This window comes from Lycium ferocissimum, chromosome 7 (genome assembly GCF_029784015.1).
Source record: "Lycium ferocissimum isolate CSIRO_LF1 chromosome 7, AGI_CSIRO_Lferr_CH_V1, whole genome shotgun sequence".
Classification (NCBI taxonomy): Eukaryota; Viridiplantae; Streptophyta; class Magnoliopsida; order Solanales; family Solanaceae; genus Lycium; species Lycium ferocissimum.
Window position 1 is genome coordinate 16,526,794 of NC_081348.1, and position 72,089 is coordinate 16,598,882.

General features: G+C 35.2%; 4 protein-coding genes across 11 annotated transcripts in view; 1 reads left to right on the forward strand and 3 right to left on the reverse strand.

Annotated features, from left to right (window-relative positions):
* Window positions 1-21,105: 21,105 nt before the first annotated feature.
* LOC132063541 (sugar transporter ERD6-like 5) lies at window positions 21,106-26,033 on the reverse strand. Its single transcript, XM_059456117.1, has 18 exons — window positions 25,703-26,033; window positions 25,181-25,243; window positions 24,686-24,775; window positions 24,538-24,597; window positions 24,031-24,096; window positions 23,884-23,949; window positions 23,731-23,806; window positions 23,539-23,603; window positions 22,754-22,846; window positions 22,562-22,642; window positions 22,349-22,433; window positions 22,223-22,266; window positions 22,070-22,132; window positions 21,923-21,982; window positions 21,770-21,823; window positions 21,532-21,591; window positions 21,327-21,441; window positions 21,106-21,251 (listed from the first exon to the last, which is right to left on the reverse strand). Exons 1-18 carry the CDS (start codon window positions 25,814-25,816, stop codon window positions 21,130-21,132), a joined length of 1,377 nt encoding a protein of 458 aa, XP_059312100.1. The 5' UTR covers window positions 25,817-26,033; the 3' UTR covers window positions 21,106-21,129.
* Window positions 26,034-36,918: 10,885 nt separating this feature from the next.
* On the forward strand, window positions 36,919-40,642 carry LOC132063542 (pentatricopeptide repeat-containing protein At2g21090). The gene is made up of 2 exons (XM_059456118.1): window positions 36,919-38,926; window positions 39,929-40,642. Exons 1-2 carry the CDS (start codon window positions 37,119-37,121, stop codon window positions 39,930-39,932), a joined length of 1,812 nt encoding a protein of 603 aa, XP_059312101.1. The 5' UTR covers window positions 36,919-37,118; the 3' UTR covers window positions 39,933-40,642.
* A 1,070-nt stretch (window positions 40,643-41,712) lies between these two features.
* LOC132063543 (uncharacterized) lies at window positions 41,713-48,385 on the reverse strand. 2 transcript variants are annotated; one of them, XM_059456119.1, is made up of 8 exons: window positions 48,142-48,385; window positions 46,118-46,323; window positions 45,530-45,989; window positions 45,216-45,423; window positions 43,621-43,728; window positions 43,413-43,541; window positions 43,232-43,295; window positions 41,713-42,025 (listed from the first exon to the last, which is right to left on the reverse strand). In XM_059456119.1, the coding sequence occupies exons 1-8, from the start codon at window positions 48,354-48,356 to the stop codon at window positions 41,955-41,957; spliced, it is 1,461 nt and encodes a 486-aa protein (XP_059312102.1). In that variant the 5' UTR covers window positions 48,357-48,385; the 3' UTR covers window positions 41,713-41,954. The 2 variants fall into 2 exon arrangements, 1 of the variants encoding a protein (XP_059312102.1); XR_009416394.1 differs by lacking the exon at window positions 41,713-42,025 and having other exon boundaries at window positions 43,161-43,295; window positions 43,413-43,528.
* Window positions 48,386-67,947: 19,562 nt separating this feature from the next.
* LOC132063544 (uncharacterized) overlaps window positions 67,948-72,089 on the reverse strand; it is an 8,419-nt gene continuing 4,277 nt past the window's right edge. For 2 of the 7 annotated variants that reach the window (XM_059456125.1, XM_059456122.1), the window contains 3 exons: window positions 71,647-71,761; window positions 70,018-70,176; window positions 67,948-68,670 (listed from right to left, as the gene is read on the reverse strand). The gene's annotated coding sequence lies outside the window, so the exon portion shown is untranslated. Of the gene's footprint in view, window positions 68,671-70,017; window positions 70,177-71,646; window positions 71,832-72,089 lie in introns of all 7 variants that reach the window. The other 5 variants (XM_059456126.1, XM_059456121.1, XM_059456124.1 and 2 more) reach the window with 4 other exon arrangements.

Consider the following 72,089-nt stretch of genomic DNA (forward strand, 5'->3'; position numbering starts at 1 on the left):
CGTTATGTTTGCTATATCTCTCTTTCACTATTTGATTTGTTGCCATGCAATATGTGTTTGTTTGCTATATGTGTTTTGTTTTCTATGCAATATGTGTTGTTTGCTATGCAATATGTGTTTCTTTCGTCGTTATTTGCTCAATATTCGCATTATTTTCAGCAGCATTTATTCGCACTATACTAACGCAGTTTTTCTTCAAAGGTTTTTCTTTTATTTTGATTATTTTCCCCCAAAGGTTGATTCGTGTTGATCGCGAATCGGCGGATCACCCGTACTTCACAAGATCAAAAGCACGAGCATCCAACGATATGAATGATTCGGGGGCATCCGAACGGGATGGCTTGGGACTCGTCACCCTTCCGAGAGACGAACCCAAAGCCTCGGAGAGGAGGGAACGACGAACTCATCGCCCAAATGGTGCAAAGCAAATAGCCAATATGCAACCGAGATCGAGCGACTACGCGAAATCTTACCAATCTATCCATCACCTCAATACCCCTCACCACGAACAAAGAACAAATGCGACAATTCCACCATCCTTTTCACCGTCGACTCGCCCGCTCCTCCTCCCCGCCCCCGCAAACCCTCCGCTTTACACATGCCATCCAAATACTACCGATTCACAACAAACCACCCGCAACAAACCAACAACTCACAACAAACCACCCCGCAACAAAATGACCCGCAACAAGCCAACCTCTAGCAAATTAAGTCCCAACAAATCAATCCGCCACCCTTCACCACTCCCTACATTCTTCAACCACCCCAAAGCTACCAAGCAACAAGCAACCCAACACGTTCCGTTGGCACAACCGCTAACCATAACACGCATATGCCACCCCCAAAACTCAACCATTTACTACCCAAACCAATCCGCAGCTTGACCCTTCAAGAAGAGCTCGAGGGGAAGAAATCGGATATTTGAACGCTTGTCCTTCAAATCAACAAGGAAAACGAGTAAATCTCATATCCGCCATAAAAATGGAAAGCAACCCAAGCACCGCCTTTTAATGTCACGGGCCGCGCACCGCCCCATTTGAACGCAAATATGCCAAAGGCCGAACACCGCCCCATTTACTACGCATAAGGCCAGCACCGCATTTTCATGCATCGGGCTAGCACCGCCCTCTTGACCCTTGCAAAGCCGAGCACCGCCTTTATATGTTGAAAGGGAAGAACGGATATTTGAACCGCCTTCTATATGTTGTCCTTCAAATCAACCGGAAAACCCTATTGAAAAATGGAATGACAGGCGAGCACCGCCTTTCATATGTTGCACGGGCGCACCGCCCTTTGCAAAAGGCCGAGCACCGCCTTCTATTTATTGCAACCGCTATAGGCTTCGATGTTCCCCGCATAAGGCCGAGCACCGCATTCTATTCCGAGCACCGCCTATGCACCGCCTTCGATGCTTCGCAAAAGGCTAAGCACCGCCTTTTATATGTTGCACGGGCCGAGCACCGCCCTCTCCGGATGTTTATGCAAAGGCCGAGCACCGCCTTATATGTTGCATGGGCCGAGCACCGCCCGCTGAAATTTCTGCAAAAGGCTGAGCACCGCCTTCTATTTATGTTGCGGGCCGAAGCACCGCTTCCTTTGATGTTCCCGCATAAGGCCGAGCACCGCATTCTATTTATGTACGGGCCGAGCACCGCCCTTTGATGCTTCGCAAAAGGCCGAGCACCGCCTTTTATATGTTGCACGGGCCGAGCACCGCCTTCCGGATGTTTATGCAAAGGCCGAGCACCGCTTCTATATGTCGTACGGGCCGAGCACCGCCCGCCGAAATTTCCCTCGCAAAAGGCCGAGCACCGCCTTTATTTATTGTACGGGCCAAGCACCGCTTCCTTGATGTTCCCGCATAAGGCCGAGCACCGCATTCTATTGTATGGGCTATGCACCGCCCTCTTGATGCTTCGCAAAAGGCGAAGCACCGCCTTTTATATGTTGCACGGGCCGAGCACCGCCTTCCGGATGTTTATGCAAAGGCCGAGCACCGCCTTTCTATATGTTGCACGGGCCGAGCACCGCCCGCCGAAATTTCTCGCAAAAAGCCGAGCGCCGCTTTCTATATGTTGCATGGGCCGAGCACCGCCTCCGGGATGTTTATGCAAAGGCCGAGCCCCGCCTTCTATATGTCGCACGGGCCGTGCACCGCCCTTGGAATTTTTGCAAAAGGCTAAGCACCTCCTTCTATATGTTGCATGGGCCGAGCATCGCCCTCTCGACGTTTCGCATAAGGCTGAGCACCGCCTTCCACATGTTGCATGGGCAGAGCACCGCCCTTTTGAAGTCTACATAAGGCTGAGCACCGCCTTCTACTATATTTTGCCCGGATTGAGCACCGTCCTCTCGATGTTTCTACATTAAGGCTGAGCACTGCCTCCTCAAAACAGATACGCTCTCTGAGGGCGTCAAAGACACCCTTTCATAGTCAAAGGAATTTACTTTTATGCATCATCATCCAAGGGCATCATAGTCTAAAGGCATCATCTTCATAGCCTAAAGACAACATTTCATGGCCTAAGGAATTTACTTTGTGTATCATCATCCAAAGGCGTCATTGTCTAAGGGCATCATCTTCATGGCCTAAGGACACCATTTCATGGCCTAAGGATCTTATTTCTTGTATCATGACCCTAAGACATCATAGCCAAAGACACCATCTTCATTGTCTGAAGGCATCTCCTCATTGTCTAAAGGGAGTTTGCATTATGTTTAACTACTCATCGTACTTTATAGTTGAGCACTAACCATTTATCCTGCCATAAACTGGGACAAATTTTAAGGGCATTATCGCAGCTCAACATCTCCGTGTGCTAGAAACTGGGACAAATTTTAAAGGCATCATCGCAAGTGACATCGAGAGACATGAAAGAGTATATGGTCAATAGAATCATCAGGCAAAAGGAAGATTTTGTAGAAAGGGCATCGCTTTGTTTCGCAATGCGTCACAATTCCGCTAGCCAAGACTCGAAAATGGGCGGAGTTTACAAGTCCGGACGAAGTTGGAAGCGTAAAGCGTCAAGAGCCGCCTTTCAAAGTCAACGCGAATCAACCCTCCCCCAAAACTTACAAATTTTCTTTGGATGCAGATTTTCAAGTTGCGGAAGTTGAAATATATAATGGTTGCGGCTTTGCAAAGATTGCGCGTCGAACGGTTTGAACATTCTTTTAACAATTATGCCTCTCAAATATTAAATCCGCGATAAATTAATGCTTAGTCTTCCAAATGAGTTTTCCAATATATCAGCGTACAAATATTTCTTTCAAATGCTTTGCAAAAATGCTCACTGCGCATGCATCTACCGCCTCAAAACCCCGCACTGCATACACACTATTGTTTTAAATTCCCCGCACTACATACACACTATTGTTTTAAATTCCCGCACTGCATATGCACTATTGCTTTAAAAGCCCCGCATTGCATGTGCACTATTGCTTTAAATGCCCCACACTTACGCGCACTATTGTTTTAAATCCCCGCACTGCATATGCACTATCGCTTTAAATTCCCCGCACTATATATGCACTATTGCTTTAAATGCCCCGTATTGCATATGCACTATTGCTTTAAATTCCCCACTGCATATGCATTATTGCTTTAAATGCCCCGCACTGCATATGCACTACTGCTTTCAAATATCCTGCACTACAAAAGCACCGCACTATTACTTTCAAGTACCCCGCAAAAACATAACATCTTTGTTCGCAAAAACACCGCATTTAGGCCAGTCCGCCTTTAATTGGACATTTTAGGTTTGTTTGCCTTTAATTGAACATTTAGGTTTGTCCACCTTATAATAGGACTTCATTATTTATTTAAGTTTGTCCACCTTATAATAGGATTTAACTATTTTATTTTAGGTTTGTCTACCTTATAATAAGACTTTATTATTTATTTGGGTTTTATCCACTTTATAATAGGATTTAATTATAGGTTTACATAGGCTTCGGTCACATTATTAGAAATTTTAATTTTATTTTCCTTGCACGGTCTTAATATAATGAAAATTCCATCTTCCCCATAAAGCAACACTGCGGCAACTTGCAAATGGCCTATCATTATTCGACAAAAGCATGAATCGAAATCCCGAGCAATATATTAGCGTCACCGATTGTTACAATGCCATCACCACGAGAAATGCGGATCCAATGCCAAAGCTTCGTTGTTCAATGCAAGGCAACCGTTTTATTTTACATTAACAAATTTTCTTTGAGTAACGCAGGGCATATTCTTGAAGGATGTCGCATAGTATCAAGTCAGCAATTGCAAGATTCAGACAAAGCAAAGGATAAAGCCAACTTAATTTCTTTAAAGACGTGAATTTTGGAAGGGTACCATTGTCCCAACTACTTTCTTCGAGTAGCTAATAGGAACATAAAAAAAAAAAAAAAAAAAAAAACATAAAAGCAAAGTTCAATCATGCAAGGTTGGGCTACTGGAAGTGAAACGATCGGAAGAAATAACTTAATGACTTCATCTTCATCATCTTCCTCTCTATGGCCATAACCAATAGCAAGATCATTGTCCAGAATCGGGACCACTATCGCCAGTAAGTACCAAAAGAAGCCTGCAATTCTGCCATACCCATAAGCCTTCTCTTCTTGTGGTTAGCCCTGAAACAATATTGCCTTAATCTCTTTGTTTTCTCCTCAAGTTCCATGTCTGGAATTTCTTCCATCCTTTTCTTCTCTTCCTCTAATGAATCTATCACATCCTTCCACTTTTGTTCCATACCATTTCCTTCCCCCCCTTCAATTCCTGTAAATATTCATAACCGAAACAAGGGTTACATGTTTATATAGAGAATAAATCTTAACGTTCTTTTTTTAAACGAAATATTAAGAGAATATAATATTATTACATAAACTAAAAGGTGAATTTTTTTTTAATATTATATGAAAAACAAGAGTGTATAAAAGATGTGTATATAGAGAGTGAACCTTAACATTCTTGATTAGTGTTTGAAGACTCATTAACTTCCTATGTGGCCACCTTCGAATCCCCAAATCCCTACATCTTATCTTCAAAAATGTCACCCCAATATTAAGTTCCTTGGTCGCTTGAATTATTGGCATATAAAAGTACTTTGAAATTGTTTCTCGAGACAACATTTTTTGCTTCCTTTTTCCTTATAATTCCCTCAACACGATCATTAGTCATTATCTTTTCTTGATTGTTGTCACATAACAACAATTCTTGTTCTCAGTTCTCCCAAATAATTGGGTACTTAATCCAAATCCACCGCTCATTTCACCCCACATCCCTGCACCCATAACATTATAATACATTAGCTAATTTATTTAGAACAAATACTATTAGTGTATACAAATAGATATTCGAATATGACCGTCACCTGGGGTAGGGTTATAGAAAGATGAATAAAATGGATCTTCAAGAGTAAAATCCATCTTCAAAGGATTGTTAGCGCATCAAAAGCGTTATCGTACCGATAATCGATAGCATGGTGTCTGAAGATTCACCTTAAAACATAACATATCTATAGCCTAAAGGATTCTTAGAAACACTGATCCTTTGATTTCCAATGATTCAAGCCCCCATTGGTTCTTATCAAACGAAGATTAAGCATAAAGCGATACAAAGATCGCCAATATCTTTGTACTTATACGATTTCGATATGCCAATAAAAATTTTAAGGTCGCCATGGATTTTAAGTGTTGTTGGAACTTTTTAAAATGGACGGCTACTTTATTGAAGATGCTGTCGGCCACAAAAATCAATTTGCTTTTGTAAAAAAAAAAAAAAATAATTTTGAAATATAATGTCGGCCACACGAATTTTTATTTTTAAAATACGATTTTTGAATAAGTGAACGGCTACTTTTTATAAAGTTGTCGGCCAAGACAATTAATTACGTTATAAAAAAAAAAAAAAAAAAAAAAAAAAAAAAATCTATTATGTATAAGATATATTGTATTAGTACTTATACACTTAAGAAATATATAAATACAATACTAGTACTTTAAAGTAAATTAGCTACCCTAAGTCTACAATACAGTGACTTATACCTTATATTTGACTAATTAATTTATTTGGGCATGTCCGCCTTTATAATAGGACTTGGTTAATTTATTTGGGCATGTCCGCCTTAAAATTGGACGTATTAAGTTTTTTTTTTCAAAAGAGCACTGATATTGCACTTGCATTCACACCACTTTTACCTTGAATGATTTTCGTACTAATTGCACACTAATGCTACTTTTATTTCAAATATTTTATACTACTCTCACGCTAGCACTAGTTTTTACCTCAAATATTTTGTACTAATCTCGCATTTGCACAACTTTTACCTCACATATTTTGTACGAATCGCGCGCTTGCACTATTTTTTTTATATCGAAATAATATCGCACTAATTTTTTTACACCTGCATTAATCTAGGAGTAATTCCACGCTTCTTGTAAAAGGAAAGAAAGTATGTAATATTTACAGCCTTGCAAGGACTATGCATCGAACGGTTGAGTTTTCTTAGGACTAATTATGCCCTCAATTACTGCTAACAACTCTCGAATTTTACGATAAATTAATGCTTAAGTTTTACAAAGATTTTCAAATGTATCAATGCACAAATATTTCAAATGCTTCGCATAAAATGCTTTAAACGCACAATTTCACACGCACCGCACCAATGCTTTCTATTTTTAAACGCACAAATGCTTTAAATACACCTTTGCACAAATGTTGCATGCACAAATGTTGTCAATTTGCTCCGCACAAATGCTTTAAATACACTGCACACGCACTGCACAAATGCTTTCATTTGCTCCGCATAAATGCTTTAAATACACTGCACACGCACACGCATTTAATGCTTCCATTTGCTCCGCATAAATGCTTTAAATGCACATACACGCACAAAAATGCTTTCATCTGCTCCGCATAAATGCTTTAAATGCACTCGCACATGCACATTGCACCCGCACCGCACAAATGCTTTCATTTGCTCCGCACAAATGCTTTTAAATGCCCTGCACACGCACATTGCACCCGCACTGCACAAATGCTTTCATCCGCTCCGCATAAACGCTTTCAAATGCACTGCACATGCACAACATAAATGCTTTAAATCGCTTTGCGCAAATGCTTTCAAACGCACACGCACCGCACAAATGCTTTAAAATTCGTTGCATAAATGCTTTGCACCATGAGTCATACTGGTTTTTAAAACCTCATTTTCATCAGTCATTGGGTTTTAAAGGAAAACCTCATGCGGGCTTAGCAAGCCTCATTTTCATAAGTCATCTGGTTTAGGGCCCCATTTCCATTAATCATCGCCAAAAGGTATCATTTTCATGAATCATTCGGCCCATAACCTCGTTTGCATCAGCCTCAGCAAGGCTATTATTTTAATCATTGCGGCTACGTTGCGGATTTATTTTACATCGCTTTATTTTGACATTTATTTTACTTGACTATTTTATCTAGTCTAAAGTTTCGCGGGAGCTTAGCGCAACGTGGAACTATTTCTTCGACGAACTGGGGCAATATGTTGGGAAGGAAATCAGACTTCCCGACAAGGGTCGAAGATCTACCTCGAACACTCGTCTCGAACTATTCTGCCTGCATTCCAGCGTATCCAATTTTCAGAATTTTCAAGTCTCTACCATAATGCCCAGTGTCTCCATAATTCGGCACTGGGACAGTATTTTGCAAAGATTCGTACCAATCGGGATTCGTCTTTCATAGGTGTCGTAGTCATCCTAGAACTACACACGGCCTGATTCTCGTGCAGCCCGAGATATGTAGGCAACTCGGAGACCGGAGTTCGGCCATAACCTTCGTAATCCTCGCAAAATTTTCTTCACCCGTAATTTCTTAAAATTTTCTTTACCCTTAGTCCTTCGAAATCCTTTAGCCGGGACAAAATAGGCTACTGAGTCAACGTCTTTGCCCGAAAATTCTTTCATCATTACCGGGCAAAGAGGGACAAGCTGTTGACACCCAATTTTGTCCCGCCTTTCCTAAATATTTATAGTAATTTTGGCAATTTGAGAAATGATTATTTATACTTTATTATAATTATTGATTTTACTAATACTTTTTTTTATTATCCTGTTGTAGTCAGTATTGCTATTATCTGCTATTTTTTATTACCGCTACCACTATTATCACTATCATTGTTATTATTATTATTATTATTATTATTATTATTATTATTATTTTGTTATTATTATTTACTACCAGTATTATTATTGTTCGCATTTTTTATCATTCAGCACTTTTGCCATCTTATGCACACGCATCGCAATTATCTTCGCATAATTAAATAATAGCGTTTATTTACTATTGATTTTCAATATATTATCGCACGGCTATTGCGACGCCACTTTATTTTTATCCGGTTACTAATAAATACATACTTTATATGAGATAATATTTTAAGACATGTTAGCATACAATTAGTTAAAATGGATCTCTTATTTAAATTTAGAAGCCAAGCAAATTTCTTCCATCCAGCCCAATATTTTAAAATAGCAAGCCCAAATCAGTTAACCCATTATTTTCATCCGCCCAGCCCACATCCAGCCCAAAAGGAAATCGACCCGGCCCAATTCTCATTTTAACAAAAATGAAACCCCTAAGGGTTTCATCTTCTCCTTCAAGCCGCCACCCCCATCTCTTTCTCTCCTTCCTCTCTCTTCTCCCCTTTTCCCCATCCGCTCCTCTCCTTCATCATCTCTCGTCCCCACCACCGCCGCCTGCACCCCGCTCCCACTTTCCCCTGTTCCCCGCTCCTCTCTCTCTCTCTCTTCCGCTCCTGCCCTCTTTCTTTTATTCAACACAAAACCCTATAAATAGGGGGAGATGAATCGTTTGAAAGGGGACAGAAAGGAGAGGCGAGAATCCCTCTACGAAGGAGATGGAAAAAAACCCCCTTAAGAATCAAAGCTTTCACCCCAAAATCCACTACAAAGACAGGTTTTGAGTCGCAAAAATGCCCGAAAAATTAAAGTTCTGAAACAAGCTTTTGAAATCCCGAAAATCTCTAAAATATAAGTATTTTAGTCGCCTATAATTCCCTAAAATACGAGTTTTTGTTACCAGTTATAATCTTAGCTTATTATCGAGTCCAAGTGCTACATCGATTTTGTTTCGTTTACCTTGATTTGTTGCAAATCCAAGCATCGCAAGCTCTAATTTGGCAGTCTTCGAGGTATATCGGAGACTCGAAGCCTCACTTCGCTGCACCCGAAGAAGGTAATTCCCCTTTCCCTTTTACTTTCTGCTTAATCTATGCTTTCTTAATCGTTGTTAGTTTTAAAATAGGCTGATTAATTAGATTAGCTTGATAAGCCTGTTGGTACGTTGTTATTGATTCGGACCTCATCAGTCTTCTGTGATGATTTATGTATCGAGTTTGGCTCTGCTTACGTAGTTACGTATGTTATGTGTGATAGATTGATCTCAGTTAATTCAAAGGCAAGAGTTAATCGTGTTAGTTGGTTTAAGTTGTATATCGTTTCTATAAATCTGGACAATTAGTTAATAGGATATTTGAGCTTGCTTAAGTGTTTGTTGTTAAGTCAGGCATGACTAATAGCTAAGTCTGGGATTGATTCCTGTTTGCTTCTTATTATAACACAAGATCGTTAATGCAATTCAGCAATGACATAGTAATAAAGAGGGTTGAAATTGTAACAAGGAGAAAGCATATCCAGTGTGTACTATGATAAGAATGATGGTTTGTGGATGAGATAAATAAATCTGATTTAAAATTAGCATAAGGTAAAATTGATATGCTGTTTGGAGCTATGAACATGCATCAGTTTCAGTTCTTGGGCTGGTTCATATTGTCTTAAGGGGGATTAGATGCTGTCTAAAGATGTCTTTTGAAACATACTTGAGTGTTTGGCAGTCTTGGGGATACATGTATGTTTAGTTCAAATTGTTTGGGAATAATCCACTAACTGATCCTTGCACACTGTTTGGTATGACTGTAGCATGCTTTATTTGTTGCTTTAGCTGGAGCATGTTGCTAGCCTGATAAGAGGTGGGCTGTTTAAATCAGGTCGTCAATGAATAATAAGTCCAATATAGCATATACAGCTATTTAAATCATGTTGTCAGTTGGACATGTTAGTTCATTAGATTAGTATATCTTGAATCAGATTAGTTGCACCTAGACATGTATCAGGCCCAGTTTGCTAGCATATTTGATATTAACATACCCTCCATCATGTTTAGCTCACTGTTTGACTCAATCATCAGATTAGTATTGTGTCACTTTCCAATATGATTTCAGCTTTGTTTTAAGATTTGCTGTCTTGTGTTTAAATAATCCCACACTCTTGACATGTCTTGTTTCAATTTAAACTTGCCCATGACTGCTTAGTTTGCCTGCTTTTAAGTTTTGGGTTTAGCTGGTTTGAATATGGTTGGATATGATCTAATCAAAGAAATATGAATCAGTAGGCTAACTATGTGGTGAGGCATAGGATGACTTGCTTATTAATCATGTGTGTTGGTTAACTTTATGAACCTAAAAAGATAAATCTGCCTGCTATATATTTGAAAAGACTAGTATTAAAGGCTTGTTTACTACTGGACCAGTTGGCTGGTCGAAATGTGTTATATCTCTGTATAATTTGGGTTTTTAAAAAAAACTGAAAGTTATCAAGTGGTAGTGGCATATGATATGCTAAACTATAATCTGATCCTTCTTTTCTGTCTCTCCCATGTTTTGAGTCACTATCCTTAAGGTGGTTTAGTTTCCAGACTGATAGTTAGCAGGATCTGCCTATTCATGTCTTAATGCAGTTCAGATGATTTTAGTCTTATTAGCATGTCTGTGTTAATATGTAGTTCATTTGAATATACTGAATGCTCATTGCCTCTGTATGACTGAAATGCACATACCTATTTTCAGTTCCCTTGTCCTTCCCTCTAATAAGAATGTAACTGTGGTGGTTGAATATTTTGTTAAGCACCTTAAATGATCAAAGAATCACATTTTTTTTTACTACCATGATGGTCTCTGATAAAGTCACTGTATTTAGTTATTGGAAGATTCATCTCCTATATACCTATCTTGTCTGATTAAAAATCTGTGTACCATTGATGTATTAAAATCTTGTTACTGCTGCTTCCTCTTTCTTTCTTTATTTTTTTAGTTGTTGTTGCCACATTTACTTTGGCACTTTATTTGTATGATTCTGCTACCTGATTATATGCAATAGGAATAGTTAAGTTCCTTTATTTCTAGTTTGATGAATCAGATTAAGTATTTAAGTTCCCACTCTTTCGTGTTTGAATGGTCTGTGACCTCTCAGCATATCTTTGAGAATTACTTTTGTTTCTCTTTTTGAGCATGATGACTTTTTGTTCAGTAGCAACAGTTATCACATTCTTAAGACACAATTATAACCAAACAGTTACTGCAATTTATACCTATTATTGCTGCACTTTTGGGGACTGATTTAAACCAAACAGTGGCTGCATTTAACTGCTGCGTTTTGGCCATTTTCTACTACGTTTTAGGCCATTTTCACCCCATTTTCGAACTGATTTATTACTTGCGTTTTTTAGCCATTTTCGACTATGTTTTAGGTCATTTTCACCCATTTTTTGGACTGATTTACTGCCTGCAGAATTAACCATTTGTTTCCTACCGAAAGCTTTCCAATATTAGCATTCTTTACATCCCTATGAATGCGTATACGTGAAGTATGCTTGAATATACACAATATATACATAGTCTACTGATCTATTTTTAGTTTACATTATATATGTTTAGCCCTATTCATTAATCATATACTAATCCTTTTCTTTTCATTTTTATGCATGACCATCGTATACGAGTCCGAATGACTCGTTCTTCTTCCGCATTCGATGTCGGGCTAAAGCCCAACGAAACTCTATTCTCGAGTCAGCCCCATCAGCTACATAAAAATGATTCTGGGCCGAAGCCCATACAGCAGTCCAATCCGCAGCAATATATAAAGGAAATCTATTGGGCCAAAGCCCAACAACATGAATAGTTCGCAGCAGTTGGGCCTAGAAAATGGGCCGACCCATTCCAATATTCATCCCTCTATTCTATTTTTCTCTTGTGCATTTAATTTGCCTTGTGTGACTAACATTTTACTTTGTTTCCTTTTCTTGGCTTAGATGAATTCTAGCAAAATTTAGTGGTTTAGCTTTAGTAATGGGTAGTTAGCTTAAGGAAGACTAACATTAATGCCATAAATTTTTATTCTCCTCTTTTCGTGTTAAATTATCCAATATTCATTTTAGAATAATTGATTTGCAAAATGGCATGACTTTATATTTTAAGTAAAAGGAATCATATCTTGTCCTTACTATCATATACATTTCAAAATGTCACTAACACACAAATATAAACTCAAGCATATTTTATGGATAATTTTTGAAGTTTTGAGTCAATCACGCATATTTTTAAAGTATAGTTAATAAAAAGGATAAACAAAACTCATTAGCTATTTTGATATTTTGTTTATACTCCTAAATTGCAAAATCAATTAATACCTCATCATTGAGTTCTTTCAAATATTTATTAAAATACTTGCATAAACTTGTATTTTCTTCCACTTATATGCAAATTATTATATTTTGCAAATCTTGTTTTAGCATTATTATACTTCCTTTGAAGCAATAGCAACATTTATAAGCTTTATTTTAAACAGCATTTAAAATCTTCTTTTATGCAAGTTACTATATTTTTACGAGCATTATCTTAAATAGCATCATTAATCTCTCATTTAAAATCTAAGCAGCTTTTATAAGTCTTATTTTAGAATAGCATTTAAATTCATCTTTTATGCAAATTATTATTTTTCTAAATTTTATTTTGCACGATATCATCACATTTTTCTTTAAAATCTTAGCAATATTTTTAGCCGTGTTCTTAAAATTCAAACACTTAGCATTCGCATCTTTAGCCTTAATTAATTAACCTAAGTTTGGTCGGATAACCGTAAGTTAACGGATTCTAAAGGATGCCTAACCCCTTCCCTTTAGGATAATATAGAACCCTTACCTAGAATTACACTGGTTAAGCAGACTATTAACGGAGGTTCACTTAGCTTTACCTTAGTTAATAATTAGGTGCCCTAATTCACCTTAAAATCAATTAGGTGGCGACTCCTTAAAACAAGCAATATAAATCTCCAATATGCAATATAGGAATCTCCAATATGTTTTGTAAACGTCATTTTTAGTCTAAAGGAAACTTATACCAATCAAGACACGCCAAACTAGCATCACAGAAACGAGCAGAAGCGGACAAACATACATTTAACGAAGGCAAGCATACAGAATCCTATACAAGATAATGCGGCAACAAATTACGGATTTCGTTGACAAAACTCCAAACACCTTTTATAAGACTTTAACAGATCATTCATACAGATTCATAGATGCTAATAGAATTCAAATCTTATCATGAACATCACACTAATCGACTTGTTCGACTAAATGACATAAAGAACATGCACAATCACTACTTAATCACCCGCGAAACCCCTTCGATTACACTAGCATAGTATACTGCCTAAATTAATGAAATTACTGCTAAATCAATTCACACAAAACTCATGAATAAGCTAAAGCTACTAAAGTGAAAATAAACTAAGTCGAAGAAGAAATTACCTTTTGTGGTACAGTGAAAGGGGCGTCGAGGGCCGCGAATCTACGCTCGACTGTTGGTATCTCCGAGCTTGCGTATACTCGGATTCCAAAACAGCAATAGAATGAAGGAGAGTAAAATGTTTGGTATTTTAAAGTTGATGTCAAATAACAGAATGAGACTATTACACCCCCAAGTTTCGGTACATTGAGATTTATTAGGAGTTAGCTAGTTAACTATAGACACCGGAGTTATTGTCGAAAGGATGCAAGATCATTGATGCTCATTTTGCAATACAAGAGTCCGAGTTCGTGTAATAGGTTATGGAAGGAAAGTTAAGGACAAGGCCATTTTTTTTTTTGATTTAACGCGCAAGTCGCTTATAAATATGATTGGCATGGAATATTAAGGGCAAACTTGGAATTCGGAAACTATTGTATTTCAAGGATTAAGTGTGCATGTGGACAAGATGACTAGGCAAGCAATAAAATTGGTCATCTTTATGACTTAAGAAATTCTAGAAACTTGGAGAAAAAGAAAAGAAAGAAAGAAAAAAAAAAAAAAGAATAAGGGGAGCCATGTGGCCGGCCAACTTGGTGTGGGCCATGGCCACATGGTTGGCTACTACTTGAAATAAAAGATGACCAAGTCATCTCATTTCATCATCTTCATCACTTGGAAACTTCAAGAAAATTGGAGAGAAAACCACAAGGCCATTCGGCCAAGAACATGGAAATTTGAGGGTCAAGAATTGATCACCAAAAATTATTTTCTTCTAGTTTCTCTACTAATTGGAAGGTTCTCGTCGACGTGGAGTGGGTGTTAGAACAAGAAAACCACTCGTTGTTGTGTTTTACCAAAGCTAGCTGTGGGAGAAGTTGGTGGAAAAGGTAAGATTTAATCCTCCCTTACATGTTCTATGGATGATTTGAGCATGTTATAGTATAAGGAAATGAATGAAATTCATGAAACTATGGATTATGGTGTTGGCCGAATAGGTGCATATGTGTAGAGGTGAAGAATCAACTTTGTTTAGCATGTTTTGGTTGTTGTTGTTGTGAATTCTATGTGATGGAAATGAAAGTATTGAATGGTTTAAATTGAAGTTGTGATTTTTGTAAGTTGGGCCGTGTACATGTAGTATTATATAGGGATGAAGGACTAATTTTATTTAATATGTTTGAAATGTTGTTTTGCGGATTCTATAATGAAAATGAATGTTTGATGACTCATGTTGACGTCGCAATTGTTGTGGGCTGTTTTGGAGAGTAGTATGATGTTAATATAGGTTCTTGTGTCCATAAGAATGATGATTATTGGCATGCGGATTGTTGGTGTAGTTTATGAATTCGGCAGAACAATTAAATGATTGAATAGAGAATTGACTAGTTATGGAAGTTGGAAAACAGCGTGTGGGCTGTTTTGTGAAATAATTTGTTATGGGAAATGATATTATTGATGTTGATATTGTTGTTGCTGTTGTTGGTTGATGAATTGAGAATTCGGGCTAGGCACCTAAACAGGGGAGATCTTTGCCGATTTTCGATAGAATATAAAATAGTTTAAGTTGGAACTTGAGATAAGTATGTAATACGGAGACTAACATTAGCGTGAATCCTCTCGAATGTAGATTTGCGAGCTCGGGCGGACAGACGTAGCCAATAGGAGGTTGAGCAGGTATGTTAAGGCTCACCCCTTCTTTCTTTGGCATGTCTTAATTGAAAATAAGTTATGACACGAATTTCGAGGTAACTCTATTTCGGTGATCCGAGCATGTTTATGATTCTCATTGGCTTCTTGATATTTGTATTCTTAATGTGGTCAAATCCTAGTCCTTATGTCATTTGTATAATCAAGTTTCAAAAGTTGCATAAAGATTTTGCTTTCAAAAGAGTTTGTTTCTAAACGATTCCGAAACTACGAAAGTCCGTAACTTTCACCGAAAGGCTCGGATCGCTTCGATTTGTTCGTAGAAAGTTTTGTAACATATGATGACTTGATTCTTCATAGGCGGGCTCGGAATGATTTGATATACGACTATGGTCCCTACGATACTTTGATATACTTATGAGAATTGATATGTTTCCGAGTACCGTCCGAAAGATTTTTGATATAACTATTGCCCGGATCTTCAATAACGATATGAGAATGTTGAGCTATTTCCTCGTAAAGCCATTATTCATTGACAGTCTCACCTTATAATAATCGTTTCTCCAAAGTGAGACGAAGCGGCCACGATTAATCCATAATATGATCGGAGGCTACCGACCTTATGTCACTCCGATAGATACATGACTTTATTTGGGCTCTCAGGCATGCTACTCATATGATATATGAATATGATATATGTATATGTATATGGGGAATACGGAAAGGGCGAGAGCGTTATATACGCGTAACCACTGGAAATCGGTGTATAATATGACATGATACCGTCCCGACGCGGGATGCCGGACGCGGGATATGTGGTTATGGATCGGGCCGCACGTTCCGCAAAGAATATATTATATGGATCGGGCTACACGTTCCGCAGCAATGTATTATATGGATCGGGCTGCACGTTCCGCAGCAATATAATATTATAAATATATATATGGATCGGGCTGCACGTCCGCAGCACTAAGCATGCATGGTACCCGCCTAAAAGGCACCCAGATGTACAGGTTGCTCTTTGTCCCATGATATGATATGTTCTATATTTTCGCTTTGTTACTATTCATGCTTATCCTTCCATATGTTGTTACTCATGCCTTACATACTCGCACATTGCGTCTCGCCGACGTCCCTTCTTGTGGACGTTGCGTTCATGCCCGCAGTAAACAATGTAGACGCATCCGATCCCCTAGGGGCCCCACCAAAGAAAGATATTGGAAGCGCTCCGGTTGTTTCGAGCTTCGGTTTACCGGTACTACTTTTGTGTACATATTTGGGCACGGTGGAATCCGACCCCGACTTGTGGATATATGTATCTTATTTAGGGGCTCGTAGACAGACGTGTACAATCAAATGTTTGTAGTCCTGCTCGCCTTTATGGATGTATAATCTTTTGGTAAAATCCACTGACACTCGTTCACGAGTATGCTATTGATGATTATGTTGAGTAAGATATGATTGTATCGTCCATATGGCCCACTCAGTAGCACGAAAAGAATACATGATAAGAGGTGCCGGTAGGATACTATCGGGCACCCGTCACGGCCTCTGGTGGGGTCGTGACAGAGACTGCCCTTTTTTTTTTTGTATTTTCAGAAAATTGGAATTGCTTCCCCAAAAAAAGAACCCCCCCTCTTTTTCCGATTTCAAGTTGTATTTATAACAGATCAGTGCTAGGGTTTCGATTTTCAAATTTCAAACTCCAAGATGTAAAAGGGTGTCACGGATGGGGATTTGAAACCGAAAATTTGAAATCGAGTCAAAGCTCCTCCTAATCTGAGCGTTGGAGTCCATTTCACGTGATTTGCTTCAACCTTTTGCCCAAAACGGATTTTTCTCTGGTCTTGAAGATTTCGTATATTTTGAAGCTGAAACAGGAGGATCTTTCTCTGTCACTGACAGAAAACGCAAGCAAAACCAAAGAGAGGACGATTTTGTGTTGAAATGGTAAGGCAAGGCTGTGTAAGGGTGAAAGGAAGACTGGGTTTTACTCGAAGAGGAGAGAGGGGAGAGAGGAGAGAAGGGGAGGCGTTGCACGAGACTGGTGTGGCAAAAATCTGCCATTCTTGAAAGTGTTTTGGGTTTTACTTGAAATGGAGGAGGGAGGAAGGAAGAGAGAGAAAAGAGAAGGGGAGGCGTGCGAGGAAGAGGAGAGAAAGAGATTAGGTTTTGAGATGTATTAGGAATGGAAGTGGACCGGGTCAGGTCGGGTAGTGATAATGGGCTGGCTGAAAGTTTGGGTTGGGTAATATAAGGTAATGGGCTGGTCCGTTTGGACTTGTAAAAAAATGGCTGAAATTGTTGAGTATTTTCTTCTCTATTTAATTATTTTGGGCTTCTAATTTAACAACTAGTACAATGAAGACAATTAATAATTAGTATGTAGGAAGTAAAGGTTTAATAAAGTATAATTAATTTAACGAGTACAAAATCCGAAAATGAAACGATGATGAGCTATTAAAAGTTATGATAAAGTAATGCTCGTAATGTTGATAGTGAAAGTAGCGAAAATGAAAGTAATGATATTAATAATAGCAAAATAAAAATAAAAAATAATGGTGAAAATAAAATATTTAGACTGTTAATAAATTTAGAAAGCTCCAGGAAATAAATTGAAATAAAGGAGGGACAAAATTGGGTGTCAACAATGCAAATGTAGGATATAAAAAAAATTCTTTTTATTTTAATGAAAGTTTTTAAGAATATAATCTTCAATAATTCGACTTGAGCTTTACTATATGCAGGATTAATTTCTCTTATTTTTTTCTAAATTAAACCAGTATTGACTAACCAACTTAATTATCGTAGAAAGATATTTTGGTATTCAAGAATAATTGAAAAGATACGACACTAAGCAAGAGTGTACTCACGAAGCTAATCATTTTCTCTACAAGTTTTCTTCTCTACTTTTCTTTATCGCTTTGGATATTTTTACTTCTATTAAATTCTCTCTCAACTAATTCTAAAGCTGGGAACCAAGTTTGTTTGTTCATTTTTTTTCCTAGACATTTTGAGGTAAAATAAATAAATACAAATATCGATTTTAAGCTGAAATCAATAAACAAAACAAAACTATATTCACTACTCTAATTATTCATCCTAAAGTCATTACTAATTGTAAGTTCATCATATAAGAACTCGACAGATTTATCATGTGTAATATATAAAGGGATTACTTAATAATTTTATAAGAGTAGTAACTCCCTTTGTCCAATTTATGGGAATTTGAAGAGTCAATCAAGTGTTTTTATTGGAATTTGTTTATATGCCTTTTAAATTTTTTAAGTTGTTAATTACTGTGATTTATAGTATTTTTACGTAGTTTTCAAATATATAAGTTTTATTCCAAAAAAATTTAAAGCTTCTATGTTCGGATGCACGATCAAAATTTAGAAGTTTGAATTTCAAAATTTCAACTGTGCCATATAAAATGGGACATAAAAAGTAATAATTAAAGCACATAAAGTAAAAGATTTTTAAAACTATAACTAAAATTGATTCTAGAACAAAACTATAACTAAAATTGATTCTAGAACAGATGTAAGCACATATGATGAAACAAATGTACCTCTAATTGGAAAAGAAAATTTCTCCAATTTTACTCTAATAAGGACAAATAACATAACAATAACCTAATAAAGTTCCACAAAAGATAACAAAAAGTCATACAAGTCACCAATTAGGAGGATCCAAGTGGAGTGGTATTAAGAAATAAATGAGGGGAAAAAGTTGGAATAGGTAATTGTTGCAACCACGTGTAAGCATAGAAATATTGAAATTTGGCAAATTTCTATTTTGAACTATGATAAATGACGAATATAACCCTGTGAGGACTACAAAAAATGCTCATTCCCTCTTATATATAGTAATAAATAAGCCAAACTTTTGAAATGCCAAATTGTTTATTTTTCGAAAAAAAAAAAGAACACTTATTTTAAAGAATAGTTTTGTTAAGGAAGAAATAAATAATTTTGACTAGTACAAGAAAGAATATTTTAACTTTTAAGTAGAAGTTGAAAAGAATAAAGTCTCCCAGTTATTTTGTATTTTATATTATATAAAAGAGTGATCTCAAAATACTGATTAACCTTACCCTTGAAAATAAAAGGACACAATTAATCTTTAATTACAAAACTAAATGAATACTTGGGGACAACCAACACTAAAAGATCTAGATTTTAGTTGGGATTTCATTTTTACTCGAGAAAAGTTAATATATGTTGTGGCTGGAGACTCACCTCTTGTCTATTTTCCTGTTTATAGTGATTGATACCTTAGACGTAACATGCATAGTTTTCCAATATTGATTTTTCCTCTTGCTGTCATATTTTATGAATAGCTTCTTCTTTTTCTCCAGTAATTTATAATACTGTCATCACGAAAACTGCAGTCCTAATTCATTGAAAGAGACTTCACTAGATTTCTTAACAGGAATTATTCCATTCTACTTACTAGTACTATAGGTTACTCCTTCCTTCCCAATTTATATGAGGGTTGACCTATTTGGAGAGCCAAAATAACTCATTTTTAACTACAGTTTCAAACATAGGTTCTTCGAGTATTTTATAATAAAATTTACATATTTGAAACTACATAAAAAGTATTACTTATAAGTCTAATTAATATGAAAAGAGTTGGAGAAAATCTAGTCAAAGAAAAAACTGTTTGACTCCTCAAATAGGCCAACCCCCATATAAATTGGAATAGAGGGAGCATACATTTTATTGAATAGTTCATTAAAAAGTACACGAACTTAGGTAGCGGCATGCAACATCTAAGATAAAGGACAATTGATAAAACGTAGGTGGATAGGGCTGAATTTGCGGGGTTAAGATGGGCCGAGTCAAAAAGTGAGCTAAGAAATGTATCATAACTCAACCTGCTAAAATTCTTATTAAGTTTTAGTTTCTTTGTTTGTTTTTTTATAATTTGTTTAAGTACTCCATCTAATAATTTTTTTAACTTTATTATGACTATATATAATATACCAAACAAAAAATAATATTTTGACAAAATTACTCAGGAGTCAATTTGAACTATATATCAATTCAACTTTTAAATGGGTTGAATTGGGGTGATCTAAATGAACGAGTTAATATAGGGGCAGGTCAATGACCCATATATGTGTTAGTTTTTTACTTGGTCATATATTATATCCCAAGTTGATCTAATAATTTGGAAGTGTTAGTAAGAGTAAAAATGTTGACCTGTAAATTATTAACGTACTCAACTATCCCGGTTGGGCAAGTAACGCATTTTTGGGGCGAAATTCAAATTACACCGGATAATTAATCAAGATTTCTTGAAGAGGAAAAAAAGAAGTATGGCTGCAAGTGATCTCCTATTTTACGCTTGAAATTCAATAAGAAAGAATTATCAGTTGATTCATCGCTGCTTGCTACACTGATCACTTATATTTGGAAAAAGAAAATTCAATAAGTAAAAGCTTGTTTGGAGTTAGATTCTTTAAAGAATCACAAAATTTGCATGAATTTAATCCTTTTTTTTTCTTGAAAACAAAATTAACATCAGTTAAGAAGTGTAAGTTTAGTGTTTTTTATTTTATTTTTTATTTTGTCTTTAAAATAAGATGTCACGTCATTAAAAAGTGATCATATATATCATTTTCCGGCCTAAGTTACCTTTTGAGTGAAATAACAAAAGAAAAGAGACTTTTTTTAAAAAAGAAAAAAAAAAAGAAAAAAAAGTGACATATTGAGTAAAATAATAAAAGATTAGTGACTTTTTTATCCGAATGAAAGAAAAGTAATTTTGTTCACTTATTTTTCAATAGTGTAGTGACGTTTAGGCAATAAATCGTAAAATGTGCATGAATTAATCATTTTCCTTGACAAGAAAATCAACATCAATTTAGTAGTGTCATGGATGCCTGAATTTCTTCAAGTGTCCGACCTTTTGTCTCTGGCACTAGCATTGCAACAAATGGGATCATCAACCCAGAAAATATTGTGAACATGAAGAACACTCCTGGTAAAATGCAGAATTTTCAGAATTTGAACAACAAACAAACACAACGGTTCGAGCAGTTATAGGGAGGCATACCTGGAGGGCTCCATTCAAATAAGAAGTTAAAAGCATAGGTGACAATCCAAGAAGTAAACCAGTTGCATACAATTGCAAGACTTCCAGCTGATCCCTTTATGTTCATAGGAAATATCTGAAGTGGTAATGAATAGTTAGTAAACTATACTACTCGAAAGGGTTGTGTAATGTGTATATGGAAGAAGGAAGAGGGCTAATAGCAGACCTCTGAAACAATAGTAATAGCTGCACCGCCCACACCCGTTGAGTAAAATATACTGAATAACTGTTAACAATTAGCAATACATGAATCATTTCTTTTGTTAACACGTCCTTTATAGTTGTAATCAAGATTTACTGGACAGTTTGAGCTACAACTTGGTAAAATACAAGAAAATGAAGTTAATCAGCAAATTAAAGGGATGAAGGAATAAGTAAATGTGGAGGGAGGGTGAAGGCAAAACCAGTATGCCAGTTTCAACCAATGTGGCAGTGAGCCGACCTGTGTGATCATAATCCTGCTTGGAGAAAAATGTGAAAAATGATATGTCTAGCAAGTGAAACTTTAGTCATTTTTGTTTCTATAGAGGGCTGGAGGGGAGGGTGCGTTTGAGTACCTTAAACAAAAAGCCTACACCTACAAGAAAGTTTCCTAAGCAAGTGCCAGCAGAAGCGACCTGAAACCATTTTGTTTTGCTTCAAATATCTACGATTGAGTATTGATCACTAAACTACACACATTAGTAGAGATGCTAACTTCTAACCATCAGAACTGGCCGTCTTCCAGTAGCATCCAGTAAGAATATGCCCATAGCAGCAAAAGGGAGCTGAAAGAGAAGTAACAAACAGATGATAGTTTGAGATACTTTTTTAGGAAACATATTTCTGCAAAACATAGTAATTTCAGGAGTCAAAACCTGGATAAATCCCATTGTTGTAGTTGCAAAACTGGCCGAGCAACCTTTTTCAAAAGCGATAATCTCTTATTTCTGTCAAATGCTATTGAAGCATAATTCATTTTACAAAGTCTATGAGGTGCTAACCAGCTTTTTTGAAAATGAAACTTGCGAAAGATGAAATCGCATCAGTTCCTCCAGACTGCACCAAAATCAATACTCCGAATCCTACCTAGTAAAATTAACAGAGCAAGAGGAAAGCTCAATAAGTGATGAAAATGGAAAACATATAGTATTTATAACAGAGATGTGTCTCTATGCACTTATATATTTATATACTCCGTATCTAATAAGGCTTACAATGAGTGACTGTGCATATTTACGGTTGAACATATCCAGATATCTTGATCCTGAGAGCTGCTGAAGTGACTTCACATTGTCCTGCGAAGAAGGTTCATTTCAATTAATTTCACAATACAAAGAATAGAAGATGGAGAGAATTAGCTCATAGTACACATTAAGCTAGTAGTAAAACATTTAGAAGCAAGTCACCTTAATTTCAGCTGTTTCTAGAGAAATATCAACATTTTTTCCTCTCAGATACTGTAGAGATGCTTCTACTTGTTTGTCCCGACCAATTTTGGCCTGCAAACAATTCAATAAGTAAATAAGCAATCCAACTATGCCAGTAACATTAGTACAAAAAAAAGCAAAACATAATCCCCTTCTTCCAACAAAAAGGGGAAGGTGGAAAAAGTATGAAACTAAACAACAGATCAAAAACAAGAAAGTAAAAACAACATAACTACAGCCCCAAGCATTAGTTTGTTAATCAAAGTAATATGACTCCTTTCTTATTTAAAGTGTCCTCAACTGTATCTCTTCCTAAAAATGGTGTATTATTTCTACATTATACTTGTGCTTTCTAAAGAGCTTTGTCACATCAACTACTTCTGTAAAATTTGAGAATATAGCAGTGAGGAACACTAATTTAGGGATCTAGTAGCTCAGTTGATTGGCTACCTGAACTTTCACCTTGTTGGTGAGGGTTCGAATCCCCACGTTGTAATTCCCTCCCCCATTTCCCCTTCCCTACCCCCCATGTAACAAAAAAAAAAAAACCTAAAAAAAAAAAGGAACACTAATTTGAGAACATAGCAATGTAAAATTTGAGAATATAGCAATGAGGGACACTAATTTTCCAAGCACTAGGGAGTAGAGTTATAGTCACAGTCTGGCAAATTTTTGCGTATTTTATGTCTAAAGCTGCTTCCTTTGCCTCTATGGACAGGAAAAATCCACTACATGTAATTGTTACAAGTTTATACTCCACTCACAAGCCATCTTGGGGACTCAGGTATGAAGAATAGGCCTAGAAACTGCACCAAGGAGGGGATAATTCCTGAAACAAAGGAGGTAAATCAGTTCTTCTAACCTACCACATTATATAGTCTTCTCTTCCACAGCTCCTTCTGTCTCTCTGACTGGCTGTGTATAAAGAAGTAAATATTGTATAGGTAGCACTGTACCTACTACAGCCAAGGTGCGCCAAGTCAAGATATTCCCAATTAGAAAAATCAGTGAAAAGCCAAAATATACCATGAACTGCAAAAACACAGCAGTTTTAAATATGCAAGATCTGAACACTTCTAAGTCACAGAAAGCAATGGTTTCTAATTTACCGCAAATGCAGCTGTGCATCCACCTCGAATACTTATTGGCGATATTTCTGCAATGTATATAGGAGCCTGCATCGTAATGGAACTCTGCTGTTAATATGTTTTACACAGGAAAAAAACTGAAAAATGCTTTGTCATTTTGCTATTTACCACATAAAGGAGAGCTCCAGCTCCGATTCCCATTAGAAATCTTCCGATATCAAGCCACCAAACACTCTTGTAACAAAAAACGCATCAGTGCATTGAACTCAAAAAACAGACTCAACTCCCTTCTCCAGACGCTTAACTAAGATGGCATGTTAGTTGAAAGAGTTCTCCCCAATTTGATTTAAAATTCTCTTTCAACTTCAATGATCAATTTCCCTCCTATTAAATGTTTTATAAAAAAGAAGTTTCTACTTAGTAATCCATATCTTGTTACAGGAAGAGCAGCACTGCAAAATTGAGAATGTTGAAAAAGAATCAAAAACACTATCTACTGTAGTTTAAATTAACCTCTGGCTTCCTATATCAAGTTTTGCTAGAAAACAATCAATTTAAATGGATTTTGAGATGACATTGCCTATCATTGTAAAAGATACTATTAAGATGTTTAAGAGCAAGAACAATCATTAACATTCAATAGAAAAAGTCCAGAATGACCATTGAGTTACATACCATTGCAAAGATTATAGATAGCCATCCCAGGATGGAACATAGATCCAGAAACCACATTGTCTATATTAAATAAAAAATTAGACAGGAAGTTCTTTAGTTTATATAATTTTCAAGAATTAAAGAAGCGAGCATTGACAGAGAAACGTACTACTCTCCGCCCAAACATATCTGCAATAGTGCCACTCGCTAAGGTACCTATAGTTCCACCAAGTGTCAGAATAGCTCCAAATGTTGAATACTGCAAAACAAGAACAAAATCAGCACAAAAGGATGAGTTACATATCAGAGATCAGAACCCCAAAACTCTAACTAAGTCTATCTTTTTTGAACTTCAGTAAGGTTAACAGCTGCCACTTCATATTAGTTGCCTATTGCGGCGCTCTAAACATTCCAATTATATAGAAAGGAAAAAAATGGGGAGCTAGGAATTTTGTCAAGGGTGTTCGAATTCATATAATCTATATATTAAGACTATATATTAAGGGTGTTCAATATGTAATATATATCTGTAATACGTAATAATTAACATGTCTAAACGGTATAATTTTTCAACGAAAGTTTAACACCCTTGCCGGCCGCGGCTCAAGACCCCGCATTTCCTATTTCACGAAGGGAAATAAAGTTTATAAAAGTATACACTTACATCTGCAATGGACAATCCCAGGTCAGCCATGATACCTGACTGGGCAGGAGAAGAGTAGCCAACCTATAATGCAATCATCACAGTAAAGATAAACTCATCAAACACCTTAATTAAATTTAAGATCATCATCACCTAAGGTCTCACTTATTTAAGTAGTTATCAATTCTGCTTGTTGTGATACTACTATTATTTAATCATAGAGATTTACTCATCTAAGTTTGAAACCATATAATCATAGACAGAGATAGAAACAAATAACATGAAGAGGAGCAAATCATTAGTGCTCCAATTCAATATTACTGTACATTGGCAATGTTATTCTTATATTATTGTTAACTGCAAGCACACAGCAGAGGCAGAGCCACCATTGCGGTTACAATTATTTGTATTGAAAATTTTATTTAATATGTGGAAATAATTTATCCAAACTTAGTAAACAAAAAGAACTGTGATTCAGAACTCATAAACTAAAATCATGGGTCCACCTTTACTGATAGTATAAAGAATTTTTACAATACTTACAGCAAATCCATAAGACAAGGAACCACATGTAACAACAAAAGTGCTTAGAAAAACAGTTGCTGAGTTGCCAACAGGGAATTTGTTTCCGTTAGTACTTAATAGTTGTTCTTCCATGTTTTCTGTCTTGCTATGTTAGCTGCTTCTCTAATCAGAGGGAACAAAAAAAAGAGTTAGTTCAAACCCAAGTACATATTATTGATACAAAGGAGGGAAACGTGAAGAATGGAAATTGAAATGAATTATTGGATAGCTCATGTAGCAACATTTTTATGCAAGACTGATATTTTCAAACAAAAAGAAACCTCTCTTTCAATATGTTGATGAGACTTTGACTTACCATAATTGATGTTTAAAATAATTGATGCTACTGTATCTCAACATCAGCCAAGATCAAGGAAGATATTTTTTTTTTTGCTTGAAAAAAAAAAAAAAAAAAGAACAGAGGAATCCTCAAATTAACGGAATTTCAAATTATGAAGCAAAATAAAGAAAAAGTCAAGCAAATACTCCCTCCTTTTTCGTAGTGTTTTTAGTTAGTACCCACTCATAAAATAAATGCCTTCAAAAAAAAAGTAACTTTTAGTAGTTCTTGAAAACTCTATATTTAAATAAGGCTAAAATTGGAAGAACAAAATCAATGCCCTTCTTGATTACTATGTGAAACACTGCTTATTTTAAAATAAAATAAAATAAATAAAAACAACATTTATTATAAAATCAGGGAACAACTCTTACTTGAACAAAAAGCTACTTAAAGTATAAATAAAATACAAAAAGGACATGAATTCGGACCAGCTGCATTTATGGGCTATGATTAGTTTCTACTGCAGGTGGTGCCTTTCAAAAAGGTCGATGGACTGTAATATTTTATACTCCTCCTTCAGGGGTCCGAATTTCAAAAAACATTTTTATTTGTTTTTTATATAGGAAGGTAAGACAAAAAAAAAAAATTATTTTACCCTTAGCATTTATTACTCATTTCAACCATTTTCCCAACTTCAATACAATTATACACCATTTAATAGTCTTAAAATTTCTTAATTTTATTTTTACAAAGATTTTTTTAAGTATTAAATAAAAGGTACTCCCTTCGTTAAAAATTTATTTGTTTTATTTTCCTTTTAGTTATTTGTCTAATTCATTTTTTGGCAATTTTTTAATTTTAACTTTCCACATGACATATTTAAGACCAAAAACTTTAAGGGCATTTGATACATTTTACATATTTTTAGTTAACAATCATAAAATTTAAAAGTCTTTTCTATTTTCTTAGATTATGTGTCAAGTCAAAAACAAACAAATATATTGAAACCGATAGTAATTAGCCAAAGAGAAAAAGAAACTAAGATAAAATTATAAGCAAGATTTAAAAAAAAAAGAATAAAGAAGGGCAGGTTCTATCCAATTTTCAATAAAATAACGATGAGACTTATTTGGAACACTAGCTCCTAACCCTTAGGGTCGTTTGGTACAGGGGAAGTTTTATCCAATAATTTCTTATAATCTTGAAAAAAATTTATCCCATCTAAAAGATAGTATAAAATAATCTTCAAGGTCAATGGGATTAGGTGGGATATCCCATCTTTAAGTATGGGCTTCAGTTTATATTTTGTTTGGTGGAAAATATAAATTTATCTCAGGATAAAGTTATACCTTCCACCAAACATGATACAAAATTAATCCCAAAGTTAATACAAGGATATCCCACCTTATACCGTTTACAGGATCGTATATTGTCGTGACAAAGTTAATTTAGCACATAAAATCGTGAATCACCCGAATTATTTTGACCATACCTTGTTCATTTGTTAACTCATCTTATTTTTATCTATTTAGTTTAGCTCATTTAAAAGTTAAGTTGATATATAACCCAATGTATGAAAAATTAAACAAAATATGTTTAAAACATATTATTTTTTAATTTATTTCCTAAAGCCGAAATCTTGTTTCACTTTAGTAGCAAAGGCCAACGCTATCTGCTGTACAAAAATAAAAAATAAAAAATAAATAAAAAAATCAATTATCAATACGGTCCTTGAAAAGCTGCCCAAAGAAGATAATAAATAAGTTATATATAGTAATATTTTTTTAAGTACACAGTAATTTAAATACTATAATAATTAATTTTATTGCAAAACAATTTTCTTGTAATTGTAAAATATCAAAGATATCACAGGAAAAAAACTACAATTTTGACCGGCTAACAACTATAAGATATAACTGTATTTCCATTTAGATGTAACAAATAAAACATAAGAAAAAGAAAAGTTAAGTTGGGGGAAAATCCATAATCAGATTACAACAATTGGTCACAAAGAAATGGAATGATAATGAATAACTTTCTCACAATAAAATTGACAAGAATGATAGAGCTTATTTCCTATTTTTCCTACAAAGAAAAGCAAAGTCGAAAGACAAGTGAATAAATTTCTCATAATAAAATAATAGTAATAATAAAGCTCCCTCACGTATTTGTCCAAAAATAGAAGGATTCCAAATCATCTAACTCAGCTGGTATGAGAACTCTACAAAGAAACGAAACAGTGATATTGAAATGTGGAATATTTCGATGTTGGAAACACCGAGAATATATACATCCGTATATCAAACCCATTTTTATTAGTAATATTTTACCCATATTTAGCCATCTAAAATATCATTCCTCCAACCTACTTGTGGGTAGGTTGAGCGGATGAGTTTATTTTGTAGCATTAGTTATGATCCATTATTTAGCCTAAGTAAATTTGATCCGCCCATTTGACAACCCTAGCCTCTATAACAAGTAAAAAACTAAAAATTGCTACTCTTCACAACCCAAAACATTGAAAACTATTATAACCATGCCCAAAATTCCAGACACCTCTACCTACCATTTTGGACGACAACCTTCACCTTTACGAGAACATCTACTAACATACATGATCATGGAAAAAGTTGAACAAAAAAATGCTCTTTAAACTTGAAAAGTTTGATGTTTTAAAGCAAAACATGAATGGAACATTTGGGAATTTTAGTTTCCATTATCTAAATGGAGAAAGAGATAAAAAAATAAAAACAAAGAGGTAAAAGAAGCATGATATATCAACAAAATGTGAATCAGAAGTACCTAATTCATCTATTTGAGAAGAAAGTCTTGAGAGTTGGGATCACCAAAGTGAAAGAAAGGTGCATATGGTTATGATAACATGAGAAATGCTTTTTCAGTATATTTATGTTGGATTTGATGAAGGCCTTGAAGATGATATATTTATAATTTAATACTAATATTAAGCTTAAGATCACCATTAGAAGTTTTCTCCTGTTACTCTCCACCCATCCTCTAGCTTTGACTTTTGGTTAGCTTCTTCATCAATAATTGATTGCGTACAGTCAAACTTCTATATGATAGTAGTGTTTGTCTGGAAATTCCATGGTTGTTATATATGTGTTGTTATATATGTGTGCTGTCATTTGATGTTTAGATCCCATTTAACTGTTATGAGCAAAAGTACGCGAATAACTATTTTTTTTTTATATATACTTTTTAGGTTATAAACGAAAACAATATATACTTGTTAATTTTAAAATCTCAATTGATTTTTATACCTCATTAATTAAAAATTTAAAAGACTAATATATTACTAAATAAATCCATAACTAGTTGTACCATACTGATAAAGAAACAAAATCTAATGAACATATACATTTAAAATTAATCGAGAATTTAAATATTTCAAGGTTGACATAAGAATTCTACAATTGTAGCTAGGTTGTTTTGTAAATTCCATCCTCTTATTAATAATATAACGCTTCAACTGACAAAGAATTTTATCCAAACTTTCAACAAAAAGAGCTCAACAGTTGACTGTTCTATCTCACCCCAAGTAGCAGTAGGTCGAGGCTCTTCATCAACACTTCGTTGTCACCTTCTGCATCCGATGTCTCTTGAAATTTTCTATGTGCATGAGATTAATGATGATTACCATAAATATTTTAATATTTCATTCTTATACATAATATATTTTTTACAAAATGTTATCAGGCAATATTTGAGTATGGCTATTATAGAGAGGTAATTTTACAAAGAGTGTACCACTACAATGAATGCCATTGCCGTTGTAGAATGTCATATAAAAGTAAAATATAACATGAAAAATCGTTGCCGGAAAAAACCAGTGTCGTTATAGTGAAATCGGTTATAACGAATGACAATTATAGAGATGTTTGATCCATTACTTTCTTGATAGGATAACTAGACTTCTTATTTCGCCACGACCGACTAAGGGGGTCATGACGGCAAATTAGTCGACTTTCACATTAGCATCGCTCATCATGCTAACCATCATACTCAACCCGTGCACACATAATCTCCAAGGAAATATTTACTATAAACTGATCGCAAATTAACCCCAAAACATGTATATATACAAAAGCCCTCACGGCTACCAAAAATGATATACAAAGTGTACACTGAGAGGTCGCATAACATCTACTACCCACACATATGTATCTACGAGCCTCTAACTGGAGTACTGAACATAAGGACGGGACAGGACCCCGTCATGCCCAAATATGTATACAAAAGAATATACCGATAGCGGCAACTCCGGAGTAGTGGAGTGCTCCTGAGTATGCTGGTATGACTTCTAAGGATATACCGTCTTCCCCGGATCACTTGCCTTTTGATGGGCATAAACGCAGCGTCCATAAAAGAAAAAGGACGTCAGTATGAATAATGTACTGAGTATGTAAGGCATATATGATAACATGATAAGGAAATATAGAAAACATAAGAAAAAAGTATAACTACAATAGGGGCCTCTTGGGGGGCGGAATCATGCATGCTCATTTTTACCTTTAAAACATATCACACACACATACATAAACCTTATCGAATCAATAACGCATTAGCCCGCGTCCGAAGTAATCATCTCACGCCGCCTAAATGATAGTGGTGCCAGCCCATACCATATAGACACTTAAGCCACCCGCCTTGAAATGCCGTGCGCCGGCCATCTAAGCACGGTGTAATCATCATCATATCGTTTTTTCAGCATGCGCATAAGAGCTCATAGCTAAAAGCCACACTCCATCGGAGTGACATAGGGTCGGTAACCTCCGATTATATTATGGGAACATCATGATTGTCATATCTCGAAGGAACTAGCATTATAAGGTGAGACTACGAGCAACAAACAACATCAAGAAATCATGTAAGGATCATTGACATCATTATAGCATCACATCAAGCTTTAAATTCTCTAGTCATAGATTCATCATCATCATTATCATATTCGTAATACATCTCTTATCTTATCTCATGAGAAGCTCTTAGTAATCACAGACTTATAATTTTTTTTTTTTGGGAAGTAAGAAAGTCATGGAAAAATAAGTAGGAAATCATGCTATAGGAATCATGCCTTAGAAAAGAAGTGGGCTAGCCTTACATACCTTTACGTCCCCTTAACAACTAAACTTCTCCTTCCAAGCTCACGATTCTACATTCAAGAGAATTCGTACTAAGATTAGATAATCGAAAACATACTTAAGCTTAAGCTAAAGCGACTAAGAGCTAATGAAAATTGGGCAGCATTTCCTTTGTTTCTACAACTTTCTCCATATAATAAAACAACTCCCAAACATCATAGTAACACCCATAATATCACAATCAATGGATTTCTCAAGTTAAACATTGCTTACTTCTCAAATTCACCCTTAAAATCACCCATAACCATAACTACAATACAATCACCATTATTCCTTCTTCACATAATACTTTATCAACGTCATTAGTATCATTCATGACAAGATTATTCTCACTTTATACCAAGAATTAAGATTCACATTAATTTACTACTCAAAATACCTTTATTTTCCACATTCAAGCTCATATTCTACATTCTTATCTAATCCAAGTATTTCAACCACTCAACACCTTTAATAACATGAAATGAACACAAAACTCACCTTTGATTATGTAGGAATGGGCTTTGGAGGAAGATACTCCACTTGAGAACAACACCAACTTCAATTCCAAAGAGAATTCCAAGGAACTTCCATTAACCCTAGTGAACACCCATGCACTTGTTACACTTGATTCTTAAGGTGGTTTGATCTTTGATTTACCTTGGATTTATGTTGGTATGGTATGGAAAAGGTTCTAGAGCTCTCTTGAGGTGTGGAGGAAATGAGAAATTTTGAAAAAAAGAACAAGATCACCTATTTATAACCGAAACAAGGTTCGTTTTTTTTTTCGACGAGCGGATCGACAACCCGTCGACGTGTCGACGGTCCGTCGACTTGTTTAACGTCGACTTAATCGTGCATCTCGATTGCGTAAACACGTTTTTTTTGCTGATAGCGACGGCCCGTCGACACTGACTGGTGTCTGCAAATTTTCTGATTCAGTTCAAATTTCGTAGATTCGATTTCGTTCAACTTTTAACCCCGTAAATCACCAGGAATACCTACTGGTACGTTTATATATGGGGTAAGATATTCTCTACCTTAACTTTCTCCCACGAGCTTTCTTCTCTTGCCTCAAATGCCTTTGGAATCTTAATTAGAATCATTAAGTATCCCTTCCTACTTGTAGCGACATCATATACACCTTAACTTGCATTAGTCTATTCACCGCACAGCAACTCGAAATTTCGAGGTGTAACAATTTCTCTTCAGGGAGAAGCTTATGAATTCTTGTAAGCTAGTATATATTATACAGAAAAGAGTAAAAAATATTTCGTATTGGGACCGACTAACCTGAAGTTGCATGGGAAATCCCATTTTAATAAGGGTAAATCGCACCCTAACAAAAATGACTTTATGTCTGGTTAAGCATAAAGAGATATTTACTATTCTACCACAATCTTTGATGGTAAAATAACCTTCCCTTACGGATGGTGATACAAATAATAGTTTGATAAGATAATGTATGAGATACCAAAGGTTGAATTATATTTTAGTTTTTTGACATCTTGTATCAATCCACTTTACCCCCCTAAACCCCCAAACGTTTAAGGGTTGAGAACCAATATCCCCCTCCAAATATTGAATGGGAACGATATCCCCCTTATGCGATTTTCCCAAGTTTTCTTATTTGAATAAAGATCTTTTTTCTTTTTCTTTCTAGAATTAAAATACGAAATTATATAATTTTTATTATTTTCCCATTCACTTATTCCTTTGAAAATAATGTATTTTTTAAGGATATAACAAGATACTTGCAATCGTCAATAAATTTTTAGCTATGTGACATATTCGGAACTAAGATGCATTAATTTTGGGATTCTAATTGCACATCAACAGTCTACATAATTTCCACTCCGGCATTACTTTTATCTATGAATTATCTCCTTCACCTCTTCCATTGTTCTATTGAACACCAAAAAAATAAAAATCAAGGCAAAAAAGAACTCTTTAGGGACTTTTCTTGATTAGTTGAAGCTTGTGTTTTCTTCCCTTATTGATGAGTTTAAGGTAAGAGTCAATTTTACTCTAACCCTTAATATTTAAGGGTTGAGAAATAATACATCCTCCATCTATTGAATGGAAACGATAACCCCCTTATACAATATTATTCGGTGAGCTTTTTCATTTTTGAATAAACATAGTTTTTCTAAAACTAAAATACAAAAATATATAACTCTTATTTATTAGATTTAATCATACATTTACATAAACATAAGCACTCAAATAAGATGACGATTGATTTCATGTAACCAAGCATTTCATTCAATTGCTTATATAAACATACTTAGAAAAAAGTTTCATATAGGATAAAAATTGGATTGATTTTCCAGGGTTTTTAATTTTATTTTTACACTTGGCTCATTTACTGTTTTGAAAATATAAAAAAATAAAATAATTGATTAATGTGAAAATTGTTGTGAAATATATCTTAGCGGGTGAAAGTGCTATTATGCAAAATATTTATAGATGATGTAATTCAGAGTGAGAAATTGATGGAGTTGACCGAGATGTGCAATTAGAATCCCAAAATAGCTATTATATCCTAAAAAAATACACTATTTTCAACGGAATAAGTGAATGGGAAAATAAAAAAGTTATATATTTTTGTATTTTAATTCTAGAAAGAAAAAGAAAAAAGATCTTTATTCAAATAAGGAAACTGTTCCCCCGAACATACGTATACAAAAAGCTATCGTTCCATTCAATATTTGGCCTTTCAACATCAAATGTTTGGGGGTAAATGGGATTGACTCTTTAGGATGTATATTTTAAGTAGCTTTCTTCTAGATCTTCCTTGAGACCTTGACTCCACTAAATTTCCTCATAGATTTATGATAAATGTAACTTTCTTGAAAATCTTGCTCAACTATTATAGTATCAATTAATTATTATATTGCAAATGGGACATCGGAGAATGGATGTTAATAGGAGGAGAAATATACATATGAGAATCATTTTAGTCAATACATACATGCATTCACGCAAGTAAGAAATGATGTAATGGAGACAAAGAACAGCAACTTGATTAATTAAAAATTGGCCAGGAATTGAACGCAAGAAGAGCTGAATTTTCAACCAAGCCTTTTAAATCTCTTTTATAATGAAATAATATATATATACTACGTGAGGAACACATACAAAGTCCATCATGAGAAATTTCAACTTCCTTTAAAAATAATACAAGTGGTAGTTATTAGTGTTGTTTATCGGTTGATTTTGTATATTATCGGTTATCAGTTTGTAAAGTACATGTCAAACTGATAATCGAATTAATAAGATATTCATCATTGATTGCCAGTTAATCGGTGCGCGGTTCGATAATCGGTTTAACCGACAAGAAAATTATCTTCTAGAGGCAACGACCAACCTACGCTCCGTGATATTTTTCCTTCTCCTTCTTGTTTTTACTCGTTAATATCCGCTTTTCATTGCCTTCAACTTTCTTACGTACCAAAACATCTATGTCCTGCCTAAATGAGTCATACTGGTCCCACACTTCCCCCGTATTCCAACTACCTTTTGAACTTTCTTCAACAATGGTAGCATCTAAGTCAAATTAATTGTCATCGACTTTCACATCAGCATGTGTTACCACAATAAATAACTAACGCAAAACCATCACTACTAAAAACAGAGATTTTTGCTATCAACATTCAAATTTTAAAATTTATTTTTATAAAAAATAATTTTTCCACCCTCATTGTCATCGAATCACCTTTCGTTGAAACGCATATCGAAAGCAAGCTTCCCAAAACACCGAAACTTTTCAATTTTTTATTAAAAACACTACTATTTTTTTTCTTTTCTCACCGATATAAAAAAGAACATACGAAGGTGACGCAGCCTTGAGGAATTTACTCATCTTCCAATTTTAATGGCTTTGGCTACTCTAACTTTTCAAACCACGATTTTTTCTTCTTCTTCTTCTTCTTTTTTTTTTTTTTTTTTAGATATTTCACCGTGAAATAAAAAATTATATTTTCCCGGGTATTAAAAATCTAGTAACTAAAAGAAATAGTGGTTTCTTCGTTTCCATGGTTACTTCACACTGAACCTAGTTTTTGTCAAAGCTCCAACACCCTGAAATTATTGTCAAAATTAACTCTAGCTATAACACATAATAATTTCAGGGTGTTGGAGCTTTGACGACCCTATCTAATCATTGATGAATCATATAGTCAACTACTATTTGTTATGGAAATGAAGCATAATTATATTATTATTATTATTATTATTATAATTTGACACAAGATTTGATTGACAAAATAAATATTTCCTCCATTCACTTGTGCTTGTCCACTATTTCAAAAATAGATTTTCATTTTTTACTTGTCAATTTTCACATATCAAGAGAAAAAAAATATTATTTTTCTGTTTTACCCTTAACATTAATTACTCATTCTAAATTATTCCCAAATCCAATACAATTTATACACCAACTAATATCGGTTTCATGATAAAATATGCACTTCATTTATTATTTCTTAAGGGGTGCGCAATGTCCATAATGGACAAGTAAATATGAACGGAGGGAGTAAGTAATAAAGGGGAAAATTGCGATATAAATTTGTTTTAGTACTGAAACAACTGAGAAAAATATTCAGAAGTTAATCACACTATTGTTACGTTTTATGAGATTTTAGCTGTGGATCACAACTAATTGTTTCAGGTTGTGTTTGGTATGATTTTTCTACTGTTTTTTGTGTGTGGTATACAATTTGAAAATATAATTTTAAGATCATTTGCATCTACTAAAATTAAAACACTATGAGATTTATAAATTCGGAAAAGCAACCTTTGATCGTAGCGATACGCTATGGGGGGATAGGGGTGGGTAAGTTGGGGGGTGGGGTTGTGAGGGGGTGTAGGTGGGGTTAGAAATATATGGGGGTGAGGTGGAGTGGGGGTTGGAGGTGAGTTAGGGAGGGTGGATAATGCATGGGTTGGTTTAGGAATGTGTTGGTGTGTTTTTATTGATCCGAAAATAAAAATGGGGTCATCGATGTACTCCCCACTTGTATTGGGCAAATTCGTATAACGCAATCTTAACCGATCACGACGACACTTGGCAAGGGATATGAGTCATGTGTGAGGCAGCATGTAGTCGGCCGGGAGGAGGCTCTTTAGTTACGAAGGTGTATCCATTCCGGAAGACCGTTGGAATAGCTCCGGAAGAGAGATCAACGGTCTATTGTTACGAGTCAGGTTCTACACCTTGTGAGGGTCATTAATAGGCTTTATTGTCCCCTTTATTGCTTATCATTATTAAGGCATTAATTCTCATTATTAGCAGGGGCACGATCCATGGAACGTGTACCCCAAATCTCATATATCAGTAGGACTTGTCATTCCATTGTAAGGGACATGAAATGCAAGAGGAATACACGGCATATAATACAAACTTGCCTCATTTTAATCTCTTTTTTACTTTATTGTCGATTTCACTGAAGTTCTAATTGCAAGCTTGATCGGAGCAAGCATCAGGCTTCGCCAAGGCCCAGGCTATTCTTAACTTTACTTTGCTTATATTCCGTTTACACTACTTATAATTACACGTTGCACTGGTTTTCTGGTCATTTTGATCCACGTGTCCTTAACCATGAATACAAATTCATCTGAACCGTTTTTCGAGTAAACACTCTCACTATGCGCGGGGGTTAAGAGAAGGGCTGAACCATAAAGACCTATTGGACGCAGCCGTAGTTTTCACGGCTCGAACTCATGACCTGCTAATTCGAAAAATGTTTAAAGAGAACATTATTTTTTATAGAAAATATTTTTCAAAATATATGATGGAACCAAACAATGCAAAATGTTTGACCAAACACAACCTTAATAAAATTTGACCACAATGAGCCTTATTCCCGACGGTTCGGCCCCAGGGTGGTCACAATGAACTGATCTTGCCGGAACTTCCATCTCCGCCCCCAATTTAAAGCATTCCATTCTGTCATGTTTCCTTTCTGCAATGCCCACTTTACCCTTACCTGCCAAAGCAAAGCTCAATAATTATTCATGCTTACTGCAAAAAATTCTCAATCTCTCTTCTCAAGGCTATCTTAAACAAGCCTTCAATTACCTTAACATCCTAACCCGTAAAGGCATTCGTTTAGACACTAAAACTCTAGCTTCTCTTATTCAACAATGTGCTAATTTTAGGTCACGTAAAGAAGGAAAATGGATCCATTTGTATCTCAAAACCACTGGTTGGAAACACCCTAATACATTATTAGCCAATCATTTGATTAATATGTATGGTAAATGTGGTGATCATATTGAAGCACGTAAGGTGTTCGATAAAATGACTAACAGAAATTTGTATTCTTGGAATAATATGCTTTCTGGGTATACTAAGTTAGGTATGATTAAGGCTGCTAAAAGGTTGTTTGATAAAATGCCTGAGAAAGATGTTGTTTCTTGGAATACTATGGTGATTGGTCACGCGCAAGTTGGCTACGTTAACGAGGCGATAAAGTTGTATAGAGAGTTTAGGAGGTTAAGTATTGGGTTTAATGAGTATAGTTTTGCTGGGGTTATCACTGCTTGTGTTAAGTCTAGGGATTTTTGTCTCACAGGGCAGGTTCATTGCCAAGTATTCGTCGTTGGGTTTTTATCTAATATAGTTCTTTCTAGTTCGATTGTTGATGCGTATGCAAAATGTGGGAAGATGAGCGATGCTAGGAGGTTGTTTGATGCGATGAGAGTAAAAGACGTTCTTGCCTGGACCACCTTGGTTTCAGGCTATTCAAAGTGTGGTGATATGTTGTTGGCTAGGGAGCTTTTTGAAGCAATGCCTGAAAAGAATCCTGTTTCTTGGACAGCTTTGGTTGCTGGTTATTCCCACTGTGGCATGAACATTCAGGCCATTGAGTTATTTGCAAAAATGATGAAGCTTCAGGTCCGACCTGATCAGTTTACGTTTAGTAGTTGCCTATCTGCTTGTGCTGGTATAGCATCACTCAAGCATGGTAAGCAAATACATGCATTTCTGGTGAATGCTGGTTTCAGGCCTAATACAATTGTTCTAAGCTCTCTTATTGATATGTATTCGAAATGTGGAAGTTTGGAAGTTGCAAGTAGAGTATTTGATACGGCATATAACAAGCATGATGTAGTATTATGGAATACTATGTTGTCTGCATTAGCACAACATGGTATGGGTGAAGAGGCAATTGAAATGTTTTTTAAGATGGTGAAGTTTGGAGTGAAACCGAACCGAATCACTTTTGTTATCCTTCTCAATGCTTGTAGTCATTCAGGGCTAGTGCAAGAAGGGCTTTCCTTTTTTGAGACAATGACCTCTAATTATGATGTTCTTCCCGATCAAGAACATTATGCATGCATAATTGACCTCTTGGGTAGAGCAGGACGTTTTAGTGAAGTGCTAGTTCAGATAAAGAAGATGCCTTGTGAACCTGATGATCATATTTGGAATGCCTTACTTGGTGTTTGTAGGATTCATGGAAATGTGGAGTTGGGTAGAATGGCTGCAGAACTGCTAATAGAGCTGGACCCACAGTCTCCTGCCGCATATTTGCTGTTGTCAAGTATTTATGGTGTACTTGGGATGTGGGAAAATGTAGAGAAAGTGAGACAGCTTATGAATGAGAGACATGTCAGAAAAGAGCAGGCAGTTAGTTGGTTAGAGATTGAACATAAATTGCTTCCATATTTTGGGTGCAACAAGTCGAATACTCTAGAGAAAGATGGACACGCGATTTTGCAACTGCTAGCTGATCAGAGAAATGATGATGATCTATTACATGATAGTGAAAGGTAAATTTTATTCCATTTTTTCTTCTGTCACTGAAATATTCTGCAAAATAAATGCGTTTAACCCACGTTATGGTATTTATAGCATTTACCTATATTTTTGCGAAAGATAAAGTAGACAATTATTTTCTTTGGCCTGTTTAAACCACTCAGCACTCGTAATTGTTTTTATCTCCTGTGTGGAAATACACAGTATCTAGCTGCACTAACAAAAATTTGTTGAATGTCCTCGTCTCCTTTGAATATCTGCAGTTAGAAGTAGATTAACAGTCTGTTTTGTATGTTCAATTACCTGTATGTTTCATTTTTCTTGTTTCAAGATAATGCATGATTACAGCTTTGGGCCACTGCTCGTCTCAACCTTTGCAAGCAAAATCTCTTCCTTCAGTGTCCTCCCCAGACCATCTACCATACATCACAGACAACTTCTAAAATCAGATAGTCATTTTTATTTCATATGTCTCAGTTCATATTAGTAGTCACATTTGTGCTTTGGTTTCTGCTACTATTTGTTATCCCGTACTGTCATGGCTTAGTCGCTTTAGTTATTTGCATTTCCATATCGCTTTGAATCTCTTGGCCTTATCTCGTGTTAGATTGAGCCGAGGGTCTTTCGGAAACAGCCGTCCTACCTTGGTAGGAACATGTTGTGGGATTTCACCTCTCAGTTCGCATACTAGAGAACATGTTCTTAGACATCTCATGGTTGATTTTTGTCATAACAACCTGCAAACTTCTTTCTCAAAAAGAACCTGCAAACTGGAAAAAAATAGTTTTTGCTAAACCATAAAAATGTGAAACTCCAAATATGTTTGAATGAGCCTCTCTGCAGATGCATTCAAGAATAATAGTGAAATGAGAATTGTTTAGTTGCAAAGATGCCTAGATTGAAAGATAAAATTGAGGTTCGGAAAACTTAAGTTGGAAGTGAATTCCAAACTATTGTCACTAATAGTACATCTTGTCTGATTACTTTTTTTTTTGGTCCGCTTCCAACCCTGTCAGCTGAGTGACCACATCCTAATATTTTCTGCTCCTGCGTCTTCCTCTTCCTCCTGGAACAATTTGCTATCCACCTGCTTTTCTTAATTTCTTGTTAACAAAGCTGGCAAGTAGATGTCAGATGCATGCATTGAGCCAGCATCCGATTTTCAGCCAAACCTTGTCAATACATTCATACTTGGGGGGATTGATGCTACAGGTAGCAACCTTTGCTGTGAAGTACATGGCCCACCCTTTCAACGGGCGCAAACCAGGAAATAAGCCACTCATATGTACTCTTTTGGCTGTCGTGGGATTCTTCACAATTATCACTTCTGATTTGTTTGGGGACTTAAATGACTGGTTGAAGTTAGTTCCTATGCCAACAGCGTTAAGAGATAAGCAGCTGGTTTGGCCATTGGTGACGTTTTTGGCCTGCTGCCTGGGAAAGATTGTTGAGGACTTGAGGTGGGCTTTCCCTAGTAAGATGCCTGCCTGGAAGCAACAGCGACGTCAAGTCTAGAAATAGAAGCGCTATTAGTTTCTTAAGTTGTCATGATTGAGAACATTTATCGGTTGTGCACGCCAAGGGTTTAGACCATGCAGGTCCTCAGTAATAGCTATATTCAGGGCCTGCTGGATCATATTTTTGTAGTATTGAAAGATAAATCCAAAAAAATTCTGGATTTTATTTATTGTCATCTCCAATCATACCTAAAATTTTGCTGGATTTTGATATTTGTCATCTCTATTTCCATAAAGACCAATGACCTAATTTTTTTCCTTTGATAGAAAATCTTTTTTTTATCTTATTGATCAGGCACTAACGAACAATTTTCTTCTGCAATGCCGCCTCAAATGATTAATGCAAAAAACAATGACACATTTATTAGTAGATCGGCTCAGAAAGATGTCATTCCACCTGGAAAAGAAAAAATAAGCCCAAAACTTACTCAAGGTCCGACATCTTTTTAATGTTAAATAGATTTTCATCACCTCCAAAAAAGGAAAAAGGAAAGAAGATTTTCGTCTTTTTGTTCTCCTTTTTCGTGGTCATTTTCTACATGACCTAACTTCTTTGCTGGGTTGTTCATACACATGCATGACCACAAGCAATTGGAACAAGATATGAGATTGATGCTGTTATCCTTATGAGAGTTATAGAATTTCCTTGTGTTGCTGGGCTTTACAACTACTGTTGCCTTTTTGGTCTGAGCCTTTAGCTTCAGTGAATGTGATAGTTACTGGATCACATCTATCCTTATCAGATGGACTGGCTGACGTCTATGTGAAGAAGTTGGTTCCAAGTTATATACTGAGAGATGACATTTGGTGCCATCTAGTTACATAAGATCTCTTCCATCACTTTGTTGTATCTCGAGCACTGTATATTTGTACATTATGTCAATGAAAAACAGAGAAAAAATTTACGCTCTTCCAACATATATTGTGCCTGTGTGAGTCTTTATAACACCAATACCATGACTCCAACAATATCTCTTATCCGTGATTCCCATAAATGAAGAAGTGCAGTGTCATCTAACTAATGAATCGTTTTTATCACCCACTTTCATCTGTTATATCTTCTTCTTCAAGGGTAACAACATATGGGGAGTTAGGGGACGGACCAAAAGTGCATCAATATTGCAAACACAGAGGGCTACTAGCGCTCCATGTAAAAGAATATGAATGACTTGTCTATGCCTAAAGATAAGGACTATAGTGGCATTTTCTCCCACGGGGACGATGATGATACCCAGTAGTGGGTAAAACATTCAGAACGAGGAGGCAATCATTGAGCATCTGGATAACATTCAACGTTAAGATTTTCTAAACAATACTAGTACTATCAGTAAAGTTGTTTTTAGCCAAATCTAGAACAAGAATTCTATCATAAAACAGCAGACCAAAGAAAGATATACACTACAACATTTCCTACACAGCCTACCCAACTGTTTTAACCTTACATATAAGTCTCACTTGCATCATCTCACTAGTAGTTTTGCAGATCATATATGCAGGTTATCTTCTGCACCTAGAGAAGGAACCATCATCTGATACCTTTACTGAATTTGCTTTTCAGAACTTCCTGTAATTGCTGGAATATCAAAGAAAATACCCCTGCAAGAAAAAAAAAAAAAAAAAAAGAACGAAATATCAAGGATGGCTAAGAGGATATGTTGATAAGTATCTTAAAACCACGTAGACTGATTAGGCACATCCTATTTAAGTATCTTAAGCATATCCTATTTAAGTATCTTAAGACCACTCAGACTGTTGGGCATAGAACCTATTAGGTAAACAGATAGGCACAAATAAGTTAAATGACTAAAGATCAGGACAAATCCTTTATTTTCCTTGAACAATCACGGACAAACCCGAAAATGTATAACAGAACTGAATCTTTGCGGAGAACGAGATTAAAAAGTAGCTGTTACAAAATACTGCAGTAAAATGTTCTCTTCTAGAGAGCTGGACAAGCAGGGAAATCAATTTTATCCAATTGACTCTGTTGCTCATATTGCGTCGGCAAAATAGAAGAAAGGACAGGTTGGTGATATAACATGAAATATTCCGGTTGCCAACGTAATCACATCAACAGAGGAATTAGTAGGCCGGAAGGGACTAGAATTCCAAGTTAAAGCAACACTAGTACACAAGTGAGCACCTCCTACTTAGGCTAGGTGGAAGATGAGAAATTAGTAACTGAAGGCAGGTCTCGTGAAGCTGTCTTTGAAAGAAGCTTTTCTTTTATTGACTGTGATATCAGTCAAAGGGGATGGAACTGGCTCGAATTGCAGCAGGCTATGGTGCATTTAGGGAACCATGGCGTACCTAGCTGGGCCTTTTTGAAGAACAGAAGATGTAGGATATGGTTTTCCCTTTAGCCTATCATGTGGGTCCAGTGGAAGTAGAGAAATGGGAGAGTTTCTGAGGGGATAGATAATGACATCTAAGAATGCACTACTTTTGGAGGATCCGACCCGCACCCGTCGACATTTTTGTAGAGTCCGAGCAACATAGAATGACATTGTATATGTAAGGAATGACATGTTATTTTTAATTAGCTTTTGGTGTACTCATGATATTACTGTTTGTATAGTAATTGGTTGTCATTTATAGACAATATGTTTTTGTGTAGGCTTTCTATTTTGTTTTATACTGTTTTACAGGATTTTTCTCAAATCAAATTAAATTATTTACCTAATTACCTTACGAAAGAATCTGTCAAAGGGGGATGAGACACCACCAGATCCGACCAAATAGTTTAGGAAGCAGGGAAAAGAGGAAAATGAAATATTACTGCACAAATGATTTTGGACAAACCTGGAATCTCTTTCTGGAGCAATAATCCTTTCACCAGAAGTGTCCCTGGTATCTGCTGGAAGACCTATAGATACAACCAGGCATTAGTTAGCAAACCACAACATGCTAAATAAGGAGACTAACCAGCCCCGTGAATAACAAGATTAGTTCGAAAGACAAAACACTATAATGAGAGAATTACAGAAACACGCAGACGCATATCATTCAGCTGGTCGGAGGGACAATTTGCAGATATCGATGTATCCTGTTCGTTCACATTCTGTGTTTGAGTCTTCAGGATAGAATTACATTGTTCACCTGACAAAGTTACCTATAAGAAAACATTTGGATTCAGGAAAAACATCTAACAGGTGCAGTAATAATCAGAGAGAAAAACAAATGGAACGTACATCAACATTAAACGAGGCAGAGTCTAATTTAGAGGATGCACCAATACTGCAGAAGTAGGATTCCACTGATTGCAATACATCGAAGGCACTCTGATGGCGTTGCAGACCCTAAACAAGCATTGGAAATCAATAAGAAATCTTGGTACCAGCAATGGAATAATTAACAGAACTAGTCCAGCCACTTCGTGCAAAAACTAGTTAGTCTGCCAAAGAAACACATGACCCCGTATGTATGATAGAAGTAAAACCTTGGTGAATGCATAACGTGTCAACAATAATTTTTTATGCAGAAGGATAACAATGCCAATACAAGTGCCAATTGACTTTTTTTGGGGTTCAGGTGGGGGCGGAGAGGGCAAAGGCAGAGCACAGAGCATGTTGGTGTCACCAAAAGATTCTTGGTTAAGGTGATTGAGGTAGGAAACGGCGATATTAGACAACCATTGTTTTTCATCCTTTAGTTTGGTATCCAACAATAACAACGTGCCCAGTGTAAAATTGGAATGGCTAGAGGCAAAGTTTAAAATGTTTAGAAGAATAAATTACTGTTTCCTACCCCATCCAAATTCAAATGTATTACTTTCCCATATATGGCAGATATATCCACTTTATACAAGATAATCATTACACTACAAACAAAACGATTTCAACTGATAGCAATATTGGTCAGATAAATTTTGTTAAATATCTCACAGTAAACGGCTATAACCATGATTTTATGCTCTATTTCACATGCTAAGCCACTGCAGCACAGCTAAAATTAAGGATTTATGTACGATGGGAAGTTGATCGTTAATTATAGCTGAATCTTTTATTGACTTGTAAAGAATACGCCCAATGTGCTGAACTGATTGAGAATTATGATGGGGTCAAAATGAACTTGGTTCTTTCTATAATGAAGCAACTACTTTACATAGATTCTATTTCCATGTGAATTCTTCCCAGCTAGCAAACCGACCTGTTACACATTCCTAAAGAAGAACCAGTTCCACATCTACCACAGTCAAAACCCTCAAATACAAACTCAACCGCCATAACTCAGTATGCTCGTGGATAGATTTTGTGTTGAAGTTAAAAAAAGATTACTTGAAGTTGAAAATGTTTATGGAAGTTGAATTGTGAACTTCACTTGCAAAAAGAGTTCATGAAAGTAGTTGAAGATGAATTAATGAAAGTAGTTGAAAATTTGAAAAATTCACTTGAAATAAACCTCTTTTTTTTTTCTTTTTAACCAGTATTTCAACTTGAAAACTATTTCAGTTTAAGAAACCAAAAACTTCATTGGTCAAACTTTAATTTGCAAATAATTATACTTGCAAGTGGAGTCATGTGGCACATGACATAGCCAGATGATAGCCCTTAAAGACTTCAACCAGGTTGCATCATACTCAGCAACATATCTGACAAAGGACAAAATACTTGCTCATGAAGAAAGAGACGGTATCTGGTGAAAGGGAAGTTACTCAGGTCATGGAACATAAAGTCCACTTCTAATTTTCACTGACAAGCATATGATATTTGAGCTCTGTTTTATCAGAATTATCAATTTCGCCTGATTGGCCAAATGAACAAATAAAAGGCTAGTAATATCGGACCTCAAGCATGAATGACATGTTATTCTTCTCAGCCACATGGGATGGTACAATCTTCTTGGAAGCACGGAGAAATGACCAGGCAAGACCCCATCGGCATGTTTGGCCTTGCACAAATTCAGTTGTCTTCACTATTGTTGCTCCAACCTCCCAAAGCTTTGATATCAATACCTTTAGGTTAGTTTTTCTTCCAACCATTGAGGTGTACCACCTGGCAAACATGGGGTCAGGAAATATAAGGACTCTTCAATTGAACTTTCATGATAACGTTCTCTAACACAAATCCAATAAACAAGATTCTAAGAATGACAGCATACCGAAATGATTGCCTTAGCTGAACACTATCCTCAATAATGCGAGTGATAAAAGCACTCTCGCCACCAGGACAAACCATCTCCTGCATAGTCCCACCACAAGAAGTCTTTGGATTTAATCCAGCTTCCTCTAGCGTCTCAAAAAATGGAGGGTTGCACATACAAAAATCGAATTTCTCTCCATCCTTGACTACACCAACAAGTATAGGTGGTCCACCATATTTTTTTCCTATGCCTGAGTGCATTTGTTGATGAGAAGGGGGTGAAGGCCCAATGACAACAGCCTTTCCGTTGTCAAAGTCTACATCTGTACATTGGCCATCTTTTCCTGGTACATCATTCAACTCTTTACTGGAAGATGCTGGGATTTCCATGTTAACTCTTCTGATCTCAATCAATTCAGAAATATGAGGATTACTTTTGACATTTTTCTCTGCCCACTCCAAAGCTACATCAGTAATATCTGTATAAAGAAAAAGGGATGACACATTGAAGGAATCAATATTTTGCAAATATGTAGCACAGTTTTATTAGTAAAACACCATCAATGATGCAAGTTAAGGGAGAAAATTACAAATTAGAGGGGGCTACCAGAGCCAACAAACTTCCAACCCAGAAGAGATGCACCAAGAAGAGGGTAAATGCAATTGGCCCCAGTTCCTATATCAAAACCTTTAGCAGTCTTTCTGTCAGCTTGAAATTTAGGAATGATGTCCGATGACAAAAGATCTTCAATCCAATGAATATAGTTCGATCTGTTGGGGACTGTGGGGCAAAGCTGTCCATCAGGAATCCACCTACATAAAGAACGCGTTCAAGGACACATGGTGAATAACATTATTTAGAGTGTAAAGGATCTTTACAAATCTCACATACACTTGCATCTAAGCTGCATGTATAGTCTGCTTAACAAAGACAGAAAAGAGTTTCTCCTTTTCCTTTTTTTGGCACCTATTGTAAGCTGTTTAAACACCAAATTGTTCTGGTTCCATCATTGACAGGTAGGACAGCAGTTCTTCCTTTTCTTTTTTTTTTTTTTTTGGTTTGGGTGGGTGGGTGTGTGTGTGTAAGGTGTGTGTGTGTGTGTGGGGGGGGGGGGGACTGAGAAATCTACTGTTTACAGCTTCAAAATCAGAGATAATTGGTCCATTCATTTACCCCTTATCCACTTAACAATATGAGACTTGGTTCACCGGCAGCATCTGAACTCTTAACAAGCGTCTCCCACTCATACTGCATTGTATACAACTTTACCATTGAACCAAAGCCCAGGGCCAATTAAAGCAAATAACTTTGCTTCAATTCTCCCAGACGTCATAGACTGATAGAATGGAAGTGACAAGCAAGGTGAAGTTAAAAAGAAAATGACCTTAACATAGAAATGCTCAGGTTGCTAACATTTTGAGCAATAATGAATAAACTTAGCAACAACATAGTGACCAAATTCTTGAAAATTATTATTCCTTTATTCCTCATATATGACTGTACGAACCCGATATGTTTGACACTATACCATTAGTAATACTATTTAATACCACTTTCACAAACTTGAATAATATAACTAAAACTTCATTATTCAAATTTCAATTCTGATATGATGTTTCATCTATTAAACCATTTTTCAAAATTTTAATATGTTCTATCACCAGTACAAATATAATAAAGAAGTCATATAATATCCTTAAACTCCGAAATCAATCAAATTGTGCATATAGAATGGAGCGTCTCATACAAGATGGAACTGAAGGTCAGGGGCAAATTTAGGAGTTAAAAAAAGGCCATGTGAACCCATGGTCACCTGATTAAACTAGATATATTATGTTTATAATTCTTAAAATATATCTAGTATTACCTTTTGGATCTCATGCTACAAAAGTCTTAGTGGTGCACTTGGTTGAAAGTTAAGTTATTTACCTAGAGGTTCAAGGATCAATCCCCACTTAATTCATTTTTTTTGTCCTTTTTATTAGTAGTGAACCCATCTTCTAGAAATCCTAAATTCGCCTCTGCTGAAGGTTACGATATAGTAAAGCACACACCTTTTTCCAAACACGGATAAAGGGTATGTAATAGGAATAACACATGAAATACAAGAAAGCTAATTGATTGCCAATCAGCTTGCTAACCCAATGAATAGTATACTTAGCAGTAGCACAGTTACTTGATGATCAAAATTCTTCAAAAATACAGTATTTTCCCTTTTGGTCCATCCCAAAAATGGCACAACAAAAAAGTAACCTGAGCTCTTCCTTATAACTTAAATTTTCCAACATAGATGTAGATGTGCTTTGTACTCCAAAAAAAACATAAAACTCGGATACCCTTTTACATTAAGAAGAACCTGAAATAAAAAAGTACTCCCTCCGTCCCAATTTAAGTGCCTTACTTTTGTTTTCGGCTTGTCCCAAAAAGAGTGTCTCTTCCTATATTTAGTAAGTTTGACAATTCAAACATAGCAAGTTTAAAATCACAAAGATCCAAAGGACATTTTAGTACACACATCTTTATTCAAAAGTCTCTTTTTATTCATTGAAATTCGTTTCCAGTGAAACTAAGACACTTAAATTGTACAGAGAGAGTAATTAAAAAAAAAGAAAAGATAAATGGGGGGTTACCAATTGATTCCATGATCATGGTGGAGCAAAACTCTAGTGAGTTCACGTGTGGCATTGAAATCAGTCCAATCAATTCTTGGTCGACCATCACCAGAATAGAAAACAAATGGTGCAAAGGTAGAATATTTAGAGGCCAATAGAGAAAAATCAGGTGGGTTATCAAAGTACTTGTTATGAGGGTGAGTAGTGGCTCTCTTCCTCTTCTTGCTCCCCATTCTCTGTTAATACTGTTTTGAATAATTGATGAGAAAACATGGTGTTTTCTATAGAGTGAGCCTGCTGACTACATTTCTGCACTCCACACCTACAAGAGTTGGGCTTTTCACCTTTTAAATTGGGCCTAATGTTTTTAGCACTTCCCTTCTCTGTGAGGTTGCTCAAAATGTTTGCGGTCTTTTAAGTTTTGGCCTCGCGGCTTATTTTATGAGCTAGCAATATATGTCCGTGCACCGAACATGTTTATTCACTTTAATTAGTCAGTATTTAAGGTTTGTATTTTAGAAATAATTTTTAAAAATAATCTAATTGTTATTATATATAGTAACATATACAAAATGTATTTTATGTACCATCACTTTAGTTATAATTAGAAAATGGAGTTTAAAAATTAAAAACATATGATGGAATTAAATCTTTGAGATGGAAAGAGTAGGACTTTTTCCTCATTGTCATGACAATGAAAGTTTTTCATCGATGTGAAAAAGAAAATTAGTAAGAATATGAGGGAAAATTAGTATTTTGATTCTAGATTTTTTTTCTTTAAATTATTTAATATCTTATATGTATTCCGACGGGTTGATATCCATCTCAATTAACTAACTGTTTAGATCCAAACATAAGAACCACTGTTGTATATATTGGATTTTTTAAAAGCAAAACTAATAAAATATTTTTATTAAATTGATTTAAAAAATATATTATAATTTTTTATATTAACAATTATAGATAAAAAGAATTGTTACAAAGAAATCAAAATTAGAAAGATATATGTTATATCGTAAATCACCAAATTTTAATTCCGAAATGAAAATATAAAGTAATACATTTTATAAATGTAAAGAAACAATAACCAGAGAATGCAAAGGAGAGTAAAATAAGTAAAGTATTGACAAAGAAGGAAAACGGGGATAAAAGTCACTCCCTCCCTTCATTTTTACTTGTCCACGTTGACATATCAGGAGAAAGAAATTTTTCTTCTTCTTATTTTACCCTTCACATTAATTACTCATTTCCAAATCATTTTCTAAGGCTATTGAGACTATACACCAATAAATATGGATATTATGATAAAATATATATTTCATTATTAATTCTTAAAGAACATGAAAAGTCAAAAATGGACAAGTAAAAGTGCGCGGAGGGAATAAATATGTGTAGGGAATTAAAATTGAAGTGCATATGTGTATACATGAGAAGAGAATAAATACTCAGTACTATGACATATGTCCAAGTGGGATAAAAAAAGTAGTTGGTTAAAGTGTACAATGTATATAACTTTTGGTACAAATTTGCATTGCTGTTGTTCGTCCTTTCTTCACGTTTAAAGTATTGACAACGGGGATAAAAGTCATTCCCTCCGTTCATTTTTACTTGTCCATGTTAACATATCGAGAGGAAGAAATTTTTGTTCTTATTATTAATTTTACCCTTCACATTAATTACTCATTTTCATATCATTTTCCAAGGCTATTGAGACTCCCTCCGTCCCATATTACTTGTCACTTTCCCTTTTGCACGCCCCTTAAGAAATCATAAATAAAAGATGTATTTTACTATCTTACCCTATCTCTCTCCAATAAATACATTCTAATCAAAATTGACTATTTTCAAGAACATTTATTACTAAGGGTAAGATGGAAAAGATTTAATTAATTTTATCTTGGTTTTGTAAATGAACAAGTAATTTGGACATATACTTTTAGTAATGTGGCCAAGTAATATGGGACAGAGAGAGTGAGATGGGAAAGATTTAATTAATTTTATCTTGATTTTGTAAATGAACAAGTAATTTAGACATATATTTTTAGTAATGAGGCCAAGTAATATGGGACGGAGGGAGTACTTCATATTAATTCTTAAAGAACGTGAAAAGTCAAAAGTGAACAAGTAAAAGTGCACGGAGGAAATAAATATATGTCAGAGAATTAAAATTAAAGTGCATACGTGTATACATGAGAAGAGAATAAATATTCAGTACTATGACATATGTCCATGTGGGATAAAAAAATAGTTTAGTAATGTGGACAAGTAATATGGGATGGAGAGAGTACTTCATTTTTAATTCTTAAAGAACTTGAAAAGTCAAAAGTAAACAAGTAAAAGTGCACGGTGTGTCACGCCCCAAAATCCACCCTGGACGTGACCGGCATCCGATGCTATGAACAACACCGGAAGCACCTTATAAAATCCTTTAACGTCAAGTCCATTTTATTTTTTTTATAATCTTTCATTATTTAATTAAACAAGTTATAAATAACTAAATAAAATCCTGTTCACAATTATTAAGTAAAACCAGCGGAAGTCTAATATAAAATGAAAAGTCGTAAATGTAGCAAATGCCTTAATGAGTCACATGAGACTTTCAACATCTACCCACAATCAGACGACTATCTATGGAGCTTCTAAGAAAAATAAACTAACTCAGGACACAGCCCGAAACTACTAAGTAGTATATTTGACTCAATGAAAACTCACGAACAAATGTGTGGACTCACCAACAATCTGGAAAGTAGCAAGTACTCCTAATCCGCTAGATCTGTCGGTACCTGCTCTTCTTCGTTACCTAACATACCATCAAAGACAACAATGGTATGCTTGAGTACTGGGTACTCAGTGAGTGTCTCGGGGACAATGAGTAACATAACAAAATAATACAACAATGATTAGTGAAAACAGTTCCAATAGAATAATTTGAAATCAAAGACAAGATCAATCGTACAACTCAAAATCATCAATAGAAAACCCTCAAGACAAGTATATATTATTTTTGTTTCAGTATACTAGGAGGGTACCACTTCTTGAGAAAAGCAATCAACATCTCTGCCCATGTAGTAATCGAATTTTGGGGCAGCTTCTCAAACCATGTTCTTGCATCTCTCCTAAGGAATATTTGAATAACCTCGGCCGAATGGCATCTTGTGAAACGTTGTTTTGGATGTGATTAGCACACACATCCACAAAATTCTGCAAATGACGTTGAGGATCATTCTCGGTAGAGTTCCGAAAGTATCCCTCAAGCTTCAACAACTGATATAGAGAGGAGTCAATTTTCACGCTAGCAGCTCCAACTCGAGGATGAACAATAGCAGAGGCATAGTCCTCCTCTGGAATAAGATCAGCGAAAACATTCTCTTCATCTGATTCATTCGCCAGATTATTCAATCGATTCCCCTGGTTACCAACGCGTTGATTTTGCTGATTATGATTCATGTTCACCTGGTTTACACAGAGTAGTAAACAAGGTGTGATGGACTAAGCAAAAGACTTCAATCAAAGAAAACACTATTTAATAATTTCAAAATCATATTCCCCGACAACGGCGCCAAAATTTGATACGCTCAAATTACACCTATTAATGGTATAATGCGGACGTTGTCAAATATAGTAACCCAACAAGGTTGGGGTCGAATCCCACAGGGAATATGGTGTGAAAAGGTTACTAAAGTCGTAGGATGCTAAATTTAGGTCTAATGTCTTAATCCAATGATTTTGGTAAAAGTTGGTTTTTTTTTTTTTGTGACTAATTGCTAACTAATTTCTTTGAGTGGTAATTTATGGTAAAATAAACTAAGAATGTGACCCCGTTAGATAGAGTGTATGATCATGGGTATTGATCTTGATATACTTCTAATGGATTATTATATGAATGCACTTAATCTCTATATGAATCTCTACTATTTCCCAATAAATAAAGATTATCTCTTTCTATGATTTCCCAAATATAAGAAAGTAACTATGAAGAACGATTAATTATGCCAAGTGAATTCTTCTTATTCCTAAGTGAATTTATTAAACAAAGTTTAAAGCTTTGAGTCCTTGTTATTTATTCTTACCAACCCTAATTATTTTTCCAAATAAATCAAGATTTATGGCTTTAATCAATGTTTGCAACCATTAATTATGAATAAGAATGAAGAATAAATAAACCCTAATAATCCATTATGTGTATAACAAGCACAAACCCAATCACAAAACACCCATCATTGGGTTCACAACCATAGTAAAGGAATTTAGCTACTCATGACAAAGAACAAGAAATAAGAAATTGAAGAATTTATAATTGCTTACTTTGGAAGAAAAGAAGAATTGATAATACTTAAATTGATGTTTGAACCTTCAAAAACTAGAGAGTATTTAATGTTCTAAGCCAAGAGTCAAAATAATAATAACTAATCACTATTAAAACCCTACAATGACTATTTATAGGTTCTGAAAACGTGAAAGTTACAGATTTGCACTTTGGTCCCCGTCAATACGAAATACGGTCCGTAAATTGAAATACGGACCGTAAACCAGTTTACGACCAGGTCTTCCTTCAAGACTTGAACAACTGCAATCTCTTGAAATACGGACCGTATTTTGATTTACGGTCCGTCTTCTGTATAGTCGTCTTTCAACTTCCAAAACTTCGACTTTCTGCCAGATGCTTGAATGGTTAAATACGCTTTGAAATACGGATCGTAAAGTGGAATACGGTCCGTAAAAGTTGTTCGTAAATCACCATTTCCTTAGCCTGCCTTTTTGGTTCTTCTTATTCTTAAATACGCCCATGGAATGCGGCCCGTATTTGAGAATACGGTCCGTAAACTGAGTTTACCACCAGTTCTGCACTTTTAACTATTTTCATTCCAAATCTGTTCCATTACCTGAAAAACACTAAAAACACATTAAATAGACACTAACTTAAAACACATTAAATAGACACTAACTTGCTTAAAAACAAATAAAACTTCTCGTAAAAAGGCCTTGAATGTGCCATAAATTCCCGGCACATCAATCAATTCATTTCAGTTTTAGAAAAACAGACTCACTTCTTTAAACAAGTTTCATGTTCAACACAATCCATTTATAGAGCATTCACATGAGATAATCAAGCTTTCCAAATCTCAAGTTTAAACATCCCTTAAGGGTAATTCGAGTTCAAATATCAAAGCTTTATGTCTCAATCTTTAATCATCCCTTAGAGAGGAAAACAATCATGAATACGTATATATATAATATAGTACAAATAAGGTTTAATGTGGGCTTGTCCCTCACGCATACAAACCACAACCAAAGTCACACAAATCGTTTCAAAAGAGTATATTCAAAAAGACACATACAAATCACCTTTGAAGTCAAAAAGGACTTTTAAAAGAGACATACATCAAAGAAGGATTTCAAAAGAGACATACATCAAAGAAGGTTTTCAAAAGAGACATACCTCGAATCCCGCTAAAAGCTAGAAAAATGAAATTCCCAAGGATCAACAATCAATCTACAATGGATTTAGATGAGAAAGATTAAAGCTTTATTCGTTTCTACGAACTTTCTTTACGTTTCTAAAATTAGGGCTTTCTAGCTAAGACTAGAAACATGTTCTTGAACCTCATGTGAATCATTAGTGGATTCCAATCGCATAGTATAATCTATACTAGCCTAAAAGTCATTAATTAAATCAGAGAAACCAACATACCTTTTAGACGAAGTTCTACACGCCCCTTCTTCTCCTCTCTAGAGTTTTCAAGAATCTAGGGTTTGGAGAGATGAACTAAGGTTAATTTGATATTAGAGTGATGAAGTAATGATGGAATTGATCAAGAACTTACCTTATATGTTTTGGGGAAAACCTAGGGTTGTTTCCTCTTAAAAAGTCGGCCAAAACGAAGTGGGAATGAATATAACGAAGTTAGGCTTTTATAAAATTCGGGAAAAATCGCTTCAGGCATAAAATGGGCTGCTGCGTCGCTTGGGGCGTCGCTTAGGGCGACTCGCACAGTATATCTATTTCGACGGCATCAAAATTTTGAGTTTCCTGAAAATTTGGCCTGGTGAGCTGCCCAGGGCGCCGCGCACGCCTAATTTTTACACTACACTGATAATGTCCAGTAAAATGGGCATAACTCCTAGCACAGAGCTCTGTTAGAGCTGGGTGACCTACTGTTGGAAAGGTATTTCAAATACTTACAACTTTCATGTAGGAAGTTTTCCCAAATTACCAACGAATTTTCACGAAACTGTCTTAGAAGTCAGACCTATCGCAATTTAGACGAGTTTGAGAACTCTTACGAACTTCACTATTTGGTTTGACTTCAAAACGACTGCTTATCACCCAAATTCATCCCGAATGGATTAATATAGCTAAAATATCATCTTTATACTAGTTTTACACATTCACACCTAACCTGAATTTACGGAACGTTACACGGAGGAAATAAATGTGTCGGAGAATTAAAATTGAAGTGCATACGTATATACATGAGAAGAGAATAAATATTCAGTACTATGACATTTTTTCACGTGGGATAAAAAAGTAGTTGGTAAAATGCACAATTTATATAGCTTTTGGTACAAGCATTCATTGCTTTGTTAGTCCCTCTTAGACACTTATATATAATAGAAAATAGTCATCCCAAGATAAGTTCTGTAGCATTTTCATCTTTGAAAACTGAACTTTTGGCTGGCTCAGTACAAGGTGTAGCAATTAAGTTATGCGGTATAAGTTGTGTGGTATTTTTCAGATTATGTTAAGTGCTAAAAGTTTTGTCTTTTCTAGCATAACTTGTACAGTGGATGTTATGATACATATGTCGAAGCTAAATGTAAACTATGCCGAGTGAAATCTAAAGTTATGTCGTTTTTCAAATTATGTTGAGTGTTGAGAGTTTTGCCTTGTCCTACATAACTTGTGGGATATTATGATACATACGCTGAGCGAAACCTAAATTAGGCCACACCAAAAGTGTTGAGGGACAAAAATTAAAGGCCACAAAATTAAGAGGCAAAAATTAAAGACCACCCCGAAATAGAGACATTTGTGCGAATGACCCAAATTTTTTAATAATAGATTTGATGATTTTACTTTCGCATATTGAACTTAATAGAAAAACAAAGTATTAAATCCTATGAAGAAAGGAAAAAATGAAAAATAGTCTACTTTTTAACAATAGTAATAATTTAGAATTATAAATTAAACTACTCAAATTTTTATATTAGTAAATGAAATTTTTTATAACAAGATCCAATGTAGCATATTGCATACACATGACTAGTATCTTATTAACTTGAGTTAACATCTACCCCGATAAATAATAATATTACCATTTGAAATTGAAAGTTTTATGTCTTGCATACCCATATATAGAAGATCTGGGAGGATTGTCGAGTTCTGTGATTCGACACAATGGTTACTGAGCATCATACATGGAAGTGCATCCATATTAGAGAAAAGGCCATAAATAGTCCCTTATCTATAGGAGTAGGTCTAAAATGATCCCTTAACTATACACTTACCGGTTTTAGTCCTTTAACTATCCAAAAACTTATCAAATTTGGTCTCTGTCTATTTTTTTTATACAAACAGCGTACAAACTCATAAACCTTCGTGAGATTAATCGTTAAACCATTCCTCAGACCTATATTTCTCTCTCCCCGCTTCTTTTTCCTCAAGTTCCTCTTGTTAAAAAAGAAAAAAAAGAGCATTCTGGCACTGGTGTCGCTCTCGAGTCTTTAAAATTCGAAAAGACAAACTCAGGCACAAAATTTCTGTAACCATTCTTCTCAAACACTACTAAAAAACTAGCAAAAACCGATGGATAAAACCGACGGAATCAACAATTTTTTAAATCTTTTTTTTAAGAAAACCGACGGACGATCTGCGCGAAAAAATATAATTATTTTCTAAAATAAACCGATGGAGTCCGTCGGTTTTTTATTTTTATTTTTTATTCTTTTTCTAAAAAAACTGACGGAGACGGACTCCGTCGGTTTTTAGAGCAAAAAAACAGTATAAATTAAATCAATGTAAGTATATGAAAAAAAATATCAGTGGTCTAGTGGTAAAGCCCTTTAATGCCAAGGAACATACCCGGGTTCGATTCCAAGTTCCTACATTTCATTCTTTAATTTAAAAAAAAAAAAACCGACAGACTGGGTCTCTCTCCGATTTTGTTATATCCCGCCTTTTTGCATAATCGGAAAATTCCTAATTGTGATTTATGAAAAGGAGGCCATGTTTGAATTTTTCTTAGTAGGTGTGTGGCGGATATGGAAAGTGAAAACGACCGGAGAAGGCCTAAGGGCAAAATTGGAATTTTAAATTTATTTCGGGAATTGCAAAATATGATTTATGAAGGATTTGGGCTTGGAAAAAAAAATTGAAACAAGCCCAAAGTGAGGGGTGGCCGGCCAACTATGGCAAACCCACCAAAATTTACAAATTTCGTGCCAAATTAATATAAAAGAGGATATGTGTGTAATTCAAGAAATTTCAAGAAAATCAAAGGAAAAGTCAAGAAAAATAGAGAGAAGGCCGACGGCCATAGAGAAAGAAAGAGGAAAAAGAAAAGAAGAAAAATTCCTAAGCCATCAACTTTGATTCTTGAATCTTGTTCTTCTTGAATTAGTAGCAAGTTCAAGACGCTCTTCGACATGATACCATTAAGTAAGCGAAAGAACGACGTTTGCGGCAAGTTGGAATTTGAAGAATAAGGTATGAATTCTATTCCTTTATGTTATGGAATGAATATGTATGTTAGAATGATTAGAATTGGATGAGAATTAAGGGAGTGTGGTGTATGTGTGCATGGCCGTGTGTATATGTGAAACAAGGCATGGCCGTGTGCCATGATGTTAAGAACAAGCAAGGATTTCATGTTTTCCTTCCATGTTATAGAAGATTTATAAGTGTTGTGATAAATGAAATTGAATGAAAATCATGGGATTAGGGGGTGTGTGGAAGTAAACCGTGTGTGTGCATGTAGGCATGTAGCCGTGGGTGTGTACATTGGTGTGTTGGAATGTGTTAAATTTTATATTGTATCTTAGTTATGGTTGTCGTGGAAATTGTTTTGGAATTGAAAGATGAATAAAATTAGTTGAAGTCGGAAAATGGTATGTTGGCCGTGTGGTATGAATTAGTGGAATGGAAATGAATTTTAGTTGTTTAGTATGTTAGATATGTCATTGTGATCTTCGTAATGTAAGTAGAGGCTTAACAATTTAAGTCGGCGTTAGAATTTCATATATGTTGTTATGGGAAAGAATGTGTTCTAATGTGGTTGTTATGCCATTATAAAGAAATGAATTGTTTGGATGTTAGATATGATGGTTATTAATGGAAATGAAAGGTAAAAGTATGCCATGGAAGTTTATGTTGGAAGTTGGGAGTTTCGAACGAATTATGGTTTCGGTGGAATTTTTGCATAACTTGTGAAATAATGCGAAATGCATCCGAATTGTATTTGAATGGTCTTGAATGAGTAAATGAGTATGAAAACATTGATATTAGTTTGAAAATGTGAAGCTAGTTTGGAAGTCGTTGCTTTATGAAGAAAGAAGACTATTTATGTTATGTTGTGTTTCATGGTGATTGTTATCGTTGTTGGTATTGTTGTTGGGTTGTTGTTGATTATTTTGAGCCGAGTCAAATTCTCGGGGCGTCACATTTATAGGGGAGGTGCTGCCGAAATTTCGGTAGCCAAACTCCCAACCAAAGTTTAAATGTTAACTTGCATGAATAGTAACTGGTAAAGATGACCATTTGCAGTTTTTGGACGAAACGGGAATTGAGATTTGAGGAGCGTAAGGCGCAGTTCAGGTATGTAAAGCCTTGCCCTTTTATTCTTTGGCATGTTCTGGGTCTAACAGGCCTGACAGCGAGCCTCGACGACACTTCTGCTTCTCACAATTTGAGATTGAAATTAGCGAAAAATCCTTCAGTAGGATTGAACAAGTTTCTCCTAAAAATGACCTATAAGTATGCAACTTCCATAAATGGAGTCGAAACACCCTAAAATGATTATGGACGGCTCCCTCAGGTTTATTATCCATAAATTACATACTTTTTCTATGGTTGGGTCCGAGGTGGGCCCACAAAACCCTGATACTCCCGGTATGACTCAAATTGATCTATTTCTGTCCGTTCTTCATAGTAACTCTTAATTATGTTCGTCCGCTAACTAATAAGTATTTTGATTTGTCTTTACGAATCTTCGAACATTATTCGACATCCGTAACGACTGCGGACATTCTCGTTCCGATATAATCCGAAATCGACCGTTTTACGAACTATTTCGGTTTTAATTAAGTACGTATGTCGGTCCGTATGTATATGGTTTCTCATTTGTCCGTTCGTGGATGCCTCAACGCTTCCTTCATTAATCCGGTTGCGTAATTCGTGCACTTCCTTTGCACATTGTTCACCGCGTCCCTCGGATTGTGCGGGCCGGGATCTGTCTGTGAGCTTATGATCCGATTATGTGATATTACGGGGATGGCGGCCGGATGGCATTCGATCGATTCTCGTTCCACCGCGTCTCGTACTACGGCGGGCCGGTTACGGTACCGCGTCCCTTATGAAAGGGCGGGATCCGTCTGTATGTGATCGGGATTTGATTTACGATATGTCGTGTCGCATATGATTATGACTGCGTAATGATTACTCGTCTGCGTTCTTTGGAATATGACTGTCGTCACACTTCGGAAATCCGATTCGGACTCGATTCTTTCCGTCATACGTTTGAATTACCGGATCGGTGCGGTACGTACGCTGCGAAGTACGATTACGCTATGATTCCGACATACATTACTCGTAATGGTTTTAATCCGATTAATCTGCTCCTATTTACGTATTTCCGTCCGTTACGATTTTACATATAGTTGTTATAATTATGTATGTTATGTTCCGCTTTACATACTCGGTACACCTTCGTACCGATCCCCCGTTCTTCGGGGGCGTGTTACATGCCCACGTGTACGGACGCACCGCGTGACCCGCCACCGATAGGACATCGAAAGAGCTCCCTTTGATCGGAGCCGATACTTTTGGTATATATATCTTACCGTTATTCATATGTTACGTATATATGACTATTTGGGTACGGCGGGGCCTGTCCCGTCTTCGATTCTCGTTACGATGTTAGAGGTCCGCGCACATGTTTGTGTGACCACCGTCCGGGATTGTGTGTGATATGCGACTACTTCGGTATAATAGCCCTAACGGCTTCTGTACAGGTTTCAGTATGTATATATATATGTATGTTTGTGCGACGCGCCTCATATCTGTATGGATTTGTGTATGTTAAGCGGATTGGCTATTTAGTATGTCGGATCTGTTAGGTAGGTACGTATAGGTGTCCAAGTAGGACACCAGTCACGGCCCACGGGGTTGGGTCGTGACAAGTTTTAACCGATGGAGTCCGTCGGTTACGAAACGCGAGAGAGAACTTGAGGAAAAAAGTTGAGGTTAAAGAATGAACTTGAGGAAAAAGAAGCAGGGAGAGAGAAATATAGGTCTGAGGAATGGTTTAACGATTAATCTCACTAAGGTTTATGAGTTTGTATGCTGTTTGCATTAAAAAAAAGACGGAGACCAAATTTGATAAGTTTTGGATAGTTAAAGGACTATAACCGGTAAGTGTATAGTTAAGGGACCATTTTAGACCTACTCCCATAGATAAGGGACTATTTATGGCCTTTTCTCTCCATATTACTCTGAATGGTTTAAAGAACAACCAAGTTTGAAAGTTCTGAATGGTTTAAAGAACAACCAAGTTTGAAAGTTAGACCTGAGATCTGTAAAAGGACTAGCAAAGATCCAGTTGGCTATGCGTGATCACCAAAATAGAAGAAAAAAAGAAACATGGAGTGACATAAATTGTAGAAAGTAAGTAATTGTAGAGGATGTCTGAACAAAAAGACATATTGTAACTCCGTATGGAGAGAGTACATTCATATTTTCCAAACACGTCAAAGGATGCTGGCTCCTACTAGTACTTTATGGAGAGAGTGCATTCATATTTGCCAAACACGTCAAAGGATGCTAGGTCCTACTAGTACTTTATTGAAATCTTTTCAGGATAATACTCACAAAAATCAAGAAAGGTGATAAACTTTTAGAGATCAAATGATAAGTCTCGATCATCAGCGCACACACACAACCCTTTTGCATGTTTGAGAATAGCATCAAGCTCGTGGTCATTGATATGACCACTCAATCCATGGATGAACTACAACACCAACTCTGTACCCATTTTCTCGTTTATAATCCGACGATGATATTTCTTCAAAATGGCAAAACCCCAGTCCATAACACCTCCCAAAGTAGATTTGTTTGATCAGGATCAAACAACCTGCTAAATTAGAGATCCGTCACTCCCAGATCTTCTATATATGGGTATGCAAGACATAAACTTTCAATTTCAAATGGAAATATTATTATTTATCGGGGTAGATGTTAACTCAAGTTAATAAGATACTAGCCATGTGTATGCAATATGCTACATTGGATCTTGTTATAAAAAATTTCATTTACTAATATAAAAATTTGAGTAGTTTAATTTATAATTCTAAATTATTACTATTGTTAAAAAGTAGACTATTTTTCATTCTTTCCTTTCTTCATAGGATTTAATACTTTGTTTTTCTATTAAGTTCAATATGCGAAAGTAAAATCATCAAATCTATTATTAAAATTTTTGGGTCATTCGCACAAATGTCTCTATTCGGGGTGGTCTTTAATTTTTGCCTCTTAATTTTGTGGCCTTTAATTTTTGTCCCTCAACACTTTCGGTGTGGCATAATTTAGGTTTCGCTCGGCGTATGTATCATAATATCCCACAAGTTATGTAGGACAAGGAAAAACTCTCAACACTCAACATAATCTGAAAAACGACATAACTTTAGATTTCACTCGGCATAGTTTACATTTAGCTTCGACATATGTATCATAACATCCACACAAGTTATGCTAGAAAAGACAAAACTTTTAGCACTTAATATAATCTGAAAAATACTACACAACTTATACCGCATAACTTAATTGCTACAACTTGTGCTGAGCGAGCCAAAAGTTTAGTTTCCAAAGATAAAATTGCTACAGAACTTATGGGGAAATTCGCAGAATTGCCCTTCTTTTGGGGTGGTCTTTAAATTTTGCCCCTCATATTTGAAATTTTTAAATTTTGCTCCTTCGGGTAAAACCCATAGGTTCTAGGTTCGAACCCCCACACAATCAAAATTTTAAAAAAAATTCGCAAGGCAGAGTTTAAATTTCGCTATGCCCCCACCGGCATATACTTGTGAAGGAATTACCAAAGTTATGCCGGACCCGGCATACTTATGCCTTATGGGCAGATTTGGCATAAGTATGCCGGGTCCGGCATAACTTTAGTAATTCCTTCACAAGTTTATGCCGGGTCCGGCATAAAAGTTTGCCCATTAAAAGTATGCCCCCATCGGCATAAACTTGTTAAGGAATCACTAAAGTTATACGGACCCGTAAGATACTTATGCCAAGTACGCCGTAAGGCATGAGTATGCGGTCCGCATAAATTTGGTAATTCCTTAACAAGAGTATGCCGGGTCCGGCATATACGCGACCCAAACCTTGCCTTGCAATTTTTTTTTTAATTTATGCTTGAGTGGGGTTCGAACTCAGAACCTCATGATTTCTGCGTGAACGCTCAGAGTTGCAATGCGAAGGGCAAAAATTAAAGACCAGCAATATGAGGGGCATAATTTAAAGACCACAAATATGAGGGGCAAAATTTAAAGACCGCCCCAAATGAAGGGCAATCCGCTCAAAAAAATGGAACTTATGCCGGATGACTATTTTCTATTATATATAAGTGTCCAAGAGGGACTAACACAGCAATGAATGCTTGTACCAAAAGCTATATAAATTGTACACTTTAACCAACTACTTTTTATCCCACGTGGACATATGTCATAGTACTGAATATTTATTCTCTTCTCATGTATACACGTATGCACTTCAATTTTAATTCTCCGACACATTTATTTCCTCCGTGTAACGTTCCGTAAATTCGGGTTAGGTGTGAATGTGTAAAACTAGTATATAGATGATATTTTAGCTATATTAATCCATTCAGGATGAATTTGGGTGATAAGCAGTCGTTTTGAAAGTTGTAGGTCTTTGAAATACCTTTCCAACGGTCGGTCGCCCAGCTCCAACGGAGCTCTGTGCTAGGAGTTATGCCCATTTTACTGAACATCATCAGTGCAGTGTAAAAATTAGGCGTGCGCGGCGCCCTGGACGAGTTGTCGAGTTCTATGATTCGACCCAATGGTTACTGAGCATCATACGTGGAAGTGCATCCATATTACTCTGAATGGTTTAAAGAACAACCAAGTTTGAAAGTTAGACCTGAGATCTGTAAAAAGACTAGCGGATGGCGAGGCTCAAAGGGATATAAAGATCCAGTTGGCTATGTGTGATCACCATGTTGCCAATCAGGCGTTGAGAGCAGTGACAAATGACACTCTGTTAAATAAATAATCCATGTTCAAAATTGCCACTTTAATTGAAGAACCCTTTAAATAATAAAACCTTTTTATGGGGGATGAAAAAGGGTGTGACAGCAGAGTTGCCACATTTGTCCCTTGAATTACCTGTTCCAAACTAGCTTTTGTGTGTGCCGAATCACCCCCAAGCAACTATGTCGGTCATCTCTAACACCTCCCAGAATGATCTTCTTTAAAAGCATTAATACAAAAAAAAAAAAAAAAAAAAAAAGTTCTTGAATTGAACTGAATAATGCTCTCCATTAAGTATGAAAAATTAGTACTTATTCAATTAGGTGCGAATTGAACTGAATAATCCTCTCCATTAAGTATGAAAAATTAGTACTTATTCAATTAGGTGCCTAACTTCTATTAGCTTGAGATTAAGACTGTTATGGAATGGAAAAAATTAGAGAGAGAACGAATGAAAACTCATCCACATTATTTCTTGCGTTGAAAAATAAAAGGCTACATCTCTATTTATAGAAAAATAAAGCGAATAAAATAAAAAGAAAATATATTATTTTCCTTATAGATACTAAACTAAAAGGAAACTAAATATTCTATAATTAATGTAGTGACTAGACTTAGAAGAAAACTAAATGTTCTAGAATATTCTTAGCAAAAAAGGAAGTAAATATTTCTACCACTAATTAAATCATAAAGCGGAAAAAAGTAACTTTTTAACATTCCCCCTCAAATTTAAGTAGGTGTATCCAATTTGAGTTTATAGACCTGATTCTTCTCCTTCTTCTTGAAAGCAGTGTAAAATTATCTTTTAACTTCATCTTCACTAGACAATTGTGATGGTTTTCACTTTTCATCAATGAAGATTTGTTGGAGCGCGTTCAAAGATATATTGATGTTTGACATGGTTCAAAATAGGTAGGAATAAAATTTGTATGGATTAAAACAATTGGTATTGATTAAAAAATTGGAGCCTAGTGCGTTGAGAGTGAACACGGGTTAAAATAATTGCAGCCCGGTGCGTTGAAAGTGAGCATAAGTTCAAATTATTGCAGCCCGGTGCGTTGAAAGTGAGCACGGGTTAAAAATGAGCCCTGCGTTAAAAATAAAAGCAAGGGTTAAAAATAGGTATGGGTTAAAAGTGGTTGAAAGTAGCTTTCTTCTTCAATGAAATCACAACATATCCATTGAGATCAATGAACCTGGCGCTGATACTGCTGTTATGGAATGGAAAAAATTAGAGAGAGAATCGAAGAGAGAATGAATGAAAACTCATCCACATTATTTTTTGCATTGAAAAATAAAAGACTACATCTCTATTTATAGAAAAATAAAGAGAATAAAATAAAAAGAAAATATATTATTTTCCTTATAAATACTAAACTAAAAGGAAACTAAATATTCTATAGTTAATGTGGTGACTAGAATATTCTTAGCAAAAAGGAAGTAAAAATTTCTACCACTAATTAAATCATAAAGCGGAAGAAAAGTAACTTTTTAACAAAGACGTCATACTTTGATTGTTTTAGTTTTGATCGTAATTCTAAGAGTAAATATCTTGTCACTCAACTATGAGAAATTATATAGTCAAGTTATTGAACTTTAGTTTGTTTTAATAAAGTCACTCAACTTAGGGCTTTTCTCTTATAAAATCACTCAACCAAAATTATTATTAAAAAACTCCACTTTGCCCCCTTAACATTTTAGGCCTGGGAAATAATACCCCCTTCACATAGTGAATGAGATAATAAACTCCCTTGATCTGAAATCAATGGCTAGAAATGAGTTTGATTATAGCATATATTTTTAAAATGTGTTGATTTCAACTAATATAAAAAAATTAGGATTTGACTAATTTGTCTTTATGGTATATTTTTCTGTAATTTAATTAATTTTGACAATGTGCGCAATTACAAAAAATGGGTTTATGTGATTCTTGAAGCAAAACTTCTCCATATTATCGTGGCCGTTCTTTTTGTAACACAACTAGACATAGTCATGTGACTGATAACCAATTTAAACATTCAAAAAATTTAATTAGACATAAAAAGGCACCGGAATCCGTCTAACCAATTTAAACATTTTATAAATTTAATTTAAAATACAGATAGGCACCAGAATCCATCTCATGCTCGATTACAAATTATTAAAAAAGGAATGTAGTAATTTAGGACTTCTAGGACAGCATTAGAAACCATTATGACAAGATTTAACAAGAAGTGAACGGAAATTTAATTTAATTTAGTGCATATTTCCGCAGTCTAGGCTGCTTTCGTTTAACCATATATGCAACAAATAACTTTATTTTTTGGTTAGAAGTTTCTCTTCCAGGAAATGATATATCTACTCCTAGTGTCAATAGTAGAGTTGATTACTCAGAAGGTCACTCAACTAATAAAAAATAGGGTTAAAATCATTTTCACCTCCCCAACTTTGATTTAAAAATCAAACTCCCCCCTCAATTTTGAACAATAGTCATTTTCCTTCCTTTATCCTATGCAATGTCTATTTCTTCCTTGTTATTTTCAATCCTCTATTTATCTAATACATTTTTATATTATATGTAATTTTTTTTTTAACTTAGGTATTTATAAATTTATTTAAGTTCATTAACATATTAAGTGGAATAATACTTTTATGAATTTGTCACGAAATCTAGTGCTATTTTTTATGATTGTTATCTCAATTTTTTTTTTTTTTTTTTTGTAACTGGAAATTTTATTACCAAAGTATAGTAATACTTATAAATTATTTCTACATATGCATTAAATATATGTATGTAAAAGCATGTCTATGTATAATCAAATTTAACGTCTCTCTTATTCTCTATTGTCCATAAAAATAAACAAGGTTTGGTTGTAATTAATGGAATATTTCTTAAATTATAATTTAAAATTCATTTACAATATAAATAAATTTTTTTTAAGAATTTGTCTCTATTGTATTTTTTTTGTTGTATTAGTTGCATTAAAATATATTTATAAAGCTATTATTACTTGTTATTTTCAGTTGTATAAATAGATATTAAAGTTTTGATTGTTATTAATAAAATTTATTGTTTTTATTCTGCTAATTTATTTCATTATAAAACATTATTAACTTATATACTCAATTAATATTTCCCACTTTTTTTTCACCCAAAAGATAGTATTTATTTTTTATAGGAAATTTGTTACATAGATTAAAAAAAATGAAGAATATCTTGATTTTAAAAAGTAAAAAAAAGAAGAAGACAAAAGTTGATAATGTAAGGGTAAAATAGGAATTTAAAAAAGTCAATTAGAATAAAGGGGGGAGAATTACTATTGTTCAAAGTTGAGGGGGGAGTTTGATTTTTAAAGCAAAGTTGGGAGTGTAAATGATTTTCACCCATAAAAAATGTGTAAGAAAGCCATTTTTTTTTTGTACCAAAAAAGTCTCTATGTTTATGTCATTGACAAACAAAGTCACTCACTACACGAAACTTAGCTGATATGATGATCCTTTGTCGTTGCCAGAATCACAAAATATTAAAAATACCCATTTTATAACTAATATAAGGAAATCCAATCAACTGACCCGACCCAACACTGATATTGGGTAAAATTCCAGTATGTACGTGCTGACGTATCCATAGAGATTGACTAGACATCCTAAAATTTGGGATCCTCTTCATTTCTCTTCTCTCCATTTTTTCTAAGTTCTTACTTAGATTGGAGACATGTATCATGGTTAAAAGGTAATGGTTGAGATTTAATTAATCAAAAGAAGATTTTAACCATAATTAAGTTAACAAGTATTTCCTTATCATTTTTTGTAATTTCGATAGTTCCTCTTTTTTATGTATAAGAACTTCCAATAATTAAATTTTATATGTTAATTTAATTTTTACTCGTTATTTGTTGTGTTCCTTTTTTTTTTTTTTTTTAATTTGTCGGTATTTTTTTCTTTTTTCTTTTTAACAATTGACGAGTCAATATATGTCAATAAATGGCCATTGAAATTTTAAAATTGAACAAATTACTTTTATTTTACAAATGTTGTTCATTATTCTTTATTCTTCTTAAACTTTTGATATCATTAATTTAATTGGCCATCTTACTGAATTTACCCCCACTAAACATTTGATGTTCATTATTTTCTCAATTATATTCCCATCTATTCAAAGAAAGAGAAAAAACTATTAAAAAAAAAAAAAACTTGTAACAAACTTGAAAAAAGAGATAAAAGTATTTACTATATATATGGATTAAAAAATATGTAGCTAGAGTTATGGGATTTCCAAAAAAATTTGAAGCAAATATATGGCATATTTAATATCCTAACCGTGATTAGGACTTTGGTTTAGTTAATTAAATCTCAATCATTACTTTTTAACCATGACACATGGCTCCAATTCAAGTAAGAACTTGGGAAAAATGGAGAGAAGAGAAATAGAGAGGAGCCCATCCTAAAATTTGTAAATCTAATTTATCTGAACTGTTTGACTAGGTCTAGAGTCTAGACATTGCAAACTAGATACAACCAAATGATGGATCTCACACCAACTATCTCATTCTTTTCTTTATAGTATCGCAGATTGATTTCTTTAACAGTGAACAACATTGATTAAGCTTATGAAAGATGTCAATACAAACTTAAGCTCAAAAAAGCACTTGGGACTCATCTAGCCCACGGGTGACATTCAATTATAATGAAATATTCTTTGCTAGCCTAAACTCATACTTTGTGATTGCCCAGATTGTCATAATTAATTAAATTTTTAAAAACATACCACAAAAGACAAATTAGTTAAATCATAATTTTTTAAATTAATAGCAATCAAGATATTTTAAAAATATGTGCAATAATTCAACTCATTTCTAGCCATTGATTTAAGATCAAGGAAATTTATTATCATTCAAAAGGTGAAGGGTGTATTATTCCCCAAACCCAAAATGTTAAGGGGTAAAGTGGAGTTTTTTAATGACAAGATTTGGTTGAATGATTTTATAAGAGAAAAAGTGACTTTAATAATACAAGATAAAGTTTAATGAATTTGCTACATAATTCCTCATAGCTGAGTGACCTTTCGATATATTTACTCTAATTCTAGTTGTTTTAACTATCTACTTTAAAGCTCTCTCTTCTATTTAGGTTATCAAATTTTATTGTTTGTATTTTGTTTCAAGTGATTCTGTTTGCAAAAGTGAATAATTATTAGAACGACTGAAATCTACTCAAAACATTGCAATGTAAAACTATTTTCTTCCTTCTCTTTCTTGTGAAGGTAAAGTAATTTTTGTTTAACTGTCTTCTTCCCTTTCTCTAAAGGGGGTCTGTGTCACAACAACTGCCTTCCCATTTTTGAGAGGAGTAAAAAAAAGTGTATATGAATAACAAATGATGTAGGGAATTGAAGACCAGTTCACTTGGAGAGGTGGAAGGTTCAAATCCAACCAATAGGATGGTATCCCATTAAAAGAAACGACAAATCTATGTACACAACTTCTATCACAACAAAGTAACTTTGGTTTTCAGGATTACGAGACAGCTCAAACTCTTCTATTCAAACTAGTATAACAGAAGAATAAAAACAACCTCTGAGAGCCTTGTCTTCTTCGTTTTATTCTTTCTAGAGGTAAGGTCTGCGTACATCCTACCTTCCCCCAGACCCCACTTGTCGGATTACACTGGGTATGTTGTTGTAGAGTACCTAGATGGCCAACATTATCTTTATTCCTGGCAGCCTAGCCATCCTCAGCTTCATCTTCTTTTTCTCTCTTGCGGTTTAAACCTCCAAACACTGCAGCAGGGACATCCTTCCGCACAATCTCAACCTTCTTATTGCCTTCAGAATCACGGTAGCTCTCAATATCCTCATTGTTTGTTGATACCTTCTGTCCATTTAATTCAACTACTGCACTTATAAACTCAACTACCCGACTGTGTTCTTTGCCCTTCGTGTCATTTTTGGGGCCACTAGCTGCATCTCGAGCTACCATCTCATCATAGGAAATACCAGCTTTTTTTCAACACAACCTTTGCTTCTTCAAGGGTTTGTATCTGATCCTTTTGATACTCGAGTAGGATAAAACATGTCTGCAAGTATAAAAGGCAATTATCTAGATGGTCCATAAAACAATTACAAGAAATGCATAAATTGTGAATAAATATTCTTTCCTAACACCAATTCCATGTTGATTCTTTCCTTCTGAATTAAAGTTATAAGTAAGAATTGAAGAAAAAAAATACTACAGAACTACATGGTATGTGAACAAAATGGAGAACATACATATGAACAAACTTTATTTTGCTTTCTCTCATTAGCAAAATTTCAAATTATACCACATTGCGCATTCTCAGAGAATTTTTTTGATAAAATCTGTTGCATAAAGAAAACACACATGTACTTTGCCCTAACACTTCTATACTATTTCATCTAAAGCAGTAAAATTTCAAGGTGGAAACAAGAAGCTTGGTCACAAGAAGAGAACAGAACTGCTACGTGAATCAAGTGACAGTCAACTGAACAGAGGTAAGATAGTGGAAAGGAATTAAAACGTGTTCAAGTGAATAGATGTTTATTGCTGCATTGAAGCAAGTTGGACATGCGTATGTGCCTCACTTGAACATACACATACATGGAGATTGAGAGCCTCGGAAAGAGGAAGGTAAATACGTAAGGAAGCAAATCTGTGCTTTATACATGTGGAAACAGGAATTCATTGATTGTGCAGTATGGTGGTAATTTTTAACACATAGCTGCCTACACCTTATAGGTTAAAATGCAGAACTTTATCTGCTTAGTTTTTCCCATGCCGTTTTCATATGTAAATGGAGTTTTTTGTGCAATGAAACCTCAGTTCTAGAAACAAGCTCAAAAGGGAAGGATGACAAATTAGTGAATTCGCCTGCTTGTAATCACCCATCCCTCTAATCACTTCCGAACTTACTTATAATGCAGCTCAGATTTCCTAGCTCCTTTTTCTCTTGAAGGATAATGAACTCGTAAAAATCATAGTTGACCAAGGTCTGTCATGCATTGTGAAACTTTTTAGGTGGTGACTATTTTATTGTTCAAAATGCAAATCAACATAGAAAGTCATCGCCGATTGTCTAATATACTCGTTTCTGCCTACATCGTCTTTATAATTAAAGGAGAACAGATTAAGGTTAATTGAATTTTTTGGTCTAACTAGGTGAAATTCACAATGAACCTTTCAACTAGGTTAATGTTAAGCTCTATTTCAAGATGACCCTCATTTGTGTAGATTATTTCGGCGAGGTATAGACGGAGAAGGCAGAACTTGGAAACTTGAGGGAAAGAGAAGAACGAGAAAACAAAGAATAACTAAAGAGCAAAATAAAAAAGGTAAAAGGATAAGCTTATGCTCGATGGCCTACTGCAACCAAGCATTTGCCTGATTCACGTTATGCTCAAATTACCTGTTGTCCTTGATTGCATTCTTGAACTCTGACATACTAGGAGGCACTAAATCCATGACATAATCATGCCTTTTTGAACAACGATATTTGCAAGTACCTTTGATGACGGGTATGTTGTTGTTGTTGTTTAATGATGGAGAGCAGATTAATACCATCTTCCTGCACAGTTAAAAAGGCAATCAACCCAACAGCTACAAAGTTCCCGCAACAGATTCCATCCACATAGTGTAAGGTCATATAACAAAAATAAAACTACCAGTCACCAGACTCAACGAAACCCAAGAATCCAAAAAAAGCTCTAATGTTCTGTCTTTTGATTAGATTTTCCATTGCTTTCAGACAACTTTAAAAAGCTAAAACAGAGGAGGAGAAAAACTAGAGTTTCATCTACATTTAGCTAAAATAGGATTTTCCATTCACTCACTCATGCGTTGATGATGTACATTAATTGAAACAGAGAAGGAATAGGTGCCAACTTATCTTAACCCTCGCCAGGCATGAATTTCAGATACCAGTGTAGCTTTAACTTTTAGAAAGCGCATAGAAAAAGTATGTCAAGATATATAAGTTAAACTACAATAAAAGAATAACAAAGAAAGAAACATAAGAAGGCCCTCTATATGAAAATTAACAGTTGTGTAAAATGGAGTATTTCATTTTATTTTTCTAAGTATAAAATGGACTATTTTATTTTTCTAAAGCTACTTTTAAGTGCAGACTTCATGTTGACCTTGATAAACTTATAAACTTGCTCAAATACTATTATACCTGAACAGTGAACACCACTTGATAGCAAATAAATCTAAATGTCCAGACAGACTTGTGCTTAGGGAAATTTTTAATATTACTCAACGGTTCTCAATTTGAAAACTAAGAAGTGCAAATAGCAAGCGCTGTCATATATTGAAGGTGGAATAGTCCATAGAACATTTAAATAATTGAGCAAACAGCTTACTTAGCTCATTTATTTAAAGTAAGAGTTCAAGCCCCCATAAGAGCGCAAAAAACATGATGTGTGGGTTAGGCGCATGCCATAGTTTGAACCCTGCCGCGAACAAAAGCCTAGCATTTAAGTGGGAAGCGTAGAGGGGCGGGCCCATTATCCAGTACCCACCGAGTTTTGGACCGTGTGCCATTGGCCCTTAGGATTTCTCAGTTATCAAAAAATAAAGTTAAAGTAAGAATCCAGAGTTGTCTCAAAATCTATTTCTAGGATTACTACCAACCAGAGAACAAGAAAAACAATTGATAATTAGATCAAATTATCAAATTTCAAGTTTAAAAACAATCATAAGTTGTTGAGGCTCTCTACAGCAACCATCCAGCTAAATTTACTACATATATACTTGAAGGGGAGCCTTGGCGTAACTGGTAAAGTTGCTGCCATGTGACCAGGAGGTCACGGGTTCGAGCCGTGGAAACAGCCTCTTGCAGAAATGCAAGGTAAGGCTGCGTACAATAGACCCTTGTGGTCCGGCCCTTCCCCGGACCCCGCACATAGCGGGAGCTTAGTGCACCGGGCTGCCCTTTTATACTAAGGACAACAACTACACGAAGAAAGCAGCTAGTTATTTTAGAAAAACGAAGAAGCATGAGAAGATCCGAAAGGAAGAAAAACTCCTCATCTACCAATAGAATAGTATGCCCATTGTCTTTGAAGTATTGTACTTTGCACTTTCTTCATGAATTTGCAAGCCTCTGAGCTTCATCTCCACTTGGAAGCACAATTCAATTCCATCACTTCCTTAAAAATGTTTATCCAACAGGCAGAAAAAATTCAAGCTCATGCACACATGGAATACAGAGAGAATATCCTACAGAAGATTTTAGCATCATTCTCAATTTTCCCTCACAAGGCAGAATTATGCTCGTAAGGATATATATCAATTTAGGTTTCACGAGATCTTTTTATCTTCAGAACATCAACTAAGCAAAGATTAAACACATAATGGAACCTAAATTGATAATTATGACTGGAAAGAATTGATGCTTATTAACTATTATCACCCCTAAAGCTTAACAAATTACTGATGAAGGTCTAAGTAGAGTGTGTATTTCACCTTTAGTTTTGC

Excerpts from the sequence above, each read along its gene's own strand:
- LOC132063541 (XM_059456117.1), bottom strand. The coding sequence starts at position 25,816 with ATGGAAGAACAACTATTAAGTACTAACGGAAACAAATTCCCTGTTGGC. Across the intron at positions 24,776-25,180 it reads TGGGATTGTCCATTGCAGAT|TATTCAACATTTGGAGCTAT; the intron begins GTAAGTGTATAC and ends CTTGTTTTGCAG. Across the intron at positions 24,097-24,537 it reads TATCTATAATCTTTGCAATG|AGTGTTTGGTGGCTTGATAT; the intron begins GTATGTAACTCA and ends TTTTGTTACAAG.
- LOC132063542 (XM_059456118.1), top strand. The coding sequence starts at position 37,119 with ATGCCCACTTTACCCTTACCTGCCAAAGCAAAGCTCAATAATTATTCA.
- LOC132063543 (XM_059456119.1), bottom strand. The coding sequence starts at position 48,356 with ATGGGGAGCAAGAAGAGGAAGAGAGCCACTACTCACCCTCATAACAAG. Across the intron at positions 45,424-45,529 it reads CAGCTAAGGCAATCATTTCG|GTGGTACACCTCAATGGTTG; the intron begins GTATGCTGTCAT and ends CATGTTTGCCAG. Across the intron at positions 42,026-43,231 it reads GCTCCAGAAAGAGATTCCAG|GGGTATTTTCTTTGATATTC; the intron begins GTTTGTCCAAAA and ends TTTTTCTTGCAG.